Here is a 69789-nt window from a genome sequence, read left to right on the forward strand (position 1 = left end):
AGAGCGTTGCTGCTCTTCCAGAAAATCCAGGTTCAAGTCCCAGCACCCACTCAATAACCCTGTAACCAGTTCCAGAGGATTGGGTGTCAACTCTTCTGGCCTCTGTGTGCACCAAGCACACACACGGAACTCAGACATACATGTAGGCAAAGTGCCTGTCTCAGTTAGGGTTACTATACTGTGCTGAAGCATCATGACCCAGAGCTAGCTGGGGAGTCAGGACAGGAACTGAAGCAGGGCAGAAAAATGTGGAGGCAGAAGCTGCTGCAGAGGCCACCGAGGGGTGCTGCTTACTGACTTGCTCAGCCTGCTTTCTTATGGAACCCTGGACCACCAGTGCAAAGGTAGCACCACCCACAATGGGTTGGGTCCACACCCATAAATCACTAATTTAGAAAATACCCTACAAGCTTGCCTCCAGTCAGACCTTATGGAGGTATTTTCTCAGCTGAGATCCCTCCTCTCTGATGATTCTAGCTTGTGTCAAGTTGGCATAACACCAATCAGTGCAACACCCATATTCATATAATATAAAATTTAAATTAAAAAATACATGAGATTAAGCCTGGAGGGAAAGATGATCCTGATACTGTCTATTCACTTGGGTTATATTACCTTGGTCCATGAGTATGAATGTTTCTGAGTGCCAAATTTTTGATACATTATATGTAGCATGCTTGTGTAATAAAAATCTTCCCCCAAAAGGTTCAATTCAAAATGTCTCATATGCAAGCAGTCATATGAATTCAGTCCAAATGCCTTTTAATTCATAGGACTTGTAGTGGTTTATGCTGTCAACTTGGTAGATTCCAGAATCACCTGGGAGATGAGCCTATGGACATCCATGGGGAGAATTATCTTGATTATATTAATTAAGGTGAGAAGAACTGGCAACTGTGGGTGTCGCCATTGCCTGACTGGAATCCTGACTGATATTAGGGGAGACAGGAAGCTGGAAGGGCGCGTGCTTTGGTCCTCTCTGCTCTCTGACTGTGGACATGCTGTCAGGACACTGCAGGGTCCTGCCCCCTTCCTGTCCCTGACAGCATGGGCTGTACCCTGAATTGAGCCAGAATGAAGACTCTGCTCCCTTAGGAGAAACTGTCAAGGTATTTTAGCATAGCAACAGGAAAAGAAACTAAGAGAGGACTTAACAAATCTAACAAAATCAGTTAATTAAGATTTGTTGGTAAGAAAACCTGGACATGTCTCCCAGGGATGCAAACACAGTTCCCTGTGTTGATATTGTTATATATTTAAGATGTAATAGCCATGTCTTATGTTTCAAATAGAGTCTTCTGGGGTTTTATTATATATAAAGTAATTTTTATAAATTCAGAGATTTGTAAGGAAAAATAAGATCATACATGAAAAAGAGGTATAGAGAGTTAAAGGTATGGGATATTATTTTGGTTTTGAAAAAAAGGTTTAAAGAGAAAAGAGAATGCTTTAGATGAGAAAAGGCTCTGTATGTTATAATAAGATTTTGTCCTAAAGTTAAGAATTATTTTTCCAAAATAGAAAAGGAGAGATTTGGACCAAGTTAAAAGTTTAAAAGTTTAAAGTGAAAAAATTTTTAAGATAATATATAAATTATTAACATCATCATAATTAAAGGTTTTTAAAGTCACTGTGGTTGGAGAGATTATTCTGTGGTTAGAAGCGCTTCCTGTTCTCCCAAAGGACCCAAATTTGGTTCCCAGCAGATGTGTTGGGTAGCCCATAACTTCCTTCAATTCCAGTTCCAGAAGATCCAGAATCTTATGCCTCCTTGGGCATCTCAAGGCAAACACTCACAGGCACATCAATAAAACTTTTAAGCATTTTTTTAAACTTAGCATTTTTTTTTAAAAAAAATCCTAAGATCAAAGTTAAACACAGATATAAAACTAGAACCTAATTTTCTACTTCTAGCAATAAGCCTTTACATTTACAAAAAAAAAAAAAAGCTTAAATAAAGAACAGGGACTTTATGTTTTGTCTCCTTATTGAATGGGCCATTTAAAACCTAGCAGTTAGATTTTAATCCTGATGCCTCTGGCATTAGGATATAAATACGTATGTGTGCTCTCATTGGATTCAAGTTTTCCCTTGACAGAAGGCCGCTGCCTGAGAAGTATAAAAAAATTAGAAATCATTATTTCTATTTGGAGCATTTCTGCTAAATTACATAAGTATGGAACTCATTTCACTTGGCAAATGTTTAAATCTTTGTAAGATTTGGACTACTGTACAATATTCTTGTTGTATCTACAGTTATCTTTAGGCCTCTGGATTTGTGATTAAGTAAACATATAGTAACATTAAAAAAAAAATCAGATGCTCTTCATAAGCCATGGCTGGTTGATCTCCATGGAAAGCCTGTCCTTTTCTGAAGAGAAACAGGAGAAGTGGATGGGGAGGCAGGAGGGAAAACTGCAGTAAGGATGTAAAAAAAAAAAAAAAAAAAAAAAAAAAAAAGAGAGAATCAGTTGCTAAAATTAATTGAAGCTCTCATCTTCCTTAGCCAAAAACACTTATTAATTCTAAATCCAATATTTACAATATTTACTTATTTTGGAAAACATCAATTATCTCCTTGTAAAATAATTAATGGGTATACTGGCTAGCTTTTATTGTCAATTTGACATGAGCTAAAAAAAAAACCACCTGGAGGAGGAAACCTCAAATGAAGAATTGCATGATCAGAATAGCCTGTGGGTTGGTCTGTGGAATAGTTTCTTGCTTGCTAATGATGTAGGAGCGCCCAGCCCACTGTGGGTGGCACCATCCCTAGGCACGTAGGTTTGACAAGTATAAGAAAACTAGTAAAGCAGAAGCCAGAGAGCCAGTCAGCAGCAGTCCCCTGTGGTTTCTGCTTCAGTGCCTGCCCAAACCTCCCTGGCTGTAACCTGGAGTGTAAGATAAAGTAAACCCCTTTCTACCTGAAGTTGCTTTTGGTCATGGTGTTTATCACAGAAACAGAAAGGACAATAGGGCAAAGAACTGAACTATTGTCCAAATGGAAACATTGCACATTATTAGAAGAGACTGTTAAAACAATACCTATGGGCTGGAGAGATGGCTCAGCAGTTAAGATTACTGGGTGCTTTTCCAAAGGTCATGAATGAGTCCCATCAACCACATGGTGGCGGATAACCAACTAGTGTCCTCTTCTAGCATGCAGATGGACCTGAGAAAAGATGGCACACTGTCAACTACCTAGCCATTAAGAACTCCAAGTAACTTCTTCAGAAAGTCCCCTCAACCAAATCTCTCTTTTATGACATAATTAAGTACCTTCACATTTAAATCTTCTTTCTGAATGATTTTCCCCCTGGCTTTTTGATACAGAGTTTCTCAGTGTAGTCCTTGGTATCCTGGAGCTAATTTTATAGACCAGACTAGCCTCGAATTTAGAGATGCATCTGCTTCTGCCTCCTGAGTCTGGGATTAAAGGCAAGCACCACCACCACCAGGCTAAAAGATTTACGTTTTTGTTTTATGTGTATAGATATGTGCCTACATACATCCTGTGCACCATGTGCCTTTGAAAGCTATAAATGCATTGGGTAACCAGGGACTGGAGTTACAGGAAGTTGTGAGCCACCATGTGGGTGTTGGAAATGGAACCCAGGTCCTCTGGAAGAGTATCAATTGCTCTTAATCTCCGAACCATCTCTTTAGCCTCCTAAAGTGCCTCTATTTTAGCTGGCACTCTTAGAGCCGAAACAATAAACTTCTCTCTCCATACCTCTGCAGAAAAACAAAAAACAACAGAACAAACCTTACAAACAGAAAAGAATATTAGCTAGATCTGATCAATCAGATGGATCACTATACTGTTATTGATATGGAAGATGTTAAGATACAACAAATTTTTATTGGTCAGTGTGATATAGCTGCCTGTATTTCCTATCACAGCATAATCCATATTGATTACTGTCTGCATGGTAAATGTGGCTATGCCTCCAATGGTATGGGTGCTAACCTTACCTATCAAACACACAAGCTCTAATTTATACAAGTGACTTAGTGAACTCACATCCTAGATGTTATACACACTCCCATCAGGCCTGGAATGCTCACCAGCCCTCTGGTTAACTAAGACTTTGGGTTGGTTAGGATGCCTGCTACTTCATATGCTGCCTTTACTTCCTTAGGACATAGAACATTCTTAATTATTTTAACTTTAGTTATTGTAGAGAGCTTTATTGGGGTACTGCACTGACTGGCAGGAACTTGACATTGACCAAGGACAAGGGCTTCGAGCAGGAATCTGACTTAGAGCAAAATAGGGAAGTAGGTTAAGGCAGGAATTTTAATCTTAGGGTGGAACGAGAGAAGCAGGCTTCAGGCAAGATTTTGGGCTTGGACAAGGAAGTGGGCTCAGGTATTTTGGCCATTCTGACAAGCCCTTGGAAACAACTGTCACAGAAATTTGCTTATTGCCTTGACAATTTTGCGTTTACGGTCTTGCTTGTTCCTCGTTGTACTACTATTGATCTTAATGCCCTCATGTAATTAAATTGGTATAAAAGTGGATTAGAAGTTATTAAACCCACCCTTCAGTCTCAGAATTGACTGGGATCATGCTGCAGTTTTGTTTAATTCTCTCTCTCTCTCTCTCTCTCTCTCTCTCTCTCTTTTCTGAGACAGGGTTTCTCTGTGTGCCCCTGGCTGTCCTGGAACTCACTCTGTAGGCCAGACTAGCCTCAAACTCAGAAATCCTCCTGCCTCTGCCTCCCAAGTGCTGGGATCAAAGGCGTGCGCCACCACCACCCAGCTTGTCTCTTTCTTTTTAATCCTCGGTCCTGCGCTGGAGGATCTGTTGGCTGACCGAGCGGGCTTGGTCAAGTTATAATAACTCCTATCATATATCATATACATGGTATATCCGATACAAGGGACTGAAAATGAGACCCAGATCATGGGGACTAACGATGTTAAAACAATTTATCAACTTCCTTAAGGCTTTAACAGCTACTTCCCTTTCCTAAAGACAGCCTTCTAGCCTACAGTGTGTGATTTTTATGACAGCTTAGGTGTGGACCTTCCCAGCTCTGTAGAGTGTGAAAAACAAAAGAAAACAAAAACAAAAACCAACAAACAACAACAACAAATAAACTCAATGCTTTTGCAGGTACAAGATGTGTAGCAACACCAGGAACTGACTGACCAGCTCTCCTCCCCCCAAATCCCTCCATCTCTCAAAGCAGAAACTATGTTAAAAATTCTACAAGGTAGACTGGCTGGTTACACCTTTGTTGTAGACAGTGAAAATGTTACAGATACTGAGTCAATGTGTCTTGACTTTTAGTTCCCTAATCTGTGATGTAACTCTCAACATTCAGGTGGAGCCTGTCAGGTGAAACCTGTAAGGAATACTACCTTAAGAGACCACTGACTTGCACCAATCCAAAAGCTAAGAACATCATCAGGTAGCGTCTGAGACCATTCCTAGCACCTGTGTCAGACCACCCACAGCTGCTTGTAACTCTAGCTCCAGGGCATCCAAGACCCCCTCTGGACTCAGCAGGCTCTGTATCACATGTGCAATGTCTTACCTCTCTGCGCCCCCCACCCGACCCCCCTCTCATAGTTTAAAAAAAAAAAGATCACATAGCTACTTCACCACCAAGCATGCTTTTCAAGACAACCTAAATCTGAGTTCCCAGACAGTAGGGACTCATATGTGGCTGAGAATAAACCACCTCTTATTCATTTTGGGGTGGTAGCTTTGTTTTGTCTATATTCAGAACTGAGCCAGCACTCTTTCTGGAAACGCAACAGTTGTTGTCACCTTTTGCTACTATCCTTAATGTCTTCCTTATGGTTGTAACACAAGTAACAAGTGTAGGCATGATTTTCCTCAAGGTTGAGTTGGAGGCATCCAAACAAGACATCTGCAGATTCTGGACTATGAGGTAATACTTGTTGTTTTATACATGTGTTAGGGTATCTGACTTCTTACACCAGAAGTTAGGGTATACTGGGTGGTGGGCACAAGCTCTTCCACAGCATTGCCGTTGCTTGCTGTCGCTGTCTTTCTCCAGTTATTGCCTGTAGCAAAGAAGCTACCTGGCCCCTCCTCCAAGGACTTCTACCAAGCACTAGTCCATGCAGGAGCATAAAGGCCCCCACTTAGCTTCTGGTGTGGGCAGATCTGAGGGAGGGTCATTTCATTGCAACTGTGTAATGGTTTTGACATGCCTTTCTTCCACCATTGTATCTTTCTCACCTCCCTGTCTACTACCAAGGACACTCCCAACATACCTGCTAAACACCTGCTCTCCCTGGGAAAACCTGATCCAAGTCAGTGGCGGAACAGGAAACAAGTACTCTGTATCTTGGTTTCTTCTGTCTGCAAAGGTAAGCCTGTTGGCGAGCTTTTATTGTGAAGACTAAGTGAATTTAATGCCATACTGACAGCTCACATCAATATTTGCCATTGTTGATATTAATATCTACAGAAATGGTAAGTCAAGACTCCCTGGATAGCCATCCCCTTAAAGATAGTATGTGCAGCCCAATAAGCATGCCTTGGGAGAGGATGGCCATGGAGGCCCAAGGAGCGCACTGAGAGAGCTGACAAAGGAAGCAGAGCCCTGTGAGACCCACCGATCCGCTGAGGTCATGGGAGATGATTGACAGGGGGAAGAATGGAGAAGTTAAGGAGGCAGCTTGGTTTGGGTTTAAGAAAAATAGGTATTTGGCAACATTATTTGTTGAAATAAGGAATAGTGGCAGCAGAGACTTAAAGCACCTTGACATGGAAACTTCTAGTTCTTTGGAAAGTTGGTTATGTCAAATGATGGTTTGCAGGGGCACACAGGTGACAGGATGTCTTGCTAAAGCAAACAAATGAAAGACTGTCTTCCTGAAGCAGACACAGGTGAAAGGATGTTTGGATATAATAAACGCATGAAAGGACCCAGGATGGAGGAGTATAAATGCGACCCACAGACAGTGGGAGATGGGCACTGAGCTTTGGTTTGGTTTGGTTTGGTTTGCTCTGCCTCACTATTCTTTGCTAAGGGCACACATGTGTTAGTTTGCCTGACACAGCGTTGTTGAGCTCAACTTGTGGTAACTGAGAATGGTTCATAATGTTCCTGCGGCAGCTTGCTACCTCCACAGCCTCACCTTATACCTGTTGGCGAGCCTGATGGTTTCTTCAGATGTGAACTGCATCTGCCTGGTGGCTGCTGGCTGAAAGGACTGTAGCTGCTTGTTCATGCCTGGTGTCTGCCTGACTGGAGGACTGGTCTGAAGCTGCTGAGTTGTATCTGGTGTTTGATACGTTCCTGAACTGCTGCCAAAGAAGATAAAGCTCGCCCTCAAAGAACTAGGTCCACTTCCCCTGTATCCTAGTAACTTCTCTTCTACAATCTCTGCTAGGTGAAGAAAGGCTGAACCCTTATTAAAAGTAGCTTGCAAAAAATTGTGCCTAAAGCACCTACTAGGAGGGACTCTGTGGGAAATTACACAAGAGTTACATCACAGGAACTATTGTTTAAAAAACTGTCCAATTCTGTGGTTATTATCATATACAGAAATATTAATTTATATCACATCAAGATATATATATATATATATATATATCCAAATTAAAATAGATGAATAAAGCAGTTAAGCCTAGAATTATTTACCACACAGTTTCTGTTAATTTTGAAGCAGTTGCTCTCTTTGACCGTGTCCACATTTCTCCTCTCAGCTTATCAATAGCAAATGCCAGAATGTGTCTCCCAGGACAAATATGACCTATCTCAATCTAAATAGCTGCCATACAAAGATTTATCTCTGACCATCCACCAATAAGCCCAGGAAAAGAACAAAATGATACTTCCAGAGTGTGAGGTAATGGCTTTCTTATTTGACTGGGCAAGACAGTTGGATGCTCACGTGGGACATTTTATGATTCCTCAGAAGTCATAATAATTTTTTTAATTTTTAAAAAATCTTTATTCTACATAAATTTTATTGTATTGGTTGTCATGAGTGACTTGATTGGGTATTTAAATTTTTCATTTTTTTTTTATCACTTTGACCATCAATTGTAGTAGCTACTACTTTATTGCTTTCTTCTTTTTTCCTTTTGTCTTTTATTCGTTTCTCATATGTTATATCCCTACCTCAGTTTCCCCTCCCTCCTCCTCCTTTTCTCTCCCCATAACCTCCCCTTTCCCCCCATCCCTCCCCTCCCCTCAGAAAGGGGCAGGCCTCCAAGTGAGTCAAACAAACTCAGCATGACAGGCTACAAGACCAGGCACAAGGCTGGACAAGGTAACTCAGGCAAAAAGAGTCAGGGACAGCCCTTCCACCACCACTCAGGATTCCAACAAGAACACCAAGCTACTCAGCCATCACATATATGTGGAGGACCTAGGTCAGACCCTACAGGCTCCCTGATCTCGGCAAGCCCCTGAGTCCCAGTCGGTTGACTCTGTGGCTGGGTTCTTCTGGTTTCCTTGACTCCTGGTTCCTCTGACCCTTCCTTTCCTTCTTCGGTAGGACTCTGCAAGCTCCCTGTAATGGTGGGCTCTGGTACTCTTCATCTACTCCTATTAGTTGCTGGATGAAGTCTCTCTGGTCTCTCTGATGACAATTTTGCTAAGCTCCAGTCCCAGAACACTCTGAAGGCAGGACACACTGTAGCTCAAAGGTTTTGTGTCTGGGTTAGTGTCCCAATCCCTCCACTTGAGGCCTTGCTTGTTACAGAAGACTGCTTGACTGGTTCAGGCTCTGACATCACAGAAACTTTAGGAGACTTCAGCCTGGCATGAGGAGCAGCAAAGATGTAGTAATGGAGAGACAAAGATGGAAAAGATGCCTGTGAGGGTTTTGCTGGACAGAAATAGGTGACAGCAGCCAGTACTTATTAGCCAGTTCCTCTAGACATGTAATGGCTACCTCAGTGTGGCATGTAAAATCAGAAGCCTAGACTCCCCCAACCTGTTCTTTCTCTTCTGCCTTCCTTATTTTTTTTTTTTTTTTGAGTTTTTTTCCGAGACAGGGTTTCTCTGTATATCCCTGGCTGTCCTGGAACTCACTCTGTAGACCAGGCTGGCCTCGAACTCAGAAATCTGCCTGCCTCTGCCTCCCACGTGCTGGGGTTAAAGGCGGGCGCCACAACTGCCCAGCTGCCTTCCTTATTTGTTAAAGTGATACAACCATCTACCCAGTTGCTCTGAGCAGATACCAAGGACTTTTCATTTATTCTATTGGCAAATCTGGCCAATTCTGCTGTCAGAGTTTCATTTCTGTTGCTGTGATAAAACGCCCAACAAAGGCACCTTCAAGAGACATCAAGTTTATTTGGGTCACAGCTCCAAGCTATAATCCATTATTTCAAGGAAGTCCAGGAAGGAATGTAAACCAACCAGCCCACCTCGGTGGAGAACAGAGAAAGAACCAATGCGCATGAACTACTTGGCTCCCTTTCAACTCTGACACAGTTCAGGACTCTGACCCAGGGAATGACATTAACTGTTTTTAAGTCAGGTCAGTCCCCCGTAGACGTACCATAGGTCAATTTTGATCTAGACAATTCCTAATGGGGAATTTCTTCCCAGAGTGATTCTAAATTGTGGCAGGTTGACAGTTAAAGCTAACCCTTGTATTGCCTATACAAGATAGAAATACCATTTCAAGTTAGTGTTCTACCCTGGGGCAAATACCATCACCTCCACCTCCACAGTCTCCTGCCACCACTCACTCTTGCAAGGCCTCTGGTTTTTTTCCCAAAGCATCCAGAGTGAGTTGTAGGCATCAGACCATGATGTTGGCTTAGTTAACACTTAGAATAAGAATAAAATAAAAGGCTGGGTCAGTCCTTCAAGGCCATGTATTTGTAGTCCCAGTATTTTCTGAGTTCCATGATAACCTCAGGGCTTGCACATAGCTGATCCCTCCACCCAGGTTCCCTTCCTGGATCGTGGAGAGCTCTCCCGTAATCTTGCAGGATGTCTCCAAATTTTCATGCTTGGGCCTGCCTTCTCTGGGCAGCCTGCCCTGATCTGTAGCCACCCAATGCCATCTTCTGATTCCTTACAATTATTTCTTCTGATTAAAAACCTCTCTGTGTGGGGGCTGGGGAGAGGGCTCAGCAGTTGAGAGCACTGGCTGTTCTTCCAGAGTTCCTGAGTTCAATTCCCAGCAACTACATGGTGGCTCACAACCATCTACAATGGGATCTGATGTGCTCTTCTGGTGCACGGGTGTGCATGCAGATAGACCATTCATATAAATAAATAAAATAATTCTTTAAAAAAAAAATCTCTCTCCTTTGACCAAAATTTTGTTCAGTGCAATAGCTAATCTTGGTTGTCAACCTGATCATATCTGCAATCAACTAAAACCCAAGCAGGTGGGTGCACCTGTGAGGGATTTTTCTTAATTAGTTTTTGTTCATTTGTTCTTGTTTTGAACAAGAACACGGGTCTGTTCACAGTCTTGGCTGTCCTCAAACTGATAGAGTTAACTCTGCCTCTGCCTCCTGAAAGGTGTACACCACTTAGTTAGGGTTTCCATTGCTGTGAAGAGACACTATGACCAAGAACTCTTTTTTTTTTTTTTTTTTTTTTTTTTTGATTTTTGAGACAGGGTTTCTCTGTATAGCCCTGGCTATCCTGGAACTCACTCTGTAGACCAGACTGGCCTCAAACTCAGAAATCCACCTGCCTCTGCTTCCCAAGTGCTGGGATTAAAGGCGTGCGCCACCACTGCCCGGCTGACCAAGAACTCTTATAAAGACAACATGAAGATGGCACTGTGTGGCTACAGGTTCAGAGGTTCAGTCCATTATCATCAAGGCAGGAACATGGTAGCGCCCAGGCAGGCATGGTGCCGGAGGAGCTCAGAGTTGTACATCTTCATCTGAAGGCCTCTAGAAGAAGAGCTTCCACGTGGAGAGGAAAAGGGTCTCTTAAAGCCCATGCCTACAGTGACATACTTCCTCCAACAAGGCCACACCTCCTAATAGTACTGAGCATATTCAAACCACTTTCTGAGTTCGAGGCCGGCCTGGTCTACAGAGTGAGTCCCAGGACAGCCAGGGCTATACAGAGAAACCCTGTCTCGAAAAAACCAAATCCAAAAAACCAAAATAAATAAATAAATAAGTAGAAAGCAAACAAGGGTCTTAGAGTGTATCTCAGTTGTCAAGTGCTTATTGAGCATAAATCTTCTTATCACTGAGAAGCTTTCAAAGTCCCTTCTGTGACTTTGTCCTGCCTGAGGCCCTGGATTACACACACACACACACACACACACACACACACACCTAGCCTCACATTCCACATGAAGAATTCCAGCAAATACTTACAGTGAGCCCATGGACCGGTCACCATTCTTGCTACACTCTGTAAACAATCAAGCCACCACTTTTGGTCTTACCTGATTATCTTTAGAAATGGGGGCGGCTGGTGTACAAGGCCCAGGGTTTAATTTCAACTTCAATAACGTGCACAAAGTTATTCCATCAAACTACACTCCTGTATCTGTCACCCATGTATTTAGGGACAAAATGTTGGCTTTCGTATCTCCACTAGTTCAATCTCCATCACTGGTCTCAATATACTCATCAAAGAGACGAAGGAGGTGTGGAGGAGGGGGGAGGAGCAGAAAAAAGGAGGAGGGAGGAGGAGGGAGGAAGAAGGAGAGGAGAAGGAGAACCACAACAACAACAACAACACAAAGATTTCATCGATGTGAACATTTAAGAGAAACAGATAAAGGGTTTACTGACCCCAAACCTGTCTTTGGGAGAACTTACTTTAGATTTAAGTAGAAGAACTGAGAATGGGGATGAGAGGTAGGAATAATGCAGCAGACCTTGTCTAGTGTGAGCTGGTTGATCCTTCTCTCAGTGTAAGAAGTCCTTTTTACTTGAGGGGTCAAGCTGGTTCTCAGGATGCATTCCTTCTCCTCCAGGGTACACATGCCATTATAGACACAAAGAGCTGTCCGTCATCTGGGGATGCTCTGTCTGGGAGGCTTTGCCACTCCTGATGACTCAGGGTTGAGGCCAGTGACCAAGAGTCTTTCACATTCTTCTTGGGGAGGAAGGTTTCTGGAAGAGGACAATGTCAAAAGTAACAATGAAAACATCTTCCTTCCTCCTATGTGTTTGGCACTCAGACATGAAGGAGAACCAGGTGAGATGCCACGGGTTTTGGACAATTGCTCCTTGAGTGAATACAGAGGTGAGCAGGGAACTCAGAGTAAACGAGACAGGTATGCAAGGAAGGCAGAAAAGCAAGGAGTTAATGCTTTTTAGCAAGAGCCATAATTAGTGGTTATTAAACGCACCCCCACTTCTCCCATGATTTCTGTGATATTTTCAATTTTAGTTTTATTTATTCATTTGCTTATCTCCCCCATGTAAATGTAAACTCCACAAAGTCTGGAATTCTATTTTTGTTCATTATTATATCCTTAAAGTATTTGTCAGGACAGACACAAGTCTACACTGTCACCCTCAGCCCCACACACATTGTCACCCTCAGCCCCCCACACACTGTCACCCTCAGCCCCACAGGGAGTTCCCCTTATCTTGTAGGGACATCAACTCAGGCCAAACCAGAATTCCAAATTGGTTTTTTTGACGATGTATGGGTTTTTTGTTTTTCTGCCTGCATCTATATCTTTGTACTATATCTATGCCTCAAACCAGAATTTGTGTCTTCAGTGCAGAAAAGAATTTCAAGATTCTCCATTCTGAAGCAGAGTTGGGGCTCGTAGACTTTAGGCACGAGGGTTAGAAGAGAGGTGCTAAGACAAAAGGAAGACATCCCTGCGTGTGGGGATGGCCTCCCCCAGGAAGACTCTTCACTGGCTTGTATTAGCCATACAAACCATTTTAGGGACTCTCACGTTATAAGGCTAAGAAATCCTCACTCCAGCCCTGTGCATTTTGTCTCTTTTGATAAGTGAGAATATTAACGTGGCTCCAGAGGTGTCTTGGATGGAATTATAATCTGCTAAGTAAAACCAGGTGTCCCTAGGGTCGCACAAGGTGTTTCTTAGAGTCCTACAGACTTGAAGGTTTTTCAGTTGGAAGGTGGGAGAAAAGCCATAACCCGTTGTTACTTGTACAGAAATTCTTTGCTGGTAAAACGTTTCAACTAGACCCATGAGTAAGGGATTCCTTTCCCTACAGACGTCTCCCTAATTTCCCCTTTCATGCCGCCTCACCTTGAACAGGGAGGGCTGTGAGGACAGGCAAAGCGATGATAGACAGACAACTAATTAAGGTGTTAGGCCTCACAGATAAAAAGACATCTAAAGGGATTCCTGCGAGCTCAACCGCGTCTCTGGCTTAGGTCCACGGGAAGGAGGGAGGAGAAACTAAATGACAAAGACGGGAAAGACCTTGGCCGGTGATTGGCAGCCGCGGCTTTCAACACGCGCAGCCACACTGAATATGGCGATTGGGGAAATTTCCTGGAGGAAATCACGCGAGAGTTGCCTGACGGAGGCCGTCCGCGAATTGAGCCGGGGGTGTGGAGCAGCCAAGATGGAGCCGGCAGCCGCCGGTCCCGGCCCTCTGATTGTGAACAACAAGCAGCCCCAGCCGCCACCTCCGCCGCCGCCTGCCGCCGCACAGCCTCCTCCTGGGGCGCCGAGGGCCGCCGGAGGCCTCCTGCCGGGGGGCAAAGCCCGCGAGTTCAACCGCAACCAGCGCAAAGACTCGGAGGTCAGAGCTGCAGGGGGGCGAGGCTGGCACCGGGCGGGTGGCCGAGGGGGTCCCGGGGCCCGGGCGGCCTCCGGGCCCGGCCGGGCTTCCCGATGGCTTGACCGGGGGCCTGGGAGCTGTCACTTTACTGAGAACCGTGCAGTCAGCGAGGCTGGCAGCCGCCACAGCCCCGGGGAGGAAAACCCGGAGTCCTGTCACCAACTCCGGTGCGGCCCGGGGAGACTGGAGCTGGGGGCGGCCGTCTGCCCGGGGGCGTGGCCTGAGGCCCAGCCCTCCTGGGGTGCAAAGTCGGTGGTCCGCTCGGTTGTTAGCTCCCCATCATTTCCGGCCTCTGATGGAAGGAGGGTGGTGGGCGATGCCAGTTGGCAGCGAAGGGACCCAGGAGAGTTTAGCGGGCGCTTAGGACAGAGCTTCTCTCTCCAGTGCTGCTCGGCCCCTGGTTGTGTGAGTCGCAGAGAGAGCACACTGTGGCGTCCCTCCGAATTTTAGTCAGTGCATGATCAAACCACGACCAGACCTTGCAAAGTATTTTTTGTATGCCCAGTGAGCCGGCTGCTGGAGCTGTTAAGGATCAGAAGTACACAAAGGGTGCAGGATTCTCTTTCTCGCTAGTGAGCTGTGATTCCCTTTGCCCGCGCAGTCTGGAGCTATTCACCTCGCCCCAAGTTAAAATTCCTCCCACTGCTTCCGTCTGCAGAATTCATGAATGAACACACACCAGTCGTCGTCGCCGCCGCCGCAGCAGCATTTCAGGGCTTCTTAATCAGCACATTCATTCCCAGGGCGCTTACTCCTCCACCTGAGACAGCTTCCAGTGTGATGAACAGCCAGGCACTTAACTGAGGGAATTCCTCAAATCCAAATTTGGTGCTCCAGCTCATCCCAGAGACTATCGATACTGTCTTTAAGCCTATGAAATCAGTTGCCTTCAAACATTTTGTTGTTGTTGCAGGCTCAAATTCTGACCAAAACATGTCACAAATGAACAAGCCCAGAGTAGAGAGGATGAGCTCAGAAGTGTCCTTTTTGTAAAAGATGGACCTTTTATTGTGGAATGATGGGTGATCAGTGGCTACTTCTCAGTGATCTCTCAAGTATGGAAGTAAAGTTTGTGAGACCTTTAATGACCAGACTTGTTTTTCAAGAGATCCCCGAGAATTCTTTTTTAAATGTTTGAGTGGGCTGGAGAGATGGTTCAGTGGTTAAAAGCATTTGCTGCTCTCTCAGAGGATCCCAGCACCCATGTCAGGCGACTCACAACTGCCAATTACTCTAGCTCCTAGGGATCCAGGACTGTCCTTCTGACCTCCATGGCTTTTTATTTACACGGGTGCTTACATACACAGATAGACACATAAATACGTTTTTTTGAAAAAATGTTTTAGGGATGGCAGGATGTCTCAGCAGGTAAAGAAATTTTAGATTTTCCTAACAAGCCACAAAACAGATAAATACCCTTTTGTACATTTTATTTTATTTGTTGTTTGTTTTCATTTTTGTTTGTTTTCTTTTGTTGTTGTTTTTGTTTTTAAGACAGGGGTTCTCTGTGTAGCTTTGGCTGTCCTAGAACTCTGCTTTGTAGATGGCACTGGCCTCCAAGTCAACAGAGAATCATCTGTCTCTGCCTCTTGGGTGCTAGGAGTAAAGGTGTGCACCACCACTGCCCAGCCTTATTATTTTGTGGCGCTGAGAATCAAATTTAGAGGCTTGTACAAGGTAGGCAGACACTGTACTGCTGAGGTATGTCCTCAGCCTCTAGTATTTATTTTAATTTCTCTTACTACCCTTTAATTTCACTGGCTTCAATCAGATCGATCTGTCTCCTTGCATTGGAGGTGCTGACGCTGCACACTCCTCCGGTGAGGTGACAGCTGAAGTCACCAGACTTAGGGATCTGGTCAGTGCCTGAGCACAGGGAGGCTGACACTGGAGGAGAGCTCAGTACATGCCAAGTAAACTTTGTTAGTCCTCACAGCTAGCCAAGGCAGCCGAGCAGCTTCTGTCGCAAAGCTCAGGAAACTGAGCAATCAGAGTTCAAGGCCAGCCTGGGCTGCGTAGTAAAAACCTACGTAACTACATTGGGAGGGGCTAGGAAATGGGAATGGCTTTGGTGAGTAAGATCAGGATACATTGTATCATGGGTGTGAAACTGTCAAAAAAAAAGTCTTAAGCTAAGTTCCAAGCAGAGTTTTGTCATTCCCACTCCGTAAATGAAACTCAGCAGCAGTAATGTGTGCAACTGTTGATTTTATTTGTGTTTTAATGGTACTGGGACTTGAATCCAGGACCCTACATGTTAAGTAATTATTTTACCACTGAACTATATCTCTAGCCTAGAAGCTCAGTTGCTTATGAAAGTGTCCATTAGTGTCCATGAATAAGGAGTAGAGTTATCATTTGTAAGCATATTATGTTATTTTGTCAGGGGTCATTATCTATTAGAAGGTTTTCCCTGACCCCACCCTCCATCTCACTCATCCCCCCCACCCCCCCAATGCTGAGAATTAAGCCCAGGCTTTTAGTCCTTGCATAAGCGAGGTGCCCTACGCTGAACTATACCCTCTGGTCTTCCAAGTACATTTTAGTCGGGACCGGGCTTATCCTTTTAATCTCGATGCTCCTCTCTTCCCAGTATAAGGCTTCCAAGATGGCGTGTTCTCAGGAGTCACCTATCCCTAACAGATTCTCAGTGCATTCGCTCCTGTGTGTGGGAGGGAGGACAATCTGTTCCATTTCTGCTTTCTCTGTCCTCACTGAAAATTGAGATGGGGCAGGGTGGCTGAGGGTTTCAATGCTCATTTTATCCTTACTTGTTTATAGCCCACGGTTCAGAAAGAAGTGAAACTCCTAGATATTCAGTACTATATGGAGTGGTCAGTTGCTGCACAGAGTGGATACAAGTTTTGTGTTTATTATTGAACACTCAGGAGGTTCTGTGTGTGACATTCTTTCCACTCACCAGGGCTACTCGGAGTCTCCAGACCTGGAGTTTGAGTATGCCGACACAGACAAGTGGGCTGCCGAACTCGCAGGTAAAGGCCAACAGACCTTTGTGTTATTTGACAGGAGTTTTGACTGGGTTCCTAAGAAGATTAAGACTGGCTGTTTTCCTACTTATTCCTCTTAATGATATTTGAAACATAAACTAGCTATTTAAGTTGGACTAAGTATCTGGACATTTGGGACTGCCCTTTATTTCCATGAAGACTTTGATGTGAGGTCAGCTGGATCGGTTAGCGCCCAGCCCCATGAAGGCAGTTGGCAGTGTTCAGTGACATGCCAGCTGAGTAGTGACCTCTCACTCGGGAGTCTCGAAATGCTAGCAACTGTGCTTGACTCTCAGCCATCTGTGCTGCTACTGTTGTTGATGGAGAATGTGGGGTCAGCATGAGCTGCTTCTCTAATCTTCACAGTCCTTACTCAGGACTGATGGTCCTTACTCAGGGTGATGGTCAGCCTCTGATACAGCACAGTCTGATGCACATCTTTCTAGAAATGCCCAGATTTATGATCCACTGACTTTGCAGTGTCTCGTGTTAACTCTTCGAGCTTGTCAGAACACTAAGGCTTTCCTCAGTAATTAGAAAGAGTAGTCTGAGCATCACTGTGACTCCGGCAGTAGAGTTGGGGCAGGAAAGGAAAGCCTGCCTTTCTCTACTGTTTGTGAGACCTGATGCAGAGTGTGGTGATAGGAGACTTTGCTCTTTGACAGAGCTTTACAGCTACACAGAAGGACCAGAATTCCTGATGAATCGAAAATGCTTTGAAGAGGACTTCCGGATTCATGGTAAGATAGTTTCCCTCACCTCTTAGTTCCCTGCCCCATCAGGACAGCACAGGACTTCTCTTCATTGTCTCACTGATCTAAGCCATGCAGGAATATGAAAAATTGTGCTAATGTTTAAGGCCAGACTTGACATGGGGAGTGGGCCTTCTGGGCATTCTGATGGGGACAGCAGTGTGACCCTTATGAAAGAGCAACTTGTCCTTCTGGTCCTGTGACTGTCCTCATCTGAAAGGTTAACAGTCTGTTCCATTGTGAGGAATTGTGCGGGCTCGGTTATAAGTGTCTCTTGCCTGCAGTGTCAGACAGGAAGTGGACTGAACTGGATACCAACCAGCACCGCACCCATGCCATGAGGCTTCTGGATGGCTTGGAAGTCACTGCCCGAGAGAAAAGACTCAAGGTGGCCCGAGCAATTCTCTATGTCGCCCAAGGTACCGTGAGGATGTCCCCAGGCACCTCTGCCAGTGATAGTGCCTAGCTGTGTGTGGAGGGGCTGGGTGCGCTATGCTGTGTTTACAGGTACCTTCGGAGAGTGCAGCTCAGAGGCAGAAGTGCAGTTCTGGATGCGCTACAACATCTTTCTGCTCCTGGAGGTGGGCACGTTCAATGCCTTGGTGGAGCTTCTGAACATGGAAATAGAGTGAGCACTTCTGTTGAGGGGCTTACGCAGGGAAGGGGGCAGTGGGAAGTGGGCCTGAGCTTATAGAACTAACATTTGAGACAGGTAAATAGGCCACTTAAGGTGAAAGGTCTATTCCAGGCTGTTTGGAATAGACAGGGTGGAACAATGGAGAACCTACTCGATGATTCCTTGGAAAATAATATAATAGAAACAAAGATGAGAAAATAAAATTCTTCAGAAGGGTGAGAGGTTCCCATGCTGATAGAAAGTGATGGGGGTTCTTGTGCTGGCTCCACACGCTCTGTAATGCTGGACCATTGGGCTGATCCTGTCCAGGCCCAAAACACCCACCCGCCAAAGGAAGCCTCTCATCTTGAACTCTTTGACCCTGTGGACCCCCTCCCTCGGTATATTCCCTTCAGCAGGACACCAAGCCCAAATCTGACATGCACATACAACAGAGCTTGTTGCCTCTGGTCCTTTGTCTCTTGGGCAGATGAACTGCTGCTTGTTTAAGGATGACAGCCATCATAAATAAGGAAGAGTGCTACAAGTCAGAGGCCAGCCTGATCTACATAGTGAGTTTCAGGGTAGTAGCCAGAGCTACTTAGTGAGACCATATCCAAAACCAAACAACAAAATTAAAACAAAATAAATACAGTAGTTAGTGAAAACCCCCACTGAGTACTGCATCTGCAGGCAGTACTCAGTAATGTTCCTGGGACATTGCATATTATGATTCAGGTTAATGATGCAAGTGCTGTTACCACGCTGATTTTGTCTGTTTTCCCAACTAGACACAGGAATGTTGGCTCCACTTTGCCCACATGCACATAACTAGTAAAAGTCAGAGCCAGGATTCACACTTCCAGACTTGACAATCTGGTTCAGGGTTTGAGATCTTAGCTAGTGTGGTGTCCTAAGGTCTCGTGTAGAGCCTAAACGCACAGCGTTGTGTTACCTGATGGGATAGTACTACTGTCCCTTACCTCCCTCGCCCTGCCAAGCTGATTCAGATCTCTCCTGCAGTAACAGTGCGGCATGCAGCAGTGCAGTGAGGAAGCCTGCCATCTCCCTGGCCGACAGCACAGACCTGAGGTGAGGAGCCAGAAAGCGAGCTCAGAGCAAGGCCCAGCATTTCTTAGCTGTGTGTGCATTTCTTTGTACACGTTAATCAGCTCAAGTGAAAGGCTCACTGGGAGTCAGAGGTCTTAGGAGAGGGGGACAGCCTGGAAAATCCAGAGGAAATCTAGGTCTGAGCCTCTTAGAGTACCGTAAGTGTGGAGAAAACCCAGGAACTCGCTCTGGGGGCTCCCACCACCTACTGTGCACAGTGTGAACCCCATCTACATTGAGTTATCTGGACAATGCACCCATGCTTCATTGAACAGCAGCTGCTAAACAGTGGGGTCGCCTTTCCAGATGTTAGGGTTGAAATCTGGTTTAGAGGTAGAACCGTGGGTCTCCTCCCTGTGGTCCGAGTGTCTGCATTTCACCTCCTGTGTCCACTCCACCCGGTCCTCGGCCCTCCCTGTAATCCTGCCTTGCTTTGACCTCAGGAGCTTATTCTGAGTAGTGTTTTTCTTTTCAGGAGTCTTAGGACAGAGAATCCTTTAGGCCATTCTTGTACGTATTAGTCAGCTTTGAGTAAGCTCCTTTTAGACGTAGGAGACACAGAATGAGTTATAGTCTGGGAAGAAAGATTCAAACAGCCCTCTGCTCTTCAGGGTCTCAGATGTCATTTCTTTTCTCTGGTTTCTCTGTATTACAGCCAGCCCCTACCACATGCACAGATGTTTACATCTTAGCCGGGTAGTGAGAAAGCCCAAGGGCTCCTTCCTTACAGTTTTGTTTGTTTGAGACTGTCTTCATACATGACCTAGGCTAGCCTAGAGCTCACTATGCAGCCCAGGCTGACCCTCTGCCTGGGATTTCTAAGACCTGCCTCCTGGGTGAGCATGCCCCTGTTATATTATGAGCTCTTGTGCTCAGGGTCCTGCTCAACATCATGTACCTGATTGTGGAGACTGTTCACCAGGATTGTGACGGTGACAAGGCCGAGTGGAGAACCATGCGACAGACCTTCAGAGCTGAGCTGGGTAGGACCCTGGGGATGCTCTGGGAGCTGAGACTGGAGGGCTTTGGGTGGGTCCTGTTGCTGCCTGGGGTTCTGATATCTTTGAGTCACTTCCAGGTTCCCCTCTGTACAACAACGAGCCATTTGCCATCATGCTGTTTGGGATGGTGACCAAATTTTGCAGTGGCCATGCGCCCCACTTCCCCATGAAGAAAGTTCTCTTGCTGCTCTGGAAGACTGTATTGGTGAGCACCTTCTTGAGGGCACTCGTATGCTAGGACACTGGGCAGGAAAGAGACATCTTTTTCTTTTTCTTTTTTTCTTTTTTTTGGTTTTTTTTTTTTAGACGGTTTCTCTGTGTAGCCCTGGCTGTCCTGGAACTCACTCAGTAGACCAGGCTGGCCTCGAACTCAGAAATCTGCCTGCCTCTGTCTCCCAAGTGCTGGCATCAAAGGTGTGTGCCACCACCGCCCAGCAGAAAGAAACATCTTTATAGAGTTGGCTTCTGTACCTGTAGGATCACATCCATATGTGCATCCAAATACAAGTCAGAGAATGAAGTTTGCATCTGTGTTGACTGTATGGACCTTGTTATTCCCTAACGAGTATATCAATCATTTATGTACTGTTAGGTATTAGACATAATCTAGGGATGAATTCACGCTTGCAGAAGGTTGTCCATAGGTTAAACACAAGTGCCATTCCATCTAATGAGGGATGTGACGTCTACCTGTGAGAGAGGGTGAGGGGAAATTCCCGGAGCCAGTCTCCCATGGATAATGATGAATATCTACATTTCTTTTTGAGTACTAAATTAGGTGAATATGTAGCTACTTGGTTTTAGAAGTATTTGTTTAGTGGTGTTGTAGACTGAACCTAGGACCTGTGCATGCTAGGCAAACAGACTTCGCCGAGCTGCATCGCTGGAGCTTTTTTTAAAAATTTATTTATTTTAATTTTATGTGCACTGGTGTTTTCTGTGTGAAGATGCCAGATTCCCTGGAACTGGAGTTACAGATAGGTGTGAACTGCTGTGTGAGTGCTGGGAATTGAACCCTGGTCCTCTGGAAGAGAAGCCAGTGCTCTTAACCACTGTCTCTCCAGCTCACCCTCTGGCACCTTTTTAACTTTTTATTTATTTGCTTATTTCCTGTGCATGTAGGTGGCACATGTATGGTCTGTGCACACCCTTGTGACCTGCACACAAGCGTGTGCAGAGAGCAGAGGAGGCATCGGTGCCCTGCTCTGTCATTCTTGCTTGTACTCCCTTAGCACAGGGTCTCTTGAACCTGGTCCTAGGCTGGCCTCCAGCCAGCAGGCGCTGAAGCCTCACTGTTCTCCGCTCTGTTGGGTTACAGTCTTACTGCGGCTCGCCTGGCTCTTTCCATGAACACCAGGGATTCAAATGCACAGCCTCATCTTTTTGAAACACGTGCTCTTACCCACTGAGCCATTTTCGCAGTCATTTACCTTTTTGTTTGTTTGTTTGTTTTTTTGTTTTTTCGAGACAGGGTTTCTCTGTAGCCCTGGCTGTCCTGGAACTCACTCTGTAGACCAGGCTGAAGTATTCCTCAGCCTCTTCAGTATCTGCTACCAGGCTTAGTTTTTTTGTTTTGTTTTTGTTTTTGTTTTTTTGAAGTTCCAGAAAAGAGATAAAAAAGAAATACGGATGTGTTGGCACACGCCTTTAGTCTCAGCACTCAAGAGACTGAGGCAGGCAGATCTCTGTGAGTCTGAGGCCAGCAAACACTACACGGTAATAAGACCTTGTCTCAAAGCAAGCCGTGGGTTGGAGGCAGGCCCTCAAGCAATACTAGATTGGTTCCCTGGCTTTTGTTAAAGCCGTTTTCTCAATCATACAACAGCTTCACCCTCAGACCAGATACCACTTTGGAGACTTCTCCCAAACCTGTATTTGTGGTTTGGGGCAACAAAAACCTCACTGCACAGGTGCTTTTGCTTTTCGAGTTGCGATCCTAGCCTTGGACATTGAAGCACTCTCTCCAGCCCCGTGAGGATGGCTCTTAGAGTAGGCAAGAGTGAGTGAGTCTCTGGGCGGCCTATTTCCTGAGGATGTTTTGTGAAGTGGATTCAGCTTGTACCCAGGCAGAGAGTGGTTGCTGGGTAGACTTGACTTCATACTCAGGATGGGGACATTGTCAGAAACCAAACCCTAAGCAAGCGTGGAGCTCTCTCTCCAGTAGGACCATCGTGCTCAGTGGCCAGAGTCTAAGGAGTTTAGAGCCTCATAGGGTGTGTAGAAGCTTTATCTTGACCAGACCTGCTGGTTCCTCAGGAAGCCTCGCTGAGGCTGAGAGGAAAATGGAGTTACTCGGAGTTGTGGCGCTGAGCAGCCAGTGACTCCAGGCTCCCAGTGAGGGCTGTAGACCGCTTTCTATTTTACTATCTTATTTCGTTTGAGCTATACCCAGTATGTCTTAGTCTTATTGGAAGATTGATGTATAGTTTTGAAGCATTAGTCTGCTGATATTTGAAAAAACTGGCTTTGCTTTGTTTAGTTGGTCAGTTGGTTTAAAAACATGGTCTCTCTATAGCCTTGGCTTACGTGGAACTCACTGTGTGTGTACTAGGCTGGACTTGAAGTTTGGTGATCCTCCTGCATGGGGATTGTCAGTCTGCGCCACCACTCCAGGTTCAACCCGCTTCTTTATAAAATTAGAGACTGTATCACACAAACAGAGCTGTGTGTGCCGTGCGCCAGCTTCTGTCAGCCCGTGTTCTTCATCCTTCTCCTCCCGTCCCTTATAGAGAGCACTGGACTTTGTTTGAAGGCTGTAGTTTTTATCCAAGCTGCTCGGCTCTGTGGGTCTCTATATATAAAGTTCTCGTGGTGTCATGCATGCTTTTAGCATAATGATGTCAAAAAGGATGTGGCAGCCTAAACTCTGCACCCCATTTTACACAGTGCACGCTGGGCGGCTTTGAGGAGCTGCAGAGCATGAAGGCTGAGAAGCGCACCCTCCTGGGCCTCCCCCCTCTGCCTGAGGACAGCATCAAGGTGATCCGGAATATGAGGGCCGCCTCCCCACCAGCCTCTGCGTCCGACCTGATTGAGCAGCAGCAGAAGCGGGGCCGACGGGAGCACAAGGTGAGGCACCCGAGGGCCCCAGGCCTCCTGAGAGATCTCAGAGTATACGCTCAGGAGTGGGGTTGGCGCATGGTCCCTGGGGCCCGCAGGTTATTAGAGGTCAGCTCTGATGAAGCCCCACCGCAGGGACACTGTCCCCAGCCTCAGCCCAGTGTATAGTGGGCACTAACGTCATGGCAGCTTCGGAGGTGCTGGAGAAGTGATCTGTCACTTCATTCTAGGCCTAACTCCTCCTCCACATTCCCCACCGCTCTCAGGTCCCACCTGAGATGCGTCTGTTCCATTTGAACCCTGTCCCTCTCCTCCATCTCACTGGTTGGCTGTGTCTCAGCTCTTCCCTGTGCTCGCAGGCTCTGATAAAGCAGGACAATCTCGATGCCTTCAATGAGCGGGACCCCTATAAAACTGATGACCCTCGGGAGGAGGAGGAGGAGACTGAGGACGACGGCAGCCTGGAGGGGGAGGCCTTCCCCCTGGAGCGGGACGAGGTGATGCCCCCCCCACTACAGCACCCTCAGACCGACAGACTCACCTGCCCAAAAGGGCTCCCTTGGGCTCCCAAGGTTAGGTGAGTCTCAGTTCTAGAATGTTCTTGAAGTGAGAGCCTTCATAGCCTCTGGTCAGTGCTGGCCTGGAGTTCTCTGCAAAGCTAAGATGACCTTAAATTACCCTGTGCTGTCCTGGGCACTTCTGCAAGGATGGCCTGGCTGATGTCACACAGAATAACCCTTGTGTGGTTCCTGTACAGTAATTTGAACTGGTCAAACTTGGTAGGGAGCAAAGACAAGGGGAAAAATGAGTATTTAGGCAAACCTACCCCATTCATCTTGGAGTTGTAAGTGGCTTTTTATTTAAAAATGATAGATGAAGCTGGGCAGTGGTGGCACATGCCTTTAATCCCAGCACTTGGGAGGCAGCCGCAGGTGGATTTCTGAGTTCGAGGACAGCCAGTGCCACACAGAAGAACCCTGTTTCGAAAAACAAACAAACGAAAACAAAAACAAGCAAAAAGTGATAGATGAAGAGTTTCACTAAAACCCAAATGTATTAAACAATATGCTTGGGTGAGTTAATAGATGGGAAGGTAACTGGAAATGTTAAAATGGTATATCATAGCTGGGCGTGGCAGCGCATGCCTTTAATCCTAGCTCTAGAGAGGCAGAGGCAGGTGGATTTCTGTGAGTTCAAGGCCAGCCTGGTCTACAAAGCAAGTCTGGGACAGCCAGGGCTACACAGAGAAACCCTGTCTTGAAAACAAAACAAACAAAAAAAAGAAATATATTTGGTAGGCAGTAACTTAATAAAGAGATGTGTATATGAATTGCTATAAAAGAGGGTTGTCCTCAGCTTTCTATGTTTGTGAGAAGAATGTAGGCGCCACCCTCAAAGCCAAGGTGCTTCTGTTGAGAAGACAGAAAATGACCTGTTTAAAATCAGTAGCTTATGTCTCTTAAACTTCTCGGTATATAAAAGTGTTAAATATTAACTATTGTTTGAATAAGCTGTGTTTTATATATGTCCCTAATTTTGAGTCAGCTGGCCACGTGTATTATAGAAATATAAACATACTTTAAATTTATGAACCCAACAAAATTATGTAAGAAAAAAAGTAGCCAAACTTCAGATTTTTCCCTTACTGTAAGAGACCTTTACTTGTCTTATAAGCATCTGGAGATGCTTTGTCTATTAGAACAGAGGCCTGTGACTGGCATACCTTGAAAACAGTACTTGATAAAATCTGTCCCTCTTTCTTGGTAGAGAGAAAGACATTGAGATGTTCCTTGAGTCCAGCCGCAGCAAGTTTATAGGCTACACTCTAGGAAGGTGAGTGAGACCTGAGGTCCTTTTGAAGTTCACTCGCCTGGCCTTGGGGCAGCGGACCGGTGAGTGACTCTCTGGGCTCAGCATTAAGGCCTTCTTTATTCTCCAGTGACACCAACACAGTGGTGGGGCTGCCAAGGCCAATCCACGAAAGCATCAAGACACTGAAACAAGTAAGTGGAGCTAAGGGAACTTTTGGCTTGGTTTGGCCCCAGGAGAACAAAGTGACCGTGGGCCAAGGGAGAAGCCTTTCAGAGCTGTTGTCTGCCAACAAGAGCCTGGGGAGCATCTCTTCAGAGTATGCCATCGGTTACGGATATGTACGCACCAGTCTTCAGAGCTGAGGAGCCCTCGAGGAGCCTGCCCTTCTCCTTAGCCAAGTTCTAAGGCAGTTGTGAGGAGTTGGCAGATGGAGGTGATCTGTCAGCTTCGCTGTTCATAGAGCGGCTGGAGAGCACGGCTTCAGAGCACCAGAGTGGGCGTACTGCTAGCACACTCTAGAAACCAAGCGAGCTCACTTACCTGGGCCCTAGACAGCTGGAGGGCAGACAGGACCCAGGCGCTCAGCAGGCTGGCCGGTGGAGTCTCAGACCATCCTGTTTCCCCTTGTGCTCACTGCTGAGAGGACCTGAGGGAGCTGTGGGTGTAAGGATTAGCAGGGAGCAGACACCAAGGGTCAGGAGTATTTCCAGTGTGTCTAAACTGTAATATTTTAAGTCCAGTTTTGAAATTGGTAGTACCAGGTGGTCTGTGCGCTGGGCTTTTGAGTATACGTTAGTTTGCCTCTGACGTCTCTCTCCTGTCGGTTTCTTCTGAAAGCCCTTTCTACTTTGTTTGCCTTTTGCTGACCACTGTGGGCTTTTCACGCAGGCTGACAGAGTAGATCGCAGTTTTAAGTTAGGAATCTGGGCTGTGGCTCAGCCCTCTCTCAGAAGACCCAAGTAAAATCTTGTGTCTTTGCCAGGCGAGGGGGCATCTGCCCAGAGAAGAGGGGTGGTTTTCCTCAGCACGTTCTTTCCTGCCTCTCTCTCCAGCACAAGTACACATCGATTGCAGAGGTCCAGGCACAGATGGAGGAGGAATACCTTCGCTCTCCTCTCTCAGGGGTGAGTTAAGAGGCCGCAAAGTCTCCAACTGCTCTCAGTCTCTGAGCTGGGCCTGGCCCACAGGGCTGCTGCAGGAGTCAGCCTCTCCTTGCAGAGATTCCCCTGCACGGCTTTCTTTGAGTCTGTGAATGGCACCTGGAGCACAGAACTCAATCTCGCTGTGCTTTGTTTCCTACCTGTAACCGAAGCCCAGGGTTAGACTACTGCCTTCTCTCTGCCTTATCTACTTGTTTATTTGAGATAACATCTATCTGTAGCCCAGATGGCCACAAACACCTTTCTCAGCCTTACTGGTGCTGGGTTACAGGAGTTTGCTAGCATGCATGACTGTGGAACCTTATGAAGAATTAAACTATTCTAAGGATATTCTTGGGATGCCGTATGTTTCAGAGCCTCCTGTCAGTATCACCAACGTCACTCTTCACTTTGATCCTTAGAGACTCTTCCAGCCAGCCAGTGACCTGGCTCAGGAGACTGCAACCTGAGCATAGGTTTTATGTTTGTGACTCTTGTGTTAAAGGGAGAAGAGGAGGTTGAGCAGGTTCCTGCAGAAACCCTCTATCAAGGCTTGCTCCCCAGCCTGCCTCAGTATATGGTGAGTGCTCTGGGTCTGAGGCCTCTCTCTCAGTAAGCACCTGTCACAGGTGAGACTGTGAAGGAGCACGGGCTGGTCTCCTTCACCCTACAAGGCTCCTGCCGCCTGAGGACCCTCAGGAGTTCCACTTCCCGGGGCTTCATTGTGGTCCTAGGTTCTAGTGCTCATGGGAGTGCTCTGTTCTGCCCAGATTGCCCTCCTGAAGATCCTGCTGGCTGCAGCGCCCACATCAAAAGCCAAAACAGACTCAATCAACATCCTGGCAGATGTCCTGCCTGAGGAGATGCCGTGAGTATCAGTGCTGTGAGTGGAACAGGTTGAGCGAGGGGAGGGAGGCAGGGCCAGGGGTTTTCAGGTGGGTCCTTTCCCTGGCCCAGCTTTGCTGCAGATGATTCAGACAAAGGAATTGATTGGTTAGGGAGATGGCTTGGCCTTGAATGCCAACACAGACTGTCACTGAGTGAACTTCTAAGTGAATTAGAAATGCCACTTTTCCTTTGTAAAATAGCTGGGTAGTAGGCTTTCTCAGAGCCCTTCTGAAGCCGTGTGGTTGGCACACCCTGCATGGGATGGGTGAGCTCCTGGTCAGTTTGCTGGCCACTACAGAGCCTGTGCCTGTGTGGAGTTTCTCCTACTGGCCGGCCACTTGGCAGGCAGAACCTGGCAAATGTCTCAGAGGAGAGAGTGAAACTGTTAGCTGTCCTTCCTCTCTAACTGACAGGTCTTTTCATGCAAGAGAACAGCCTAAGGTCATATTCTGCATTGAGAACAGACCCAGGCCCACACCTGATCTGTTGCTTGCCAGGGCTGCCTTGTTCTGAGCTGATCCCCGGGTCTGGTGCTGCTGGTGGTGGCCAGGTGAGGGAGAGGCAGGGATTGGCTCATACCAGAGGGAGGTTCACAGAACAGTAGGCCATCTTGATAATCCCAGGAAATATGATCAAATACTGCATTTCTTCTGAAGATTTGCAATGAGAAGTCCTGAATTAAGAAACAGATAATTCAGTGCTCCCTCAACCTAACTTCAGCACCCCCACCTGCCACCATAGAGTGAAACTTCCCTACATACTGGTGTTCCACAGAACAGACTTTGGGAAACGCAGGTTAATAGATGGCCAAAGCTTAGGGGGAGTTTGGAAAAGAAAGAAGTTCAATTTTGCAGATGTAGAGAAAGGGACTGAGTATGTATTGGAGGGCAGAAGGAAGCTGTTCCCAGCTGCATCACTTGGGAGACAGAACCCTGCGGCTGGCCTCCAGGACGTGTGTGGATTGGGGGCCTTTGCCAGAGGGTTCTGGAGTCCATCTCCTCTGTGGACCCCTGGGAGGGAGCTGCTGTGTGCCGCACTCACTCACCCGGCGCTCCACTCATGTTCCCAGCACCACAGTGCTGCAGAGCATGAAGCTGGGGGTGGATGTGAACCGCCACAAAGAGGTCATCGTCAAGGCCATCTCTGCCGTGCTGCTGCTGCTGCTCAAGCACTTTAAGTTGAACCACATCTACCAGGTACCTGTGGGGCTGTCTGCCTTCCTGTGGGCCGGGCAGGACCTCAGGCAGTGCAGCTCCCCCAGCCCAAAGAGTAGGGCTTCCCTTCTGAGCCACTTGAGCCTTGCATGAGCGTTCTAACATGAGGCCATGCAGCCATGGCTTTTACCTCTAGACCAAAGCAAGCAAGGCTATGCTTGTTTTCTTGTGTTGGTTTCAGTTTGAATACATGGCCCAGCACCTGGTGTTTGCCAACTGCATCCCTTTGATCCTCAAGTTCTTCAATCAAAACATCATGTCCTACATCACTGCCAAGAACAGGTGATAAGGGCCAGAGACCAGGAAGGGCGGTGTAGACGGGTGCTGGGATGCCCAGCTGTCTCTCCACTGAGACTACTCAGCGGACTCTTTCTTTAAACATCTATGGGTTAACATTTTGCCAGGCCTCAGGAGACAAAATGAATGACAGTGTGTCAGTTATGGGATTAGCTACTCTAGTGCCTTTGTGTTTGACCAGAGGCTCTCATCCTAGGCTCTAAAATTGCCGCTTCTGTCCTTCCTCCCTTTCCCCTTCCAGAGCGTGGCCTTGTGAACTGTAAAGCCTTGTCTGGTGATTCTTGTGTACTCCTAACGCCCGACTTGTGCCCACTGTACCCTGTAGCACCTGCTTGTCAGTGTGAGACATCATAAGGGAACGGTCCAGTTAGCTGTGGCCTCGAAGAGGGCTTGGCATAAATCAATTGTCTTGAGCCCCACCTCCCAGATTCACGTTAAGGGAAAAGCTGCAATAGTGTCTGCATCCCTTACATTTACTAGTTACATAACAAACTCACGCAGTCAAGAGGCTCTGTACATCCCGTCTTGTATGTAGCAGGTGTTTCTTCATCCATCTTATAGTCAGGAAAGCCAGGCTAGAGCAAGCTGGATTGCTACTTCTTCAGCTCAGTCGCAGCTGCTCTAGCAGTCGCAGCTTTGCTCGGTCACAGTGAGCACCTGGTCGTTTTGCATTCTGTAGCATTTCCGTCTTGGATTACCCTCACTGCGTGGTGAACGAGCTTCCAGAGCTAACTGCAGAGAGTCTGGTGAGTGGCTCAGATCTCCCTGTCTATCCCTTTGGTATGAACATTACCTCTCTCAACACAAAGAGGTGTCTTCCAAAAGAGGTCACCTTTGGCTTTTAAAGTATCAGAAATGGCCATAGAGTCAGGGAGACGGATGCTGTGGGGCAGAACAATTGGGGACTGGGTACATGGTTAGGCGGGCCTGTTCTACAGGGCTGCTGACCTAGAACTTGCCCACTCAAGCTGCTTACACCTTCCCACTGAAGTCTGGGGCCCTGCTGCCTAGTTTTATGGCTCTGCAGGAGAAGTCTATTGAGTCCCAGATGCTCTGTCCACTTGTGGGTGGAGTTCTCCTTTGACTGTTGGTTTAATGGGCATTCTGTGATAGAATCATTGCAGTCTGTCAAGGCCTTTGGGTGTGCTGCCGACAGCCTGCAGTCATGGTAGTCGTGTTTGTCTCTGGCTTTTCCCTGCAGGAAGCTGGCGACAATAACCAGTTTTGCTGGAGGAATCTCTTTTCCTGCATCAATCTGCTTCGGATCTTGAACAAGCTAACTAAGTGGAAACACTCACGGACCATGGTGAGTTGGTGCTGCAGGCAGCCTGGGGCACGCTGTGCCCACCTCACCTGTTCATGGTCCTCAGAGCGGGGCTTCCCAGGCAGCATGGCCCTGCCCTCATCCGGGTCTGCAGAGACTCTCAGTCATGGTCTGAAGCAAACACCCAACCACAGACACTTTCTGTGTCCTCCTGATCCTGGGTGGGACATGATAGCCAGGAGTCAGAAGCAACCTTAACCCTGGGATGCCTTTGGAACAAGGAAGGCCCATGAATTCTTAGAAATTAGATTACAGAGTGACCCATAATTAGGGTGGCCAACCTTCGTGGTTTCCCATAGCTCTGCTAGTTCTAGTGCCTAAAGCTTCATGTGCCAGCAAACCAGTGAGTTCCAGAGAAACTGCATGGCTTGTCGTCCTGTTTGCTAAGTGGCCGCGCAGTGGCACTCACACTTACTGCTCTCTCACACGGCTGCCGCCACGGCCGCCCAGATGCTGGTGGTGTTCAAGTCAGCGCCCATCCTGAAGCGGGCCCTGAAGGTGAAGCAGGCCATGATGCAGCTCTATGTGCTGAAGCTACTCAAGGTGCAGACCAAGTATCTGGGGCGACAGTGGCGCAAGAGCAACATGAAGACCATGTCGGCCATCTACCAGAAGGTGCGGCACCGGCTCAACGACGACTGGGCGTACGGCAATGGTGAGGCTGCGTGTGCAGGAGTGGGAGGGGGCAGGACAGGGACGCCGCTCGCCCTTGCCTGTGGTACCTTAGTTTTCTCTGCCCTTAGGCACTGAGCATGGCCTGGATCTAGTGTTTGTGGCTCTAGACAAGACTTGGGAAGCTGCTCAGTGTCTGTGTTCATCTGTTTCTTGATCCCTCCCTCCTTTCTAAATCCTGTCTTTTCTAGAAATTGCCATAAGATTCTGCTCCCTCTTTATCCCTTCTGGCAGCCTAAATCTAATAGATCCTCACCTCTGTGCCTCTAGTTCCTCCCCCTCTGTTGGCCTCAGATTTGCCGCCTGTAATCTTTTCAACATAGCCATCCTATGCTGTTGCCTCCTGAGGAAATTCCTGATGAGTTTCCAGGTTGCCTTGGGAATGGAATCAAGCATTAAGACAGGGAGGGGCACCGTTCACCTCCAGGTCCCACAGTCTGCAGCTTTCTTTCCAAGCCCATTGTGTGCTGGTGCCCAGTCTCTGTCGCACCCAAGACTCCAGGACAGAGTATAAAGCCTCAGTACCTGCTGAGAATTGCTCCCAGAAGCTCTGCGGATCCCAGCAGCCACAGATGCCCATGCTCTCCAGCGTGCCCTCTGTGCCTGCGAAAAGACTGCACAGGTGCAGAGGGAAGCTCTCTCAGTCCCTGAGCATTGGGCCTCTGTAGACTGTTGGATATCTACATCTTCTCCCAGTCTAACTGCTGCTGTCTGTCTGCATGCTGCTGTGCTACACTGTTGCAGTAATGTCACTCTGTAACTCTCTATCTGATGTCTGGGCTCAAGGTGGTCCATGACGTTTTGTCATGGAGGCAGAGGATAACCAGATGAGGGAGTGTCAGGGTTATGTCTCTGTCCCTGGAACCAAGGACAGACTGTGCTTAAAAAAAGAGGGTTCCCCCGCCCCCAGGGCTCTCCCATCTGTCTACATGTTTTGGGGGAACAAGTCTCTTTCTCAGAGTTATGGATTTTCTCCTTATATTTGACTATCCTCTACTGGGAAAGAATTTCTGTTCATCTTCCTAAGGATGGGGTTTAGAGTTAGGCTGACTCCTGACTGAGGTTTTCGGCTTCTCCCCAGATCTCGACGCCCGGCCTTGGGACTTCCAGGCAGAGGAGTGTGCTCTTCGTGCCAGCATCGAACGCTTCAATGCCCGGCGCTATGACCGCACCCACAGCAACCCTGACTTCTTGCCAGTGGACAATTGCCTACAGAGCGTCTTGGGCCAGCGGGTAGATCTTCCTGAGGACTTCCAGATGAACTATGACCTATGGCTAGAAAGGGAGGTCTTCTCTAAGCCCATTTCCTGGGAAGAGCTGCTGCAGTGAGGAGGACTGAAAAAGACTAGACTGCTCTAGACTGTCCTCGCCATTGCTGCAGTGCTCCTCTTCCCCTCCAGGTGGCAGCACAGCTCTACCGAGTCCTCCACAGCCAGTCCTGGGCCTGTGAGTGAACCCAGGTTAGCCTCTGGTTGATTCCCAGCATCCTGCTCAGGAACAGCTATCTCCAAGCTGGGATCCACTCTTCCTCCTCATCCCCAGCTTCTTCCTCCTCTCACGGATATGATTGATGGAAACTCATTTCACAGTTAGCCCGAGGCTGGGGAAGCTGAGACGGGCCTCGTATCCCTTCTCATCAGCAGCTGTATCTTGAGGTAGCACTGACTCCTGAACAGCTTTGGCATGTCAATTTGGTCAAGAAGGAGGGTTGGCATGAGGGCCAGGGACAGGCAGCGCCTTGGTCTGGGGTATCTCATGCCATTCCAGCATCCTACAGAGTTTTGTCCAGAGGTGATTGATGCTACAGCCTCTGCACCCTGGTTTTGGATGTGGTCAAGGGTGGACTGAGGCTTCCCGAAGCCAGAGGTGCTGGTTTCCTCTTGATTGCCATGGCCTGTAAATATACAAAACTCTGTGTGATCTCTTGTGTCATGGTGGGGTTTTTAATGTGTTTGTGTATTCTGTTTACATTAAAAGAAAGCAAAACTGTCCCTGTTGCCTTGTCTGTAGATGCTATGGATGCAGGTTCCGGGGACGGGGTTGTAGTGCAGATGCTTCAGGGCAGCTAAGAAGCCCTGGGTTCCGTCCACAGCACCAATAAGGCAGGCATAGCGGTGCACACACGTGTCATCTCAGCACTTGAGAGGTGAAGCCGGCAGACCAGAAGTTCTAAGTCAGCCTTGGCTACTTGAGATTCTCTTAGAAATAGGGTCTGAAAATTATCACTTCTCTAAAGTATCTCTTCCCTCGAGCGTGACAGGCCACCCAGTTAAGCTCTTGCCTGCCTGCCTTTCCTACCTATTAGAGGGAAGGAGGAGTTGGTATTTCGGTCATCTGCCCACGTCAGTGTGGGATTGCTTTAGGGTTCTGAGTTTTCTGAGGATCAGTGTCCCTGACTGCTGAGTTTGCTGTACTTTCAGTAGAAACTTCAAGTTTCTCAGGATGGCATCCGTAGCTGTCCTCAGTCAAGCCAGTTAGAGCTAGGTTTAAGTGAAGTTGATTGGGTCTTCACTGGGACAGAGGTATTTGGGACAACGTGGTAGTTGTGTGTTCAGAGCTATCAGGAATCAGTTTCATGGTGGGAGAATGATGGAGAACACAGGTGTCTCCTATGGCTAAGGGAGAAACAAGGGAAACAGGTCCATTTAAATCCTAGAAAACCTCACTTGGCTCAGATAGCAGCCTCGGCCTCTCTTTCTTCAGGCTTAACATTCTTGTGAATGTTTTAGTGACAGGACTGTTCTTCATAATTCCTAGACACTCGCTGTAGGCAACATGTATGAGGTCTTAAAGTTCTAAGGGGACTGAGAAAGGAAATGTTCCAGGGCGAGTGTGTTTTGTTGTTATTTAGATACAGTGCCTGCTGGGTCTGCGGCCTGCTGAGTGCTGTGCTGGGGTGTGCTTTAATGTGGTGGCCTGGTTAATAATAGCCAGGTGGAAGGGTCAGAACATGGAAGTCGCATAGCCTTATGGGCTGGAAAGTCCCTGTGGTTGGCTCTTTTCCCCCACAGTCACCTGCATAGGACAGTGGAATGTCACCATGTTGTTTGCATGGTGGTTCTCTGATGCATGCTGGAGCTAACAGGAGCTATAGATGCCGGCCGAGATTCTATCTGAGAAAGGTGGGTTCCACATTCTTAATCCAACATGCATCTAGCCCTCTGAAATTGCTTAGCCTGGTTCTCTGACCTCTCCTGCTCCTCTTTGCAGTCATCCCCACCCAGACTCACTTTTTCCTTGCAGAAGAAAAACAAAACAAAAACCACAAGGCCAGTGAACCAGGGCAGATGAATCCCTGCATCTTTGGATTCAGGCACTGGCCCCAGGAAGAGAGCAAAATGCAGGGCAGTGATGACACATGCCTTTAATGCCAGCACTTGGGAGGCAGAGGCAGGTGGATTTCTGAGTTTGAGGCCAGCCTGGTCTACAGAGTGAGTTCCAGGACAGCCAGGGCTACATAGAGAAACCCTGTCTCAAAAAAAAAAAAAGTTTCTCCGACTGTGGCGTGTTACTGCCATGTTCCCTTTAGAACCCAGGTCCTTGTGTGTAGACATCTTGGAGACACCCAATTTCTGGTTATTTTACCTGGGTAATGAGATGAACATAAAGACAATCTGGAAATGGTTGAGTTACACAGAAGGGTCCAGTGCTCTTCAATGTACCAAGGGATGAATTACCCTGTGGGACCGTGGGCCATGCCAGGAAACTTAGGTTGAGTGGGTCCGAGACCCCGAGAATGCCTCTCTGTGCTCCCGGAGAACAATCACTAAGCTAAGGACTTTCTCTGATGAGCTAAGCTGGAGTTCCCCATTCCCCCAGCCCTGGATTGTAGTTCTCCATCTGCGGGCCCCCAACTCCGTCATCACCTCCTCTGTGTGGCACCCCAGCAGTGACTGGACTCTCGGGAGTCAGGGAACCCCAGCCTCTGCCTCCCACATCTTAGGCTGCAGTCTTCCCACCCCTAGAGTGGTGTCTACCTAAAGCCCAGCACCTGACATGCAGTACAGGGTAAACACAGTCTATCCCTCCCCACTTTTCGCCTCCCCAGAGGTGTTTCCACACCCACCCCACAACCCACATTACCTCAAGGCTTGTATCATTGATTGTTAGGTGTCTCTTAGTTGAATTCTGTAGCAGTTAACAGGGCATCTGGATGATAACAGCCCTGGGTGATGGTTTCATTATCAACTTGACTGGATTTAGAAATCACCTAAAAAAGACACTTCAGTGTGTGTGTTTGTGGGGACACTTCCAGAGAGGTTTAACTGAGGAAGGAAGGCTTACCCTAAATGGGTGGTCCCTACCACATAGGCTAAATAAAGGAAATAGTGAGAAGGCATACCGAGCACTGGCGTCCACCTGCTTTCTGTGAGCAACAGAATGTGACCATTCTTCCCATCCTCCATCCACCACGCCTCCTCCACGATGGCCGTATCCCCTAAAACTAGGAGCCAGACAAGCTTTTAAGTTGCTTTTGCCATATATATATGTTGCCACAGCAACAAGAGAAGGATCGAACGTACCATGAAAAGTAAAGGCTACCATGCACCCCGTTTTGTAGATGTGCAAACTAGAACAGAGAGCTGAAGGGACTTGCCCAAGGGCATCCAGAAATAAGGGGCAGAGCCAGGATCCAGGCATGTCCTCCCCGCCCCCACCCTCTTAATCATTGCCATCCCTGGGTTCTCAGGGCCGCTGCTGTTCGTTTGTTAGCCATCCTTGCTCGGTATTGGCTCTGGCACGGTCCCTAGTGCAGACGATTCATGCATGGCAAATGTCCCTTGCTTTAGGCCCTACGTGGGCCACCCAGGCTTAGCCTTCTCTTAGCTATTGGCTAACCCTGAGTGTACCCTCAAAGGAACTTGGATGACTGCTGTGTTTTTTGTGTTTTGGCTTTGTTTTGTTTGACACATTAGTGGTTGAATCCAGGGCTTTGTCCACACGACTAGAGCTCTGCCACGGCGATACACCCCCAGCATTCTTGACTTTTTATTTTTATTTGGAGGCAAGGTCTCAGTAACTCTACCCAGACCAGCCTTGAACTGACTTGTAACCCAGCAAGACCTTGACCTTGTAATCCTCCGGCCTCAGCCTTCCAAATAACTGGGATAACAAGTCTGTGCCATTTGGTGCAGCTTATAGCCTCACTTTATACCTTTCCTGGTCTCAGAGCTACCTCTGATGATGGACAGGTTGAGCTTATCTCTTGGGAGGCTGTTCTCCTGCCTGTTGTGTAATAAACGAATTAGCTTCACAGTAGCCACACTCTTCATTTCACAGCCTTAGGCTGCTGCTCTAAAAAAGGGCTTCACTCCCTTGGGAGACAGACAACCTTGACTCTTTTTTTCTGCCTTCTGAGACAGGGTCTCACCACATAGATGGTCTCACTATGCAGTCCTGGTGGCCTGGAGCTAACATTATAGCTCGACTATGCCTCTCAAGTGCTGGATGAAGACTGGTACCACACCCAGCTACCCCTGACGTTAATCTAAGCCTTTACCCTTACTTACTGAACACCTTGGAGTTAAGGTCACTCCAAGCCTCACCTGGCTTATCTGTAGTGTCTGCCTTAATGATTGCCCTGTTGCAAAGGCTGAATAAGGTAACAGGCATTAGAGTCTCATACCTGACTGACAAGGGACAACTATTAATGGATAGATAATCATTAGCATTGCTGATGCCCTTCTAATTCTGACCTGTGAGTCTGCATACACTTCCTGTACCTCTTAGGACAAAAAGTTCTCTAAGGACAGAACATCCTGCCACCCTCTGCTCTGGGGCAGGTGCGGTGCTATGTGCCTTGAAGGTCCAGGTGAGGAAGATATCACAGTCTACCACTTCCATCCGAGTCCCAGTCCATGCCTTCGTTCTGGACAAGAGACTGGGCTGGGGGAGCCTCCAGTCATGAAGTGGGCAGGGAGCCGAGGAGACTGGGGTGAGTAGGTATATACTCCCTTGGCCGGGTCAGGGAGATGTCTACTCAAGTCCTGCCTCCTCTGGGCTCTGCTCCTGCCTGGGGCTGCAGAGAGGCTGTGAGTTGCAGAGAGGCTGTGAGTTGCGTTGTAATTCAGGTTGATGTGTTGCTGGCTGAGCAAAGTGGGGAAGAAGAACTAGATGTCTCTGATGGGAAATAATCTCTACCACTGACTGAGGCAGAAGCCTAGACTAATGGGTCACCCTGGCCAGGCAGGGCCTTGCAATTCTTCTGTGGAATCAATGTGCATGCCACAATGGAGATTTAAATATAATTGAGATTTAAATATAAGACCTTCCTACCTCTGTCTCTTCCACATGCCCTGCTGGCATGCATCACCACAGCCGGCATAAGGCTTGATTCTTTGTCTGACTCTCATGGGACCTAGAAGGGCCTCAGCAGAGACATACTGTGTGCAACTCTCCTGAAGTTGGGATTCCAGGTGAATCCACTTCTGTTTGCCTGTCCAGGAGTAGGCAGAACCCCACCCTGACCTTGGTAAACTACAGGATCTAGCAGGGGGTAGGGGGTGGGGGGTGGTCCAGGATAACCCCTAGAGTGAACTTGGAGGCAGGGTATCAGGAGACTGTGTCTTAAAGGCATGGAGGAGGGGAACATGGCTAATGGGAAGCAGGTGAGGGGCTGTCTGCACCCCAGCCGGGGGACAGGCTGGCTGGCCGACCCAGGCAGCAGGAGGATCTGTCAGCTCACAGATAATCCCCTGAGACGGGCTCCGGGGTGCCCATTCGTATTCATTATGTGTGAAGTGGGCGGTTGTAAAGTTAGCTTTCTCTTCATTTAGTTGTCACTGGACAGAAAAATATGAGCTGTGGGCAGACGCACCTGGATGGGAGCCAATAGCCAGCGTCCGGCGTCCTTGTGCCCGCGCCACCGTCCCTTTTTGGCTGATGCCCACGACCTTTGTGGAATCTACCTCTCTTGCTGACTTCATCTTGGACTCAATGTTATTTTCTTCTGTCTGGCCCCGTTCTTATTTCAGACCCCTTTGCTTGGGCTTCACAGAGTCTCTCCTTCCATCTTTCTGTCTTTCTAAACTAAGGGATAAGAACTTGTGTGCTCCTTGACCATTGCTGTCTCTGCTGTGGTACCACGCCCACCCAGCTCAGAGGAAGACTCTCACACGTTTCTATTGTAAGTCAACCTCTTTCTGCATCTGTGGCCAGTACCATCCCACAGGCTGGTGTCCCCGGCTGAAAATAAGGGAAGCGAGCTGGGAAACAGAATGTGTCTGTGCTTCCTGACTGTAAACCCAGTGTGACCAGTGGCCAGGACGTGTCCTGGCCGCCATGTTTCCTCCAGCATGGTGAACTGTGTCTTTAACAATTATACCACGAGCCAGAATGCAGTCTTCCTTCCTTACACTGCTTCTGTTGTGCATTCTGTCGCAGCAAGAGACCCCACTAACTAACACAAGTAGTGCTCTGGCTTTTGCAGGACCTAAGGGCTAAAGTTTCACTGCCCGTTTCGTGGCGAAGACATTTCTAATGATCTGACGTACACCCTGGAATTAGAGATAGGGACTTGAGCTCTGATCCCCTTACAGACCAGTGGGTGAATGTCTAGGTGGCTTGCCAGTGGTAGTTCTAGATGGACTCTCTTTCTACCAGTGCCAGGATAGAGAAGGCATAAGTTGCCAGTGGCTTTCTCTTCATCAATTTGTGGAAAGAAGAAAGAAGGAAGATATTAGCTTCTATGGAGACGCATGGCCAACTGCCTCACGGTAGCTGTCTTGGCTAGGAGATCTGATGGGGACCTTGTCCCTGCTTGGTAACTTTGTGTCTTTGCGTGCTTAGGTTTCTCTGTGTCTGAAAGATGAGGCATGGGGTGGGGGTGGGGGGTGGCTGGGCTGAGCTGAGTGGAATTCTTCTGAGCAATGTGGTTGTGTTTACTGGGAGGGTGGGAGGGCCAGGCCTGCTTTTTTCCTGCCTTCCCGGCTCCAGAGATAAGGCAGAAAGTGGGGATGAGGGAGAGAATGGGTAATACTCTAAAACCACAAGAAAGACTTCTGGCTTTCGTCTCTGCCCCACAGCTCAGACATGCTCTCTGGGGCATCTGGGAGAAGACAGCTGCCCCACCCCCAGCACTTGGGGTCCCAGCCCACAGGCACTCAAAGCCTCCATCCGATCCCTGTCCCTCCATTCTCCCCGTGGTCAGCTCAACCGCAAGCTTACTCTCATTCCCACCCCCAAAATTTCCCTGCCAAATAAGCCCCACACTAGAGGCTCTGAGGGTCGGCTAAAACCAAGGAGCGTATGCAGGTGACAGAGCCAGGCACGCATACTTTGATCTTGAGGGTTCTGTGCTGACTCTACACCTTTTATTATAGCCTCCTGGATTCTTGCTGCCCCGACAGGAGAGCTTAGCACAACCTAGATCCTACATACAACTCAGCCCTAAAGCAAAACACCACTGTGTTTATTACTACGCTGGACAGCACACTACAACCAAACAAAAGTATTTTTACAAAAATTGGGGTCTGGACCTCAGGGACTCAGAGGCTGGAAAATAGTTTTTTTTATTTTGCTTTACATCCAATATGGTTTCATGACATATCCCTGATCTCATGAAAGCAAATCCAAATATTTAATGTTTAGTGGAATTTCTTCTCCCTACTTGGAGAAAATGACATTGTAGTATCTTGGTAGACTGGCACGGGGCAGAAGTGAGGGATGCTTAGAACAGAGGAGACCTCCCCACCTATTACTGAGCTGACCTTCATCTTCTGGGCTCCTGTCACTCCCAGGAGCTGAGCATTCCGCCCCCTGGTGGTAAGAAGGCAAAAGTGACGCCAGCCCTAAGAACCACAGAGCGCTCCCCCCTGTTCAGTCTTCACCCCCTCCCATCTTTCTGGGCTCTCTGGACTTAGAGACAGTCGTTGGAAAACAGGGAGCATTTGTCACCTTTTCTCCAGACCAATTTAAATGAAGAGAACCCATTTTATAAGGAAGAGCCCTGCCTGCTTTCAAGTCCCTTTCTCCCAGGCAGCCCTACCTATGCTAAGAGATAAGACCCTGTAGCTTGTTCCCTGCAGGAGGCTGAGGGTCCCAGCTCCTCTCCCAAGCTCCTGGAACCATGCAGGCTACGGAGGTAAAAGGGTTTGCTGTTTGGTGTCCAGGTAGAGATGGGCCAGGAGCAGACCAGAGAAGGAAGCGAAGTGGACAGCTCAGTCTGTATCCATGTGCCCATCACGTGGTCCAGTTCAGCAGGCCAGGGGGCTCTTTGGGCTTCATCCTGAGCGAGACGAGGCTTGGGGACTTGTAGTCGCCATCTGGAGAAGGCTCAAAGCTGTGCCCTCCCAGGGCAGGAGGAAATCCGTGGATGGAATAGATGCCAGGGTGGGCTGCAGGGGAGGCTGGCACTCCCATGAAGCCCGCCACATTTCCATGAGAGTGGGAATATGGGGACATGCATGGAGAGGGGATGCCCTCTGGAGACATGAGGCAGGGTCCCCCTGGGCTCCCAGATCCTGAACTGGGCCACAGGGAGTTCTGCAGCTGAAAAGGAAGGGGAAGGAAGGGCTGTGAGCTACTTGACCAGAAGCTGTTTGCCTTACTCTGGTGGCTTCCTTGTTCTTGAAGCCTCAAAAGCTTTCTAGAAATCTCTACTTGGTCCAGACCCATCCCCTCTACCACCCACTCTGGCATCCAGGGTGTCCCCTCCCACCATGGCTTCTCAGAACTATACTTTCTTCTTTGATTTTTCTATGCTGTGTATGTAGTAGAGTGGGCCAGAGCCATGTTCTATGGAAGAAGAAGAGTGATTTGCTCACGTAACACAGGACCCAGACTCTGCAGCCTCTCCTCCTCCTCCACAGTGCATGTTCTCACTGGCAACTCAGGAGCAGGCCTTGATGGAGGGTAGGACTAAAGGTCTCACCTGAGGGTGGCTATCAGTTCTGGGCAGCACAGAGATGTCATAGGCAGTAGTGAAGGGGTTCCGCCCTTCCTGCATCTTCCCATAACGCTCACGCTTCCGCCACTTGGCTCTTCGGTTCTGGAACCAGACCTGGGGAACATTAGAAAGGGTTAAGGGGTGCAGGAGCAGCTCAGTAATCACTGAGCCCTTTCCGGCGGCGATCTAGAGCCAAGCTGCAGAATCCCAAGTGGCAGGAGCTTAGAAATCCACAGTTCCCAGGACCAAGGGAGCCTGGGAGAGGCCCAATCCCAGAGCAGTATTACTGGTCCCAAGAGCCCCTAGCAACCATTCCCTAGGCTGAGTCACTTTCTTCAACTCCAGTCTTGCTAGATCTTTTTACAGTGTTGTAGGGGAAGGGGGGTTGTGGGCCTCGGGGGCCCAGGACACCTCTTAGGTGTGCCAGCGTGTGGGTGAGTCTTGTCCTCTTGGCTTCTCTGGTTGATCTGCCTTGTAGCATGCTATTCAGGCTGAGCTCCTGTTTAATCCCTCAGTGCTCCCTGGAACACCCGGCCTAGAGCCCAGTTCCTAGCAAGGCTGCTTGGGTCTGGCCTCACCCTCATTTCAGTCTCGTGACCAGTTAGGCAACAACACTTGGTTCTTCATAGGTGACTTCCAAACTCCCACCATGCGTCTTTTAAGATCCCTGCTGTGTTGCCTGTGAGTAAGCCTCCACTTCCTGGACTCCCCATCTCCTCAGCATCCCGGCTGGATGCTTCCATTGGACCCCCATAATGCCCATTTCTCAGTGCACTCCTTTCTCTGCACATGATCTCTTGAGAGCCTACTTCTCAACCGTTTATGAGTTCTTGGCAGGTGTGTGTGTGTGTGTGTGTGTGTGTGTGTGTGTGTGATGTATTTTATACACATCTGAGGGTATATGTGATGAATTCTGCATATTCCTGATCCAATTTCATTTATTTGTATTGTCATATTTAGTTTTATTTCTTTCATTAAAAAAAAAAAGACTGTGTCAGATGTTGGGAATATCAAAACCAAGCCAAAGTGAGCGTAATGATGCATGTTTGTAATCCCAGAACTTGGCAAGTAGAGGCTAGAGGATTAGGTGTTCAAGGCCAGCTTCAGCCACATATTGAGTTTGAAGCCAGCCTAAGATTCATGAAACCCTGCCAATCCCAAACCAAAGCCCAAACCAACCACACCAATCACACACAAACCAACTGATGTTTTCTAGGGATCCAACTAGAAATAAAAATAAAAAAACAAAACAAAACTGTGCCTGTGTTTGTGCGTGTGTAAGGCCCTCCAACCCTGACTGGGATGCGAACACCTCAGCCCTATCTACCCCTTGCTCTGTGGTCACCTCCGCTCACCTAGGTCAGCAACTTGAGAGCTAAGAAGAGCCTGGGCATCCTCCTCCCTCCCAGCTTCCAAGTTGTGATACCAGGGCGTGCCCGGCCAAGGTCAAGAATTGCCTTCCCGCTCCTCCGCGCTCCTCAGGCAGACAGGCCTTTATTGGGAGTTACTTTCCTGTCACCACCCATCCCCCTGGAGCCTCTCCACTATGGCTCTCTTTCTGGGCTTGGGACTTGCCCTCTCCATTGTCCCATGTGTGGTCTTAATTAGTCCTCTTCGTGGGGCGGAGTTTATGGTGAACGCCATGCTACTGTCAAAGAAAGGCCTCCCTACTCTCTAGGGCCTTGGTGGTTGGGGAGGCTCTGGACTGGGTTTGGGAGTCTCATGACTACTCTTGCATTCTTCCAGAGTCGAAAAGGCCTCAGAGCTGGGCCTGGTGGCTCATGCCTATAACGTGTTCATGCAGCCTTCAGGCGGCTGAGGTAGGAGGATCTTTAGTTTGAGTTCAGCCTGGGTGTCAAATGAATCCTGGAACAGCGTAGGTTCTAGACAGAATGAGACCCCATTTCCAAATATCCTCCAAATTAAAATAAAAAGAAAAGGGAAAAGATGGGGAGGAACTAGGAGAGGATGAGGAGGGCCTGGGAAAGGAGAAGAGGGCCTAGGGGCCTAGGAGAAGAGGGGGGACCTAGGAGAGGAGTGAGAGATGTGTGCACCCCCCAAACACACACTCATCTTTTCCACGGGGAGGAGGAATTCAGATGCCACCCCAACAAAACATCCCTGAGACTCCCTGCTCTGAACTCCCTTGGCTTATAAAATCTGGGGTTGTTCCCATGGCTCGGAGAACCATGATGGAAGTCACAGAGGACAATTTTAGCTGCCACCTAGATGAACAGGAAAGCGGGAGGACACTGCAGAGGAGAGGAGACAGCCAAAGCTCCTCTGGTTCTATTTTGGATCTGGCTGTCGGGCCTGCTTTGATCGGTGGTTCTGGCTTCTGCAGAGTGGTCTGTGGGGCCCCATAGATCTGACTGCCACCCTAGCATCTTCTCTTGAGTCTGGGGAAGGAGCTCATCGGGGAGCGGTTAACAGGAGCTTCGTCCTCCTCTTCCCTCAGAGGAGGAGCAGTAGGTCCCGCTGTTAAGGCTTTTCTCTAGAATCCCAAACACCCCTCTTCTGAGTCTCCTATTCTGCCACTGGGGAGCCTGTTCTCACTAAACCACCATCAAAGCAAGGCCACAGATGTTCAGTCTTTCTCTTGCCTCTCCTTCGCAGTCTCGCTTGCCACCTTCATCTCTTTCTCACCGCCGCCATGGTTGGCCGTGACTTTCCGTCTCTCTTTCTGAGCATCCGACCACCCCTCTCTCCCTTCCTGACTGGCCGGGTTCCCCACCACATGAAATGAAGTCGTGACCTTAGGCAGAGAAGAGCTTGTTGACGTAGGGAAGGGTTCCTGGTCAAGTTCTCCTACCTAGGAGTTACCTGTATGCCCTTCGGTGACCCTCCTGTCCTGGCCAGCCACCTTAGAAGTAGCACGTTAAGCACCCCGTTCTTCCAGATGCTGCTCAACTGCTGGCCCTCAGAGATTCTCTGACTTGCTACTGGCACCCCTTTTCCAAATGTAGGCAACAGAACTCGGTAAGTGACATGTACCAAATCCCCTGGCTAGCTAGTACATAGTAAAGGGCTCCTATACAGATATTTGGACTCCAAGAGGCTTTTACCAGCAAACCTGTGCCTAAGCCTTGACTCAATGACATATGTTGTTAGGAATGCAGAAAGGTCTGTGGCCACAGCAGAGCTGCGCCTGATGGCTGAGTTCCACAAGGAGGGCCCGGGCAAGGCAGCTTTGTGGGACACTGGTGCCCACCCCGCCTAGCTCGTCCGTGATCTGGTGCACGGTCTGAGTGTCTGTGGCAGCCAGAGCGTCTGGTGCCCACCATGCCCTCACCTGTACCCTGGCCTCAGTCAGGTCCGTTCGTAAAGCCAGCTGTTCTCGAGCGTACACATCGGGGTAGTGGGTTTTCTGGAAGACCTTCTCCAGTTCTTCCAGCTGGAACGTGCTGAAGGTTGTGCGGTTCCGGCGCTTCTTGCTCTTGCTCTTGGCCAACTCCATGGAGTCAGGGAGTCCCGGGGAAAGAGGGACGCTCAGGTTGGCCAGGCAGGGGCCCGGGGAACCTTGCACATTAGAGGGTCCGTCTCTAGGACCCCCTCGGTGGTCCACTGGCAGTTGGGGGAAGCTGACAGCTTTGGAGGCCTTCTCCTCAGCTGCAATGGAAACAGAAAGGAGGATGGAAACCTAACAGAGGGTTTTGTGGGTGGGATAGAGGGAGGGAAAGAGCATTGAAGCTTCAGTCTCCGCCTCCTCCCCGTCCCCCTCCCCTTCCTCCTGGCAGCCACCCTCCCTTGGAGCCTGGCATTCAGAGGCCTGACTGCTGAGCCTCCAGCTGGGGAGGGGACCCCAGGGAACCCTGTGCTCTGTGGTCTGGGAAGATGTGATGGGGCCAGAGGGGAGGTTCATTTCGGGGAAGTGCTCTGTGGTGGTGTGTCCCACAGGGTATGGAGGTGCCAGGATTGGCGCCACAGCAGGGACTGCCACCCGGGGAAGGGCCAGGAGTGGGGGCAGGGGTTAAGGATGTCGCAGTTGACATCTCCCGCCCCTTCTAGAGTGCTCTCTTGTTCTGGCTGTGCTAGACTTGGTTCCCAAGCCCTCAGGCCCATGCCTCTGCTACCAGATCCAGGCAGGGATGGACAGAGATGCACACACCACCTCTGGCTGCTTTCCCTGTGCCTCATTCTTTGAAGCCCAAGTCTCACATCAATGTTAATTTTCCCAACTCTGATGTAGAAGAGCAAGCCAGGAGGACATCGATGATTCCATAAGGAAATTACCTGTCCTCATTCATCCTAAAGTTGTGACCTCTGGGCGAGAACTCAAGCTCCAGCTTAAACCATGGAAGCAGGATAGGCTGGGCTTTGGAGGTGTTAATGAGGAACCAGTACAACTCCCTTTCCTTCCCCACTGTCCTCAGCATTGTCCGCCCCTCCCACCTCAGTAGCTCCTGCTTCCTCCTCATCACCTCCATTAGCAGTCAGGGAGGGTCCCAGAGCAGGCTGGGAACAGTCCCCAGTCACCTCACTCTGACATGCTGTCACTTAGGAACCCCATATGACTGACCTGGCATGGTGAAAACTAGGTCACCATGATCATCCCCCACCTTTCCCCTCTGGAAAGGACCCCCAGCAATGTCCCCATAAAGTTCCTCCTTAACAGTCCTTAACAGGGATGGAAGCCATTAAGTCACAAAGGCGCCCTGCTGACTCAGAGGGCCCCTTCTTTGGACCCAGAGCCATTGCCAATGGGAGCCTGGCCCCCAGGAGGTCTAACTATCAGGCACCATAGAAGTAATTTCCTCCTGGGGACTTAATGTCAAGATCACAGCTCTGTGTGTGTGTGTGTGTAGGGGTACACAGAATCAGACAAGTCCCTGTCTGGAGGGCAGGTTGATAGTCTTTTTCAACTGGAAAGCGGTCATTGCCCTCTCTGGACCACCCAAACTGTGAAATAATTTTCCCACGCGTGTCCTCAAGACTTGGGAGAGTCTGGCCTGGCCTCTGGCTACCTGTAGCAACAATCTCCTTCATGACCCACAGGCCATGCAGGGAGGAATCTCACTGCATCCCTTACAGTCTGTTCTCTAACATCACGGTTTGGTCGGAGAGGCAGTCCTGCTTGCTAGGACAGAGAGATGGACAATGTCAAACAAACAAGAGAAAATTGTCAGACAGAGCAGAGAGCCGTAGAGATATCAGGTCCTCAGAGTGGCCTGGCAGGGACGTGCCTTGGTGCCCTGGACTCTCAGGGAGATGAAGATGGACCCAGGCAGAAATGGGTGAGAGGAACTCAGGGCAGGGGCTTAAGGGTACCAACCCCACTACCCAGAGCTCCCCATTGTTTTCTGCTTCCTTACCCTTAATGACTGTTCCCTTAAGATCCAGTTCAGAAGGGATACTCAGTTCTAGGTCCGAGGCTCTTGTTTTTCCTAACCGTGAGCCCATAAACTGATAACGTCAAGAGATCAAAACATAATACAGCAACATCCCCCGCCAAAAGCGGCTAAGCCTGCTGGCCTCAGTTCCTCTCTCTCTCATGTCTGTCTGCCCCCTCTACAGCCCTCTCCAAAGGACAGACAACTGCTTTCCTCTTTGTTAGTTTCCCTAAAGCCTCCCTGGTCTAACTGGAGGACTCCTAGGACAGGGCCACTTTTCAGAGGCTTCCAAGCAGCCTCCTGAGTGGTACAGACCTGGGAGAGCAGAGACAAACGGAGGAATAAGGCCAGCGGGCTAAGTTTAAGCTTCCCAGGGAAGGTTGTTCTGTTAAGGAGGGCCCGTTTGAGGTTTGAACTATTGTCTTTACTACACCACTCCAGGGGTGGTCCAGAGAGAAGTTGGTTGTTGGTCACCAGGAGCCTTTACAACCACAGGAACGCAACAGCGCAACAGCGCTCTGTAAGAGTGAAATCCAGTGCTCGGACCGGGACCTCTACCGTGCTAACCGGGGGCAGATTCTTTATCTCCGACCTTTCCTTCAAAGCCGGGCAGACTCTCACCACTGCCCTATCGCAGGCGGTCTCAAAGCCACTGTAAACTTGGTCAGTGAGCAGTTCCGCTCCTGGCTGCTTCAAAGTTCAGATCCCTGGCATCCACTGTTGTCGCAGAATCAGCTATCTGGCTTTCAGCTTTCACGGCAGCCTTGCTCTAAGGTGTGCGGTTTCTGTCGCCCGTGGTGGGGTCGCTTATGAGTCGTAGTAGTCTTTGAAGCCCCGGCTTCCTGAGCTCTGGCCACGGCTTTAGTGGAAGACCTTCGGTCCTTATTATGCACCGAGCGCAGGGACGCCAGCGAGGCGGTGGCGTTCTCTTTAGAGGTTCTTAGCTAAGGACTTAAATCCTCCTCCGGGCTCGGCCGGGTCTTAGAGCTATGGGTCTCCACTGGGCAGGTGGGCAGAACTCCAGTCTTTAGTTTCCACGTCAGCCAGCGCGTAGAGACAAAACTGGTAGCCCTGGAGGAGCCAGGAGGAACTATCCCCTCACACACATCTACTGCGGAGGGCGCATAGGTGACAGGAAAGCACGAAACAAGGCCCTTTTAAGGAGAAGGGCAGGGCGCAAAGTGTGGCCAGAGGCGGCCGGATGTGGACGCCGCGGGACGAGAGAGAAGCGATTTGCGATGTGCGCAAAAAAAACCGGGTCTCAGAACAGACCAGCTGGCGTTCACGTTCGGAGACCGGTGTTTTAAAGGCAAGGGCATCGGGACGTGGGTGTGTGTATGAGGGTTACCTTTACTAAGAATCCCTCATGCAATCAGTGCTAGGATAGAGAGGCTCCAGCCGATGCGTCTGCGTCGAGAGGGAGCATCGGCCAGGATTCCAGCTCAGGCTCCAGCTCGTCCGGCCGCGCCTTCTTTGCGTTTGGCCTGTTCCTACACCGCCTGAATCGATAATTTCCGTATACTTGTTCATATTTTGGTGTGCTCTATCCTTTTAGGAAATGCCCCCTTTCGCTCTCTCTCTCTCTCTCTCTCTCTCTCTCTCTCTCTCTCTCTCTCTCTCTCTCTCTCTCTCTCTCTCTCGTCTTTTTCGTCCTCGGTTACCCGCTTCGTTCGATTGCTGTTCGCTCTTTTCGTTCGTCCATTTACTCCCTTTCGTTCCTCTCCCCATCCCACCGACGGACTTCGAACCATTGTTCTTTAGACTGTAATCCGTTATTTTGTTCAATTTCCCACTTTCCCTTTGGACTGATAGCATCATTTGACTTTCTTTCGCCTCGTTTCGTTGCGACAACAGATTCACTGCACGCCCATTCAATCCCACTGCTTTTCGTAGCGCGACCAGGCCCACGGCTGTCCAAGAACCCGAACAGTAGTGCAAGAGGCTGTGCAGCGGCGAGGACACTGAAATGTGGTGGGGTGCTGCGGGGTGCGATACCGACCCAGACGGGTACCTGTCCCTGGCGGTGCTCTGGGCGCTGCGCGGCTGCCGCCGTCTGGCAGGGATCAGAGGAGCCAGGCCAACTGCTTCTCATTAAGTCCCAACTGTGGTTTTTATCAGGAGAGCCATTTTCAAACGGCATTAGACGCGAAGCTCCGCGGACTTGCTCATTTCCTCCGATGACCCCAACACACTTCCCGGGCCTCCCCTGCACACACCCACCACCCGCACCGGACGAAGCCGGGAGCTGCTCGCTGCCGGCCTCTCTGAGGAGGCCCGCGAGGAGCAGGCGATTGCCTCATTGGCGGATCTCCCGGGATCTAGTTTTGGGTCTAGGCTACGAAATGTAGTAGCATGCAAGGGGTGGGCGTGGGTGCTGAGCCACTCGTGGGTCAGCGACTACAGTGGGCGGCAAACCAGTCTTGGCAGGCCCTGACATTCAGCCGCATTTTCAGATAATGGTACGGTCTGACCCGTCTTAGCACACAAGGCACCGTCCCCGGAACGACATGCGCCCTGGAATTTAGGATTGTTCAGGGCCGCTTCCGACGGCTCAGCGGTGATGATTCGGTGTCGAGATGCCAACTGCAAGAAGGGCAGCCATCCCGGTGGCGACGGGGAGGCCAAGTTAATCTGAGAAACAAGAACATAATTATTTGATCTTGAAGACAGTCCAAGTACTGAAGGGGAGCAGCCACCGCCACTCAGCGGAGCGTCTAACGGCACCAGAAATCTTTTCCTGCAGAGGCTGGGCCGAAGGAGGAGAGCTGGTAAGTCCAGGTCGCAGCCTTTCCTTCGCTGAGTCCAGCTTGGCCACTAAGTCGAGGCCCAGCCTCTACGCCCTCAGCGGGCGCCATGCACAATAGCTGAGCTCTTTTCTCCCAGCTTTGGGGCCCAGTTAGGCTCCTAGGCCCTCTCCCCAGTCCCCTCTTCTGGGTCGGTGGCAGCAGAGGCTCGGCTCCGGATGAGCATGATCTCTCCTCCCAGGTTCAATCGCCTTGGGGGCCGGAATGGGCCCAAGATCGTCGCTACTCCACCCTCCTTTGACCTCCCGCCTCCCATTGCCTCTGCCGGCCGGGGACACCAGCGTTTCTGCCGTCCCCAAAGCCCTGGCCTTGCCTGCCCAGGCCAGCAGCGATCTAGCGAGGGAATCGTGGGAAATGAGAGACGTACCCCAAGGCTGAGAAGCAGGAAAGCGGGAAAGAAAGTCGGGGAGACCAGGAAGGGTCGGGGGAGGGAACGACTTGGGGTTCCCCCGGCGCGTTACCTTCCGCGGAGCCCTCGTAGAAGTGGCCGCCGTTGAGCACCGGGCCGGGCCCGAGGTCCTGCAGGTACTTGGCGGGCGGCTTGGCGGGCTCTGGGAGGTAGGGTTCCAGGGGCCCGCAGGCCGGGAAGCGGCTCAGGCGCGGACCGCGGGGTGGCGCGGGGTGCAGGTGAGGCGCAGCATCCGGAGTCCCCTGGGCACCCGGAGCCTCGTCCCCCGGGGCCGCATAAGGACCCGCTGCTGGCCCCACGGCGAAAGGCGCGCAGCGCTCGGGGTCCATGCCGGCTCCGGCTCACAGGCCGCCGGAGCTCCGGGGCTCCCGCTAACCCGCGCGGCCTGTGAGCGCCTGCCAAGGGGGAGGGACCTGGGCTCGGGGGCGCGGAGCCCCCGGGAGCGGCGCGCGCCGCGGGGGGTGGGGGGCAGGAGAAGGGGCCGCGCCTCTGACTTAATGCTGGAACCATCCACGTCACGTGCGGCCCCGTGCGGGTTAACCCCTCGGAGCCCAGAAACACCCCCACCCCACCCCATTCACCCCGAGCCTGATATCACAAGCAGTTGGAAGAGAAAAGAGGAAAGCGGCTTCCTTTCGAGGGCAGGATCCCTTTTGTCTAACAGTCCGGGTGAGTCCTTGGCTCTGAGCTGCACCCTCAAGTCCTGATATCCATCTTAGTGGCTTTTGGCCCTGGGGAGGTGAGGTGGTGAGGAAAGACATCCTCCCCCCTCCCCTCCGCACCCCTCCACCCTGCACCCCGTCCCTTCTCCAACATTCTCTTTGAGGCTTGATCTGACATCAGTCAGAGAAAAGAGGCCTCTACTGTGGTAGTTACCCCTTCCCCTGGCTCTTTGCTGGTAGCTGGCAAAAAGCAAGGACATCTCCCTTAGACTCTGGTTTTGCCTAGGCATCCTAGTGATTGGACACTGTGGGAACAGTGGGGCCTTGGGGAGCTTGGGCCCAAATACTATCATTAGTTATCTGTGTCTTGAACCTATCAGTGTTTTCATCTTGGCAGTGAGTTCCAAAGCCCAGGCAGGCCAGAGCAGAGAGAGAGATTTCTACGTTTCATAGTGGTCTGCCCAGGGTAGCTTTTTGGGTCAGGTATGAAAAAGCAGAAGGGTCATTGTCCTTCTGGGAGCATGAAATGAATACTGTTCAGACAGTCCAGGGATCTAGTGGGCTGCTTCAGGCCTGCTATTTTGGACACAGTGAGGGTAGGATTGCATCTCCCAAAAGGTGAGTCTCCCCAGTCCAAAGGAACCCTAGGATTAGGGTATAGCTTAGCCTTTCTAAAACTGAACGGTCCTTACTGTGCCTAAGATCTGGAGTAGGGGTGGGGAAACAGAGGTCCTTTGGCCCTGAGCTTAAAGACCCCTTAGGTTAAAACATTTATATTTTTAGTACCCCTGGAGATTAGCGAGAGGGGTAGGGAGTCAAACATCATTTGTATTCTATTTGAATTCTCATTTTTAAAAGGAATCTAAGAGGCCTGGTGTGAACACCTCCCTCTTCCGTTGGAGGCTTAGAGGAGGTTTCTTGGCTGTCCTCAGCCAGAGTTGGGCTGTAAATCAAGGCCAAACAGGAACCAGAAGCCTTGCATCTCACAAGGAGTCATTAAGCCATTATTAAACATACCGTAACTTTTCTGAAGCCTTATTGGCTTAAACACCACATTGGAGGCATTATGGCCATTAGGGCCCCTAATCACAGACTGCAGGCTGGGCCGAGATGGGAGCACCTGGGGCTGATATTTCCAGCTAGAGACGCTTAGCTTAAAATGGGGTTTTTCCCTCTGCCTGTACCAGAGGGGAGGGCACTGGCTCTCAGCTGTGGACACTGTCGAAGTGATTATTAATAGAAGCTTTTCCACAATTGTCAATTAGGTAGTGTTGACTGTCTAGAAGGGTTGTATCATTTCAGGGCATCGAATCAGCAAAGTTATCAAGCAGCTTAATTTGGAGGATGAACATATGACACAGAACAATGTCATCAACAAACTAAACGAGGCAGCTTGGATTCAACACTGGGCCTTTTTTTGCTCTATGTGCCTCAGTTTTCTTGTTATAACAATGGGTCACACACATATAGACTGGTTATTTGAGAAGCACTCGTATTTTGCCATACTATGTTAATTTAATGACAATGGTGATTTCTCAAGAAAATGGGGACCCAAATTTCAGGGTTCTATCACTGAATCTATGGAAATCTGACTTCAGATTGAATGGCCCTGATACCGGAGCTGAACGAACGATTCTGTTGCCCCATAGACCCACCCACACCCTTCCCAGCTCTAGACATTCCTCCTGCCACTCTTTTGCTCTGGACAGAGGCAACTTCCATGCCATAATGCTGTTACTGATTGAATTAAGGAGACAGGAGATCCCAGATGACATGGTGGACTTGCATCTTCTAGAAGGGTTTTGTCCCAGAACTGTGGAGAATAAGGATCCCAGAAGAACCTCTTCTGTTCCCTTTAAATCACTGATCAAAATTCAGGCCACAGTCTGTCCTTGGTTGAAGGCAGTCTGGTGGAGCAGGTGCGTGGAAAACATAGGAGGTCTTCTGAGGTCTTATTTTCCTTCTTAGATGGTTTGAGAGTTGGGGGAGCACTGGGAGACCCAGGAATCCTCATTTCACAAGCAGTTTGCTTATACACACCATGCTGGACTTTTGTGTATCTAACTTGCATGGATTTATTTTTTTCTTCCCAACAACCCACAAAGTAGGCACAATTATCAGGCCACTTTTGCAGAATAAACCATTTGTTCAATGCACATAACTAGTTAGTATCAGAACCAGAACTTACTCTCCAATCCATTCTTCCCAACCTACAAGACTCTCTGTTCTTCTCCAGCTAACAAAGCAAGGCAGAGATTTTCTCCCAAAGGGAAGGCTGGGACTTGTTCCCCAAAGGAAAGTTTAGGCCAGATGGGGTTGGGGACAGAGTTCCTTTAAGATGAGTTGCAGTGGTGGCTTCAGGAACACTAAGTGGCACCCAGCTGTGTTGGCTAAAATCAGGGGAGAGAGGGGGGAGGGTGACTTCTGCTAAACTGAGACCAAACAAAACAGTGTCTAACACCTGGGTGATTTTATGACTAATTTAGATGTGGGACAGGGTTTAAGAGAATTCATGGATTTGTTGTTTGGGCCATTTAATAACCACTAAATTAACAGCATTTGTCATTGGTTGGTTCTCAACAGAGGTAAAAGATGAGCCCGTAAGTGATCCAGAGAATTCTAGGTCCTGTAAATAAGACAAACAAAAACCACTCTATAAACAAATATTTCCATTTGTTAAGCAAAACAAGTTTTAAAATAGAAATTATACTTTTATTGATGATTGTTTAATCCATTCATCTCCCAGGAGGGTCTGCTGATGAGGCCAGGATACAGAGGGCATTCCTGCCTGCCTGGTGACTATGCTTTGCTGAACTGAAGCAGCCCATCTCTTGGATGGATGGGAATTAGTGTGCCTCAGTCCCGGCCCCTAGCCCAAGTGGTAGGTCAGCTCTCTGATTAGGGAAATATCAGTTCCAGCCATATTGTCCCCTCTTCTTTCTGTATCCCTCTGACCCCATCACATGAAGGTAAATATCCGTCTGTAGGGATCCCAGAGGAGGCAGGACAGCGGTGCAAATGTAACCTTGCACTTGAGATTTTCTTAATATATACAAAACTGCCTTCCGGTCGCTTGCCTTTGCTGTGGAAGGGACGATAGTCAGCGTTGCCCTTGCTCTGTTTAGACACTGAAATCCTAAGTTGATCCTCAGGAACATTCTGGGTTGGGAAGCCCGAGTGGATTGTTTCTCATTAGCTACATTCTTCCTGGAAGGTCAGGCTAAGGAATGGTAAATAAACCTTAAGATCCGGTGTTCCTCAGCCATGGATGATATTTTAAAGAAAGGGTTGTATTGTGGAAACCAGGATCCTTGACTAGGTTCTAACAATACTAGCTGAATCCTATGATTCAGAGGGAAATTTCTGGAAAGTTTAAGGACTCCCCCCCCATTCTCTATCAATTTGATGTGTTTGATTGAGAAGCCATGTAACCTCTCCTAAGTTTCTATACTAGAAAAGTGCAAGGGATGATTCTGTGGTCACTTTAATGAATTGAATGAGCTAGTGTTTACACAGATGTTTCTTAAGCCTAGATCCACCTTTAAACACACACACACACATATACATACATACACACATACACACACATTATATATGTATTATATATATAGGAATATATACATATATATGTATTCTATATACATATATAAGAATATATATACACATACATAGGAATATATACATACATATGTATATATATACCTTTGAACACACATTTCATAAATAGATACGTGTGTGTGTGTGTGTGTGTGTGTGTGTGTGTGTGTATGAGTATAGAGTGATACCTGTAGTGTGGCTGTGCTCAGAAGATCTGAGATAGTACAGCAGAGTTGCTGTTTTGTGTGAAAATATGTGAATTCTCCAGCTAGCACTCCCTGTGGATGATGTTGCCATGCTGTGGAGTTCTATGAACGTATTCTTGGTATAACGCAGAGATGGGTATTATTTGACTTTGGGGAAAGTTCTAACACCTCGACTTATCTTATGCAACGATGTATAGTCACCAAACATTTGTTTAATGTCTGCCACATGGCAGAGAGAGGGACAGTACGGAGGACAGGGCCAGACAGTAGCACTTACCTTGGGGCTTTCCCAAATGACTGGGAGAAGGAGGCAAAGCAATAGGCTTTTATCTCTAAGTGTGTGACTGTACTTAGGATGCTACAGGACAAGGTGCCTAACCCAGTGATGGAGACAGCAGGAGACAGGTGGCCATGAGGTACTCTAAGGTTGAATCTAAAAGTAGAGTGGGGGTTGCCCAGGTAATGTGAATGGAAGGGTGGGAAGAAAGAGTATCCCAGAAAGGGAAAATCCTAGGTAAGAGAGAGAGCCATGGGATGGGGCCCTTAGATGTAGTGAATTCTGCTGGGCCTAGGTTGTGGGAGGAGGAGGCGTCAACAGAACCTAGAGACACTCTGGAGAGCAGGAGGTTAGCTCCAGGGGCATCAGTTTACTCTCTAGTATCTCCAGAGCTTCCAGCATGGTCTTCACACACAGGAGGGGAAGAAGAGAAAGCCCCAGTACCTAGGGATTTCCTCTACTCTAAGAGGAGGGGCGCCCAAGACCCACCTCCAGCAGGGACACAGTAAGTCCGCAGGGAAGTAACAAGATAAGAAGAGTGAGGACTGGGAACCAGCAGTTACAATGGAAGCCTTGAAGTGGAGCGAGGGGTGGAAGGGCTGAGTGTGTGGTGTGGGCTGGGCGGGGCCTTCTGTGCAGCCTTCTGTAGCAGGGTTTTGGCTCTCACAGAGAGTGCTGGCTAGGGCACCCCTTGAACTCATTTCAGCAGGAAATCCATTGGTTCCAGAGTGCAGATTCCAGATTTGTTATTTTACAGGGCTAATAAGTATGTAATTATCACATTTGGATCCCTTGGAAAGAAACCCAAACATATACCCCTGGACACCCTGAGAAATGTGAGTGGACCTACCCAAGAGCTCTTGAAGGAACTCACCACCATGGTTTAGGCACATCTACTCCTGGCCAGGGAGGGTCTCCCAGGAATGAAGGGGGAGAGAGCTGAGGCTGGGAGGGACTGAATGTTAAAAGGAATTGACAGGGGCACGGGAAGAAAAGTAGCAAGTAGAAAAGGCTGGGCCAGCTTTCTCATGCTTCGGGAATCTTTGGCAAGGAGGGGTAGTGAATGGGATACTGTCCACATCCACTGCTTACAGAATGCCTGGCAGGTGTCAGTCTAGCTTGTCTTTACAGTGCTATAAACCCAGTGTTGACTTAGAGCTGTAGCCCATCAGTTATCTGTTGCTGCATAACGAAATAACTCAACTCTTGGAGACTTCATAGTCCGTTCTGAGGGAGCTGTGGGCACCATGGGCTTCAGGAGCGGTCTGAATGGGTGTGCGTCTAGCTGGCGATTGCTCAGGATCCCAACTCAGATTAAGTCTGACTGGGGATAGGAGATGTTTCCAAGTGACTTGCCACAGGGTTGACAAGTGGGTGCTGGTTCATCCTGTGGTTGGTTGAATGTCACAAAGCACAACCAGGTGGCCCTCCCACACAGCCAGTGGTCTGAGAGACCATTATGGCAGTGCAATTTGTGGCCTGGGAATTATCACACAATTACTGCTTTTTTGTTTTTTTGTTTTTTGGGGTTTTTTTGTTTTGTTTTGTTTTGTTTTGTTTTTTGGTCTTTCCTTTGTACCCCTGTGGTGTGTGTGTGTGTGTGTGTGTGTGTGTGTGTGTATGTGAGTTTTGAGACAAGGTCTCCTGTAACCAAGGCTGACCTTCAACTCTTGATTCTCCTCCTTCTTCTACCTCCCAACTGCTGAGATCATATGTATCTATCTGGTCATATGTATGCTGAGACCATATGCAGCTCAACGCACTAGGCTTCTGCCTCCATCTTCTGGCTTCCAAGGTCAGTCCCAATTTCGTGTAAATAAGGATTGCATGAGGCAGAGCTCCTTGGAGGTCACTTCAGAGGCTGGCTACAATAGAGGGATTCAAAATACTGCTCGTATCTTACCACTGCCCTATGCTACTTGGGTACTCTTAGTCAGGTGCCGGGCCCACATGTTGAGTTTGAGGAATGACTGTAATGATGGTGGGTTAAGATGGCTGAAAAGGGTGTAAGGGTGTTTGGCAGGCAAGTGTCAAAGCCTGCTGGATGATAACTGCCTATCTCAGAGAAACCCTAAGAGGTTCCAATAATGGGGAAAAGTGTGTTCTGGTTTTCTCTCTGCTCTTGTGTCCAGTTGTCATGGCAAGCAAGCCTCAAACTAGCAGAGATTAATGCTCCTGATCGCTGGGTCTGTAGATATGCAGCACAGTCGTCTCCCCATGGGAAGGAACAAGCTGTGCTTCACAGAGGAGAATGAGAAGTGCGCTTGGATTTACAACATTCTCTGCTGTAAACCATGGAAGGGAGGCCCTGAGAGTTGTGTGGTAAGCTTGCACAGTCTCCAGCAGGCGAGAATCATCTCACACGCAGAGCAGTTCTTCTGTCTTTGAGCATCCAGAGGAGCAGAGTCTGTACCAACAGAATGATGGGACTAAAATCACACCCTCACATCCGGTCATGGCCTGGCAGGATCCTTCCTATCGGGCGCTCTCCCCCAGCCCCCCTCCCTTGGGTAAAGAAGACTTATGACTCCCTAGAAACATAGGATGTTGGCTAAATGTGAACACTTGCCCTTGATGAATACTAGACAGTTAGGAGCGGGCTGCATCATCCCCCCAGGTGACTCTCAGGTAGAGAAGGAAACCACCAGGTGGTCATGAGATGTTTCTGGACTACAGAAGCTGAAGCAGAGGAGCACCACCCCTCCTCCCCACACTTCCCAGAGGATCCTCAAAAAGTTTTGTGTTTTGGCTGAGATCATCACATGAAGATTTTTTTTTCTTCTGATTTCATGTGTGAAAGGACATGCGGGGTGGGGGGTGTCAGGCAGGGAACTGCTTAACATGTCTGTCCTGTCAGAGGGCTGGGAGGAGCAGGGGCAACAGGTAGGATGGGCAGGATGTGAGGAATAGCTGTTTTGTTTTAGACAATAGGGAGCTGCTGAAGAGTGCTGAGATGCAGTGGGAGCAGGGCCTGGCTCACTGTTAACCTTCAGAAGGCACATAATTACCATTCTTGTCCTTAGTAGGGAGATGAGAGATGTGCTTTGGGAAGATAACGTTGGAAGCTTGACCAGAATAATGATTATAACGATGAAACCTAATATTTGTTGAACACTTGCTTATGAGCAAGATGCCTTGCTATTATTTAATTCCCACCTCCTTATAAACTAGTTCTCATTTTATAGGGAAAGTAACTTTCCCTAGGGCATAAGCAAAGTGAACACACTCAGCAGGCAAAAGATTGGTCCAGGAAGGTGACGAAAAGGCCTGCACTGGAATGTGGTTAAGGAAATGGGTGGAAGATGATTAGGGAAAAGAGATATTCATTGGAAGAAATGGCAAGACTCATTTTCACATTGGAGTAAGGTGTATGTGCATGCATGTGTGTGTGCGGGTGTGGTGTGGTGTGGTGTGTTGTGTTAGGGAGGTGTATATTTGATCCAAAGACCAAACAATAGGCGGGAGCCACAGAGCCCCTCTGGTGTTAAGAGGAGGGACAGCTGGTTTTCCTAGGACAGCGCACAGAAGTAGGTCTTCAGGAGGACATTTGGAACCTCTAGGCCAGATTCATTCAGGGAAGACTCCTGTCCCCAGTGTGCATGGAAAATAGTAAAGACAAGGCATTTTTTTTTACATTTACTATTTACAATTACTATTATAAAGACAAGTAAGGCCCAGGTGACTCTCTGGAATGTAGGAGCCCCCTTAAAGGGGAAAGGGGCAGCTTAGCAGAGCCTTACCATGCCTAGGATCAGTACCACCCAGCTACTGATGGGTTTAGCCCCCGGGGTTGACATGATTTCTGCAACACAAGCAGGATGTTGAGGGAGGAGGCAAAAGTCTGGGAGAGACCAGGCCTGTGGCTGTTTTGAGTTTCCTTATGACTGTGAAGCACACGGTCCCTTTAAAGGGGCGCAGAAAGCCCAGGTTTTGCCTGCATGGGGTGAGGCTCTCTCCACAGAGATCCCAAAATTTTAGACTGAGATAGTAGTGATGATTTTAGGAGCAGCTCCTGCTGTTGGAATGGGCACAGTGCCAGGATGGGAGGGTGGGTGCACAGAGAGGCCAGTCTGCCGTGGCGCATGGAGCTCTCTAGTGGGTGAGAACGTGGTGTGTGCATGTGTGTCCGTGTGACCCTCTTCAGGAGAAGTCCCGAAGCCCTGCATCTGCTTTGGAGCTCCTTGCAGCAAGAGAAACTCGCAAAGCCTGGATTGTGCGGGGGGGGGGGGGGGGGGGGGGATACTCACAGGGAAGGGGATTCGCATCTACACACAGACCCACAGACCCCAGGACGTCTGGAGGAAAGCAGAGCTGTAGACACATTCGCACCAGATCCATAGGACAAAGAGACCGGATATTTTGCCGTTTGATAAACTTCATAAAACAGTGGAGCTGAGTGATTTTGCTGCTGTCTGAATGGAAGTATCCTAAGAACCCATGCCAAGAAGATAAATAAGACCGGGGCTCCAGGAGAGGAGCCGAAACAAATGTGCAGTGAGAGGTACATCAAAGCAAATCTAGTTCTCTTGACTGGGGCTCCGTGTGTGGTGAAGTGTGTGTGTGTGTGAGCATGTGTGCACACAGGCGTGTGTGTGTGTGTGTGTGTGTGTGTGTGTGTGTGTGCTGGGCAACTGTGTGGCAGTTCTGAAGGCTGCTGTCTACACACCAGGCCTGCCCAGAACACAGCTAGGGTTAGGCCCAGCATTCCAATGGCACAAAGGAAAAGCGGTATTGACCACTGTTGGAATACTCGGTCCTATAATCAGCCAGCTGAGAGGCAGTTCAAACTGGGGAGTCTGCACTCCGTGATCAGGAACCCCTCAGTGGGCAGGGGAGCCAGACCTTGTTGTTTTGCTAAGAACTTCCTTTTTCATGGACGGCAGGAGCCTCAAGCCTGGCATAAAACATCAATTTGCTCATGTCTGGCTTCAAGTTCTCAAGGGCCTCTTAGAGACATATTATAGGGACACAGTCTAGAAGAGAGTGAGAGAAAAGACTGCTGAAATGTTATCTGATGCAAAGGTTCTCAAAATGTCATCCTTAGGGCAGCAGTAACAGCATCACAGAGCAGGTTAGAAACAAGGGGATTCCCCAGGGCCTACCTTAGACTAAATAAACATTCCTTGTTGTACCATATTCTTCTACCCCCCCCTGCCGCCCCCTCCTGCAAGGTGATTCTGCTGCATTCTGAAGTTCTGAGAGCCACTGATCTAGTCTGTCCTTTTGACTTAGGGGTTTGGAGGCCCAGAGAGGGGACTTTGGCCAACAGCACTTAGCTAATTAGGTCACCGCTACTTCACCCCCCCCCCCCCCCAACACCCATATGGTCTCAGCTTTTTATTTTGCAAATTACTTGAGGAGGGATTTTAATAACTTTTTTCTTAGAGGTAATTGTTGTGTTCTTATATATTTTCCACTTGTTAATAAGCTATTTAGGTCAGTTGGATCCCTGGCACCCAAATTGTGTGTCCCCCACCTTACAGTGCTGGGAATTCAGTTCAGGACCTTGTACTGTTAAGGCAAGCTCTCCAAAGTAGTGCTACGCATCCAGCTAAATGCTGAAGTCATTTGCTTTCAAGTTCAGGCTCTGGGGAGGCTACAAGGTCCCTTTCTACTTTGGCCCAAAGCCCAAGCACATGCCCTGCTAACCTAGCCGCTCCCTAAGGCTCCAATACCATCATCCTCTTGCTAGGCAGATACTCTCTGTAACTAGCCCATGGTCTCTCACAGCAGATGTTTTGCTCAATAATCCCTCCCTCAGTCTCTTCTGGCCAAGTGAGGGTGGACTTAGTTTCACCGGCTGGCCTCTGCTGCCGTCCTGAGGAGAAGAACTTCTCTTTCCGGCTCTCACAGTGAGCCCAGCATGTTTCCAATATCACACCAGTGTTTCCTTCAACAGAGTAACTCTGTAGTGGGCCAGACTTGTTCTCTGTGTGGAAACATGTGGGCTCTTGTCAGAGGCCGTGAGAATGAGTGAGCGTGAGTGGACGGACGGCCCCCACATCTGGCTTCCCTAGCTGAGCTCAGAAAGGCAGTCTCCTACAGCTTGTGTTGTAAGGAGTGAGGGCCCCTCTGAGACTTTTGGGTGAGGAACTCCTTTAAGGGAGTAGAGCCACCATAGACCGTGTTTTTATGTCCACCCAAAGTCTTAGGGAAGCTATATAAAAATTCCCTTCAGCTTGAATTTTCTAGCAAGCAGGGAAGAAACAAATTTGCTTTGTCCAATAAACTGTACCTTGTTGGAGGATTTTAAATGCTCTTAAGGGGAGAGAAAAGATAAAAAAATCAGGTCCTTCCCCTCCGAAGGTTTGGAAAGAGATGGATGGTGTGGGTTTGAAGGCAGGGACCCAGTGTGGGACAGAGTTCTGTCCTTCTTGTCAAGATTCTTTCTTTGGCCCCATAGCTTAGTAAACCAAGCCTCTGCCCTCCTGGGAATTTCTTTTGTTTTGTTTTTTGTCGCTCCCCCCCCCCCCCAAAAAAAAACCCAGAGCTTTCTGAAGAAGGCCCCCTTGCCTCAATAAGCCGTGGTGCTGAGGGAGCCTTGCTGGGCTCACTAACATCCAAGGGTCTGTATTTGTAGCTAAGTAATTAGTTTCATTTTTGAGGGATTCACAAAGCCCTAGTGATCAGTCTCCCTAGAGTGTTGCAAAAGCAGGTTTGGAAATGTCAGATGAAGAGAACTCTGGCCAGTGGATGACAGACAAAGGACAATCAAAGCAGAAGAGATGAAGGCGCCTTGAGTTTTCCATTGGGTCTCCCAGACTGGGCTCCCGGGTCTCTGGTTGGTGATCAGACATTGGTCTCTTCTCATCAGAACTGAGATTGGAAAGAGACGAAAGTCTGGCACCAGGCAGCACACAGAGTCTCTCTGGGCCTCCTCACCCCCCCCCCCCCCCAGACAAGGACAAGCATTATCTCTCTAAGAGACACTCTACCCAAACCTTTCCTGCCATTCCAAGTATACTGGACTCGAGGGAAGCCCCTGTTTATGATTTCAAAGTCGGCTGTTTTGATTCTGGTCTCTAAAACCTTGCCTCCTGCCCCGGAAGATTTATTTTATTAAGTGGTCCACACCTGAAAGTAATTGAGTCTTGGCGTGGGTGCGGGGGTGGGGGACTTGAGAGTGAAGGCTGCAGAGGTCGTTCATAGCATTTGGAACCTCCCGGTGCCCAAGTCTCTCCGCTGCGCCTCAACCTTGCGCCTCCCAGAGTCATTTATTATTGTGAGGGGAGGCAGTGGGGCGCATGTGGGGGAAGGAGGGATATGTGGGGAAAGTGGGAGCTAAGTGTGGATGTGGTGAAGGGGCCGCTCCCAGCGCCGCACTGTCGCACTGTGGGAAGGCCGGATTGCTGTCCCCTACCTAGCACCCTAGCGGGCCAGCAGGGGTTGATCCGCACCGGGCACAGTTCACCTCCAAAATGGGAATGAGAGATGGAGATAGATAAAAAGCATTCGAAGTTTAATGTCAACGTCAAGCCTCTATAAAATCAGATCAAAGGGAACAGGCGCTTGGCTTCCTCCCGGATCGCCAGGGGGCTCGGGGCGCTCGCTAAGTCCAGCCTGCGGCTGGCTGCGGGGCGCGCTCTTCTCTCCAGCGGGGGCCGAGGACTCGGACAAGGGTCGCGGAGGCTTGGGGCAGGAGTCCGCCTAGGACGCACTCGAGTGCCACTGGGAGCGGTGCTTGTGAATCAGGGGCCGCCACAGGGTGCCATCGGACCTCCGGGTCGGCCTGAAGCCGAGGCGGCGGGGAGGTTGAAACGCGCGAGCCGGGCACGCGGCAAGCGAGCGTCCTCTACTAACCTATGGTCGATGGGAAGGACCCTCGAGGGGCGGGTGCGTGACTCCCGCACCGGGTCCCCAATGCCACTCATTCTGGCTACAGGCCGCAGCGAGGTTCCAAATAGCTGGCAGCGAAGCTCTCAATCCCGTCGGTTGTTGATTGTTCGCGCTGGCGACTTGGGCTCCAGTGCTTTCCGGGGACTTTTGGAACCCAGGCTGTACGTGCGCTTTCGGTTTTTCCTCTTCTACCTTAATTGAACTCTTCGATAAACGCGCACGTGTGTGTGTGTGTGTGTGTGTGTGTGTGTGTGTGTATGTGTGTGTGTGTGTGTGTGTTTACCCCCTTTTGTCTTTCGGAAACTCTTCTGAAAATTCTCTAAGGTGGATGACAGAATGGAGGTGCGAGCGGTCATGCGGAAATTAGGCTTCTTTTAAAAACAAAAACAAAACCTGTGAACCTAAGATCTAAGGGAGTCAAGGTGAGGAGAACCGCGAATGGAGAGAAACATATTTTAGGAATAAACATGGAGAATTTTATTAGTAGTAAAATTATAGTCTCTTACTCTTGCCTCATATAAAAAAGAATTATAAATCGTGGACTTCTTTGCCTATATCGGTTTTATGCACTGTGGCATTCCACCCTCCCGACATAAAATTCCATGCCTGCAGAGCTTGCTTATAGGTGAAACCACATGTGTTTCGTGTGTGCCTGTGTGTGCTGGAACAGTAAGCTTGTGGCAATGGACAGTTCTTCATGCATAAAGAGAAGGGTCGCTAACTGCGCCCAGAGAGGGTCTTTGTGTTTGGACCACTGTAGAAATCACCCTGGACTCACAGCAGCAAATAAACCAGCTGGAAGCCCTTCACCTTTAGCCAGAGTTATAGGACATTCATGAGCAGAAAAGGGGACCAAAAAAAAAAAAAAAAAGCAAGGCTAAGAAGAAAAGGTTATGGGGGAGGTGGAGAGAGAGAGAGAGAGAGAGAGAGAGAGAGAGAGAGAGAGAGAGAGAGAGAGAGAGAGAGAGAGAGAGAGAGAGAGAGAGAGAAGCGCACTGAAGGAATGGAGAGTCACAGCGATTCTGAAGGGAAAAAGGAGGAATGGAGATGGAAAAAGGGAGAAGAAAAAGAGAAGGCACAAATGCAGAAGAAAGGCGTCAGCAAAGGACCTTTGAAGGAGATAAAAGGCCCTTGCTCAAACTGGGGCTATGGTGAGGTGGGAGAGCTGGGTGCCTCCCCAGGGCCAGACGCCTCCCCCAAGGGCCCTTGCTTCTCAGGTTTCCCGATGTAAGGGAAGTCCAGGGAAGACTGTGGGCACAGTCTGCTTTATACCCGGATCTGATGATGCCGGTTCATTTGGTTTTTAAACAGTAGATTTGCAGTCTTCTGGGCTGGGACGGGGTCTGCTAGCCATCCTCAGAACCTGCAGATTGGATTGAATTTCGGCCACTTTGATGGTCCTGTAATCGGCTCCCAGTTTTCCAATTTCCAGTCCCCTCTGCCGGGCTTTGGCTTGAAAGGGACTTTAAAGACTTTCCTTTGATAATGGCTCACGGTTACATATTTCCATAACAATTTTCTCTACCAGATCTGAATGTCTGATGTAGTCCCAGATGTTCTGGGGGGCGGGGTGGGGGGAGAGAAAGGGAAGCAGTCCCCTCTGTCCCAGGCCGCCAGACACTTGAAACAGGGTGAGCAGGCACGGGGCTGGGGCTGGGGGGCAGACTCAGCACCGTGCAGACGACCCTCCTTTAGTAATAATTCTCTGGCCCTTCTTCCTCAGCTAAAGCTCTCTGGCATCTCTAAGGACACATCCTCTACTCGAGGCTCTGGCACCAGTGGGCCCAAGATACCCCTAGTCCAGCAAAAGTGACCTATCCTGAATCCCCTCCCTCCCCTCTGTGCTCTCTGCTTGGTGACAGTCCTGGATCGGATCAACTTAATGTCATAGGAGGTCAAATTGGTTCCAGGTGTCACTCCCGGGGCACATGAACAGGCTCGTCGGTAGATCTAGCATCTTCAGGGAGCATCCAGGGACCTTGTCTTCCTTCTCCAGCATTTATTGAAGGTCACTGTGGAAGCACTGGGATGTATGGCCGCCTCCAGCTCTGACGCTGGCAGTACCTACACTCTCGGGGGTGAATGAAGCAGGTATGCTAGCAGGGCTGAGCGAGTGAGTGTGAGGAATGTTGGGGAGAGGCGTCATAAAACGGGGCGGGTGTTCAAATGCAGCATCTGGGAAAGCTCCACTGAAATGGAGCATTTGTTCTGGGAGCAGGGTCAGACTCTGCGATGATAGGGGACTTTGGGCACAGGCATTAGCACTGTCAACAGGGGGGATATTCTGAGGTGGAGAGGCATTGTGCTTCCTGGTCTCCACAGAGATCTGGTAGCTCTGGGACATGTTCCTCTCATTTAGGAAGTTCCCCCCAACATTTGTGTCCAACACAGCCTAGACCAGACACGCACTGTACACTGGGGCACGGGAACAGGGAGGAGAGACCCCTGCTGTCTGAACACTGTGGGCATAGAACAAAAATTCCAGAAGCTATTTGGGGCCACTTTGGGCGGAGAGAGGATAAGCAGCAGCCTTCCACCTCTGTCCCAGCCACACCCACCCCACCCCCACTCCATGGGAAGCTTCCTTTGGGAGAGGGCTGACAAAAAGCAGGGAGGCTTGGCTTACACATGAAGACAGAATTTCCCTGGTCCATAGGAGTTTGAGTGATGTGAAAAATAGCTGAGGGACTAATTAGCTAAGTGTAAGTGTGAAATGTATCAGAGCCCAAAGATTATGATTGAGCTCTAACCCAGTTCTGGACACATGAACCTCAAAAAAACAAAACAAAAAACAAAATCCAGTGCTGAAGCGAGAGAAATGACTTCTTGCTTCTCGTGGTTAGCAGTGCTTGGGGCTCTGGCAGAGGACCTGGGTTTGATTCCCAGAACCCATCTCACAGCTACCTATAACTCCACTTCCAGGGAGGTCCAACACCCTCTAGTGGCCTCTGCCGGCACAGACACAGGAGCAGGCAAAACAGTCATATGCATGAAAGAAACACATCTGAGACAAAACAAGAGAAAGACCCTCTCCTGTCCCTGGTCTGCCTCCCTGTCTCTGGCCTGTGGATAGACCATTCTCCCCGGGTTCTGTAGCACAGCTTCTCACATCTTGTTGGCTTCCAGTAACAAGCTGGTTGGGACTGGCTGGGTTGCAGCCGTTCCTAGAATATTCAGGGCCCTCATCCTAATGATACTTGAAGACCAGGCCCCAGAGATGAGGTGACTGAACTCAGAAGTCTCACACTCCAACTCTCCTTAAATACCATGGGTTGCAATATAAAAATCTGCCACCAGGGGGCAGAACATAGTGGGGGGGGGAGCCTCCCCTCTACACGTTGGCCTTGGTCATTGTGTTTGCAGAATTTGCCTAGAGCAGTGATTATTGACCTCTGGGTCACAAGCTCCAAAGACCATCTGAAGACAGATATTTACATTATGATTCATAATAGCAGCAAAATTACAGTTAGGAAGTAGCATCCATAGAAATTTTATGGTTGGGGGTCAGCACAAGTGGAAGAACTGCATTAAAGGGTTGCAGCTTTGGGAAGGTTGAGAATCACTGGTCTAGAGCCATGTCCTGTGAACTGTACCAAGAGGGGACACTTGCATGATGCTTAGGTGGGCAGAGGTATGTTGCAAGCAGGACGTCCAGCCTCTCCCTATCCTTGTCTCACCATCAGTGTTGCTATTCTGTACTTACCTAGCCTCCCATAGTCCCACTGGCTTCTTCAGGTACGGGATTCTAGGCTGGACTCTGTCTTTCCAAAATGCCCCAATGCATACCTGGCATGAATACTGTGGGCTCTCTGCAGCTTGGACCCTTGAGAGAACAGTCTGCTGGAGCCCAAGGTCTCTCAGTTAGGAGAAGCCAAGCCATTGCCTATCTTCCCATAACCCACATATCCCAAATGCTGCCTCCAAATGCTACCTTTCCCCTGACCAAATCTGGTACCTGCTCACAGGTCTGCCTGTGTCCCACCCTGCTCCCCAGCTTGAGAGTGGATGCCTGCTTGAAGATGTATTAGCTCCACTCTTCTAAGGAGGAGATTGCCACTTGAAGATTAAATGTGCCCGTGTGCTTGTGAGTATGGGGAGGAGGGTAAGAGGCAGGGAACACTGACAGTTTAATGAGGCATTGCCCTCCTCCTGCCTGCCTAGGCCCTATGCCCAAGACTAGTATCAAGCACTTCCTCTGCAGATCCTTGTGCTAGGTGCCCACAATGAGGTGGGACAGTGTGTCAGACACAACCCTTACAGGGAGGAAGGCCTTCCACATTCACAACCCTGAGGCTCCGTGGGGGGGTATGGTGAGGAGTAAGGATCCCACCTGGGCATTGAAGAATGTGCCATCTCTAAGGTCAGGGACAGCTAAGGGTGTGTTTGCCCTTTCCCTGGAGATCCCAGTGAGCCTGACACACAGTAGGCATTGCATTAATGGAATGCACAGAATGGGGGAGCAGAACAGAAGTAAGGAGGCATGAACATGAGGGAAAGTCCTGTATTCCCTTACCCAGGCTGTGCCTCAGCTACATCCTCCCACTTTTGAACCCGAGAGTCCTGGTCTGGGAAGTCTCTCTGAGTCTGAGTAAACCTAGATGGTTTGTCACTCTGTTTTCCTCCTTGAGAACAGGCTGTCCCTCCAGGACCTTCCCTCCCTGGCCTTCATGTTACCCCTCTTTCTTTTTTGCCAAGTAGGGTCTCCTCCAAGGTCCTCTGGGCTGAGCACTGCCCCAGCCGTGACCCCCCCAGTCATGATCCCACAGCGTGACCTCCAGGGCTGCCCACTTCCCTTTCACTCAGCTATTCCTGATAAGAAGACTAGAAACAGGTTTGCCCTTTCACCTCTGCATATCTCTCTGAGGAGCCTGCAGGTCCCCACATCCTGGGTCACACCCTGAGAGGCTCTGTGCCTCCTCCAGATTGTGGGCCAGCAGCTTTGGCGCTGTGTGGTGGTGGGGGGAGCAGAGGCAACAGCCCCCAGGAGACAGGCAGCTCCTTATCTCCACTTAAGAAGGCCCTAGTGCTTGCTGCTAAGACACAGAGCTGGTTAGACAGAATGGCAAGCTGGCTGATCCCGCCCCAGGTCTTTGACTGACATTCTTGATGGAATTGGCCGGATGTTTCTCCTTCATAAGAGACACAGCCTCAGGCAATACAGCTGTGCCTTCCTTAGCCTGGCTGCAGCTGGAGGTACTGAGAGACCAGAACCCACACTTCCTAGTTTTGGGATAACATCCCTGGGCCAAAGGTCTCCAAAGAGGGGATGTGGGGGCTTCTATGAGGTCCCAAGAGGGTCAGCATGACTCATATTTGATTACCTTCTTCGATGGTCCTCTGTATTTCTGTTCATTGGGGTCTGAGGTTCCCACACTTGTGTACGTATCTGACTGGCAGTGCTGGGTGGACCACGGAGATCTCAGGGCTTGCTTGGGGGATCTCAGGCGCTGCCTGAGCCAATGTCACACCAAAACCCATTCCAGTTGTTGAGGCATGTGCTGTCTGGAGACACTGTCCTCTAGAGTGGACAGTGCTGTCTGGAGACACTGTCCTCTAGAGCGGACAGTGCTGTCTGAAGACATTGTCCTCTAGAGTGGTCAGGTGCCACTTTTACTCCTAGGGTCCAGGGCAGTCTCTGTTGATGTAGAGGGATCTCTCTCAAATTTGCATCAGTCGGAAGACATCCATAAGCTTTTGAATTCGTGGCCTTGAGGTGATGAAAATTGAACAGGGAATTTCCCTCTTTGGTGAACTCCCACTAGGGCCTAATTGGCACCTCATGTGGGCATCATCCACCTGTGCTCTGCAGGAAACAGGGAAGAGGCAAAGGACAGGTGATGGTTCTGTGTGCACAAGGGTGATTCCAGGCCTATATTTTGTTTCTATATCTTTTAGGGTCGTGTTTTCCAGATGTTAATCACTGGAGTAGAACCTCTGGCTTTGGTTACATTGGAGTGTGTGTGTGTGTGTGTGTGTGTGTGTGTGTGTGTGTGTGTGTGTGTGTGAGGGTGTCTGTGTGTGTGTGTTTGTGTGTTACTAACATCTTCCTTTAACTTACTCTACACACACACACACACAAATACACGAAAATATCTTTGGGGAGAAATTTCACGTCCTTACTATAAATGAAATACGGAGTAGCACTGCTATAAACACAACGACTATAAAAACAGGGTGACAACGCAGCAGTGTCACTGTGCACTGGCTAAGGCTGCCTCAGCAGGACCTTGAGCCTCAGGTCGGCTTTCTTTTCTTAACAGGAATGTTGGTGAGTGTTAGGGGTCCCAGCCTCTATTTGTCACCTTTTTGGGGACCTGCTGCAGCTGTTATCTGGAAGAGCCATTGTATTCTCCTTCCAAATAACTGATACCTGGAGGGATGTGTATTCAAGGTGCCACCTAAGACAAGTCCTTCCTGGGAACTTGGTGGCCCCTGGCTGTGCCCAGTTGCCCTGCCCTGGCCACTGTCCCTCTCAGTTAACTCCTGAACATGGCTCCTCTCAATGCTTCACTGCTGATGAACTCATACGGGGGAGACTGAGGCAGCCTCCGGGAACAGGGCCGGAAAAGAGGCAGGTCTCTGCTATTGCCAGAATATTCCAGTCTTCTTGGGACAGCAGTACAAAGATCTTCTCCACTGGCTTTAGTGGAGCTCTGTGGCATTTTCCCTGGAGATTCCAAGACAGACTCAAGCTTTAGCACCATCCAGTGTTGGAGTTGCTGTCTCTGCCCGATAACTCTCAAATGATATTCTCTCTTTTCCCAGAGTCCTAGGCCTAACAGACACCTCAAGCATCACATACTCAAACAAGCAAAGCCTTGACTCTATCTGACCCCAGCCCCTTACTGTCCCAGAGCCTTGTAGCAGCGGTCACACAGCCCACACAGCCTTTCCATCTCCTCATGCTCCAGGACCAACACACTTGATGGTCCCTTCTGGATGGTCCAAGTGACTTCTGCGGCTTCCCCAGGACCTGGCCACACACTGGGCTACTGCAATGTCCTCTAGCTAGTCTCTTCTTCTCTTCCCCAACCAAAGCCAGAGTGACCTTTCAAAAGTTTAAAATGGGGGTGTGTGTAGGGTAGGGAGGCTGTAGAGATGCGTAAGCAGTTAAGAACACTGACTGATCTTCCAGAGGATCCGGGTTCAATTCCCCGTACCCACATGGCAGCTCAAAACTGTCTGTAACTCCACGATCTGACACCCTCACACAGGTTTACATGCACGCAAAACACCAATGTACATAAAACAAAAATATTTTTTAAGAAAGGTTAATATGGGTACTATCCTTGGCCACAGCTTTTCACAGCACCTAGAGCAAATCAGAGCTCCTTCGGCCACCTGACCTCAGCTTTAACTGTCTCTTCACACCTCTGTCCAAGGCCCAGTGTGTGTCCACTACGAGGGCCTCTCTATGCCTCTCACACCCTATCTGGATTCAGCGCCTTTTGCCCTGCTGTCCCCTCTACCCAGAGCACCCTCTGCCTTCACCTTCACATGACTCACGCCCTGATCTTTCACTTTGTCTAGGGAGTTTCTTAGGGAGAGTCTCTTAGCTACTCAAAGGCAGCCAGCCCTCCCACTGTGTGCTGACCCTTCCCCTGGTTTATTTTGTCTCGCTGATCTTATTGCTATTGACATAGTTTGTCTGAGAGACTGGATTTCACTTTCACTTTGAAGGATAATTTCATTGTCGTCTACAGAATTCTAGCTATCTCAGGTCAATGCCTCAAACACTCACTGTCCTCTGACATCTGATGGAATCCTTATCTTTGCACTTTTTCGCATCTTTCATGATTTGTTCATTGTCTTGATTTTCCACCTACTCAATACTGCTCAATACTGGGTACTTGTTGAGTTTTGTTTGTTTGTTTGTTTTGGTTGTTGTTGTTGTAATCATATTATCTATTTACTTTCTTATTTACTGTCTTTGTCTAAATTCTTAAGGACTTTGCTTCCCACTGGAAGGAACATTCAGAAGCAAGCAGGATGCGATAAATATTTCTACATAATGCATGAATTCTCAAATGTAGAGCTTCTGGATGGTAAGTTTGTTGTACAAGAATCTATGCTGGGGGCTCAGCAGTTAAGAGCGCTAGCTCCTCTTCCAGAGGTTCTGAGTTCAATTTCCAGCAACCACTTGATGGCTCATAACCATCTGTAATGAGATCT

At 49.1% G+C, this 69789-nt stretch overlaps 2 protein-coding genes and 1 long non-coding RNA gene across 4 annotated transcripts; 1 reads left to right on the forward strand and 2 right to left on the reverse strand.

Moving 5' to 3' along the window:
• Positions 1–3048: 3048 nt before the first annotated feature.
• Positions 3049–13412, reverse strand: LOC127682824 (uncharacterized). 2 transcript variants are annotated; one of them, XR_007977431.1, is made up of 3 exons: positions 13177–13412; positions 11815–12052; positions 3049–3172 (listed from the first exon to the last, which is right to left on the reverse strand). It is a non-coding gene; the product is annotated as an uncharacterized LOC127682824 (long non-coding RNA). The 2 variants fall into 2 exon arrangements; XR_007977430.1 differs by lacking the exon at positions 3049–3172 and adding an exon at positions 8472–8756.
• A 57-nt stretch (positions 13413–13469) lies between these two features.
• On the forward strand, positions 13470–32599 carry Strip1 (striatin interacting protein 1). Its single transcript, XM_052179488.1, has 21 exons — positions 13470–13678; positions 16641–16710; positions 17391–17465; positions 17762–17896; positions 17985–18105; positions 19117–19185; positions 20080–20186; positions 20282–20409; positions 23091–23273; positions 23624–23841; positions 25032–25097; positions 25204–25267; positions 26129–26200; positions 26721–26795; positions 26986–27083; positions 28173–28299; positions 28499–28599; positions 29294–29360; positions 29816–29920; positions 30389–30593; positions 31692–32599. Exons 1-21 carry the CDS (start codon positions 13499–13501, stop codon positions 31937–31939), a joined length of 2514 nt encoding a protein of 837 aa, XP_052035448.1. The 5' UTR covers positions 13470–13498; the 3' UTR covers positions 31940–32599.
• A 7191-nt stretch (positions 32600–39790) lies between these two features.
• On the reverse strand, positions 39791–49368 carry Alx3 (ALX homeobox 3). Its single transcript, XM_052178530.1, has 4 exons — positions 49092–49368; positions 43789–44105; positions 40482–40610; positions 39791–40099 (listed from the first exon to the last, which is right to left on the reverse strand). Exons 1-4 carry the CDS (start codon positions 49366–49368, stop codon positions 39791–39793), a joined length of 1032 nt encoding a protein of 343 aa, XP_052034490.1.
• Between the last annotated feature and the right edge of the window lie 20421 nt (positions 49369–69789).

Source organism: Apodemus sylvaticus, chromosome 4 (genome assembly GCF_947179515.1).
Source record: "Apodemus sylvaticus chromosome 4, mApoSyl1.1, whole genome shotgun sequence".
Lineage (NCBI taxonomy): Eukaryota > Metazoa > Chordata > Mammalia > Rodentia > Muridae > Apodemus > Apodemus sylvaticus.

Excerpts from the sequence above, each read along its gene's own strand:
- Strip1 (XM_052179488.1), top strand. The coding sequence starts at position 13,499 with ATGGAGCCGGCAGCCGCCGGTCCCGGCCCTCTGATTGTGAACAACAAG. Across the intron at positions 16,711-17,390 it reads GTGGGCTGCCGAACTCGCAG|AGCTTTACAGCTACACAGAA; the intron begins GTAAAGGCCAAC and ends GCTCTTTGACAG. Across the intron at positions 26,201-26,720 it reads TTCGCTCTCCTCTCTCAGGG|GGAGAAGAGGAGGTTGAGCA; the intron begins GTGAGTTAAGAG and ends CTTGTGTTAAAG.
- Alx3 (XM_052178530.1), bottom strand. The coding sequence starts at position 49,368 with ATGGACCCCGAGCGCTGCGCGCCTTTCGCCGTGGGGCCAGCAGCGGGT. Across the intron at positions 44,106-49,091 it reads CTACGAGGGCTCCGCGGAAG|CTGAGGAGAAGGCCTCCAAA; the intron begins GTAACGCGCCGG and ends TTTCCATTGCAG. Across the intron at positions 40,100-40,481 it reads GAACTGATAGCCACCCTCAG|CTGCAGAACTCCCTGTGGCC; the intron begins GTGAGACCTTTA and ends CTTCCTTTTCAG.